The sequence below is a fragment of the Hyperolius riggenbachi genome, chromosome 2 (assembly GCF_040937935.1).
Source record: "Hyperolius riggenbachi isolate aHypRig1 chromosome 2, aHypRig1.pri, whole genome shotgun sequence".
Taxonomy (NCBI): Eukaryota; Metazoa; Chordata; class Amphibia; order Anura; family Hyperoliidae; genus Hyperolius; species Hyperolius riggenbachi.
The window spans coordinates 189,648,476-189,720,564 of NC_090647.1; positions in this window are offsets into that span (position 1 = coordinate 189,648,476).

Consider the following 72,089-nt stretch of genomic DNA (forward strand, 5'->3'; position numbering starts at 1 on the left):
CACCATAAAACTCCCCATGGCCTCACATACCCCCTTCCAGATCCGCAATGGCACAAGGCAGGGCTGCCCCCTCTCCCCACTGCTTTTCGCCCTTAGCATTGAACCTCTGGCCAGCGCCATACGACAGAATACAAACATTTCAGGTGTCCAGATAGAAAAACACGAATTCAAAATCTCTCTATTTGCGGATGATATCCTGCTCACTATCACAAACCCCCTTATTTCATTGCCAAACCTACACGACACTATTTCTGCCTATGAATCACTCTCAAGCTTTCGCCTAAATCAAGATAAAACAGAGGCATTACCCATTAAAATCACACCTGATCTTCTAACCTCACTAAAACAACACTACCAATACAAATGGCAAACCCACTCCCTAAAATATCTAGGCATACATCTTACGCCCACATACTCTACCTTATACAAACACAACTACCCTTCTCTCATTCAACAAATACTTAAAGACCTTCACAAGTGGACCGCCTACAAGATCTCCTGGATAGGAAGGATTTATACTTTAAAAATGAACATACTCCCAAGACTCCTTTATCTCTTTGAAACCCTACCAGTACTAGTCCCAGCCTCCCAGTTATCAATTTTGCAAGCAGCCTTCGCTAAATTTGTCTGGAATCATAAACGACCAAGAATACGAGCCTCAATCCTCCTTTCCCCTAGGGAACAAGGGGGTTTGGGGTTACCCCTCCTCCGATACTATTACCAAGCTGCACATCTCCGCCAGCTACGTGAATGGTCCAAACTTAAAGTTCACACTAAATGGGGCCTTATCGAGGCACTTACTTTACTCCCAACCTCCCTTGCCTCCCTGATTTGGTCCAATCACCCTCCTAAAATACCCTTATCTCAACTACTCCCTACTATAAAATTCACTGTACAAATCTGGAGATCAACGGCTACATCAGCTAACTTGAGATCTTCCCCCTCCCCATTAATGCCTATTCTAGGCAACCCTGCTTTCCCCCCTGGAATGTCTAGAGACTTTATGTCTAGATGGTACAACCTCAATTTCTTTAACCTGCTTGATTGGAAAGACCCTCTCACTGGCCTTTTACAATCTAGGTCCTCCCTAAAAGATAAAATACCATCCTCACCCCAATACATATTAGAATATACCCAAACAAAGCACTTCCTCCTCTCCCTACTGCGGAATTCTCCCTCCTCCTCTGTTCCCCCGCTAACACCCTTTGAACATGTGTGCAACTCTGAGGGCTACCAAAAGGGTCTGATTTCTCAGATCTACACCCTGCTACATACTAAATCAGGACTAATCACTCCTGCCCACACATATATGTCCAAATGGGAATCTGCCCTATCTCAAACTATACAATTAGAGGACTGGGAGGAGATATGGGAAAACGCCAAGCACTCCTCTATGTGCATACAGATAAGAGAAAACATATACAAAGTTATGTTCCGGTGGTATCTTACTCCAGCTAAGCTTTCAAAGATATATCCAGAATCCTCTCAATTGTGTTGGAGAGGCTGCAATGAAAAGGGAAGCCTGGAACATATCTTTTGGTTTTGCCCAAAGATCTCCCCACTATGGTCTAAAGTGCAACGCCTCATTCAATTAAAAACTGGGATTTTAATCCCTTTTGACCCCGTTTATATGGTCCTTGGTAAACCTCCCCCAGATACCCCCAGGCACACGATACGCTTAATCACTCACATTTTGACAGCCACTCGTCTATCAATTGCCTCATCCTGGAAAAACATTGCTCCCCCGACATTAACGGAGGTCAAACATAAGATCGAATGGACCAAAGAGATGGAAAGAATGACAGCATCACTAAGAGACAATGAATCCAGTTTTCACAAAGTCTGGAGCCCTTGGTCCCTATCCTCCCCCGACTTACGGCCCCCCTAAATCACACTCACCAATCCTACTCCTAGAATACACACACTCCCCTACAACATATAGACAGGCCAGGAATATCCCACCACTAAAGAGCCAAATACTCAAACTTACACCTTTAAGCCCCTGCATACATATACATAACCTTCGACCTTAGTCCTATCGGAAGGCCAATGGTATATCTCTTCCGTCCCCCTCCTATAGGCCTTCCCTCCATTACCCATTGATCTTTGGTGTGACCCCCCATACTGTTATGCCCCCAGTTTCAGTGTTGATTAGGCTAACAGTGCCAGTGCATAATATTCAATTATGTTATTTAAGTTGCCCTCTAGAATTGCTCTACTTTTCTTAAATTAATCTGCAAGATGATCAAGAATACATATTTGTATAATCGTTGGATGGTTACAGGTTCACCACAACTCCAAGCCGTCAGAACTTTTTCCGAACTGGACTAACGCTCTTGAGATGAACTGTTCCTGAACTAGTTTACAGTTATTGATCTCACCATGTTAGGCGCTGTTAGCCCTTGACATGATTATTATGTTTACCCAACACTGTGTATTCTCTTTGTGTTTTGTTTTTCCCTTTCTGTTAAGAAAATCTTTTAATAAACATCAGTAAAAAAAAAAAAAAGATTTCTGTTTATCACATGACTACATACGGTGATCTTACCATAGGAGTAGAATGCCACCCAGAGGACAGGAGGGAGAATTGCAGCAATGGATCCCGGGGAGGTGAGTAATGTGCAGGGCTGCAGGAAATCTCTCTGCAATATGTTTTTTTCCCTGCTTTTAGGGTCTAAAAGTACATGAAAAAATGGTACCACTTTTAGATGCTAAAATCAGGAAAGAGTAATACCACTAGGAGGTTAACTAATATTTCCTTCTGCAAGTGATGTTGTTAACAGAATTTTACACTCATTCTTAACAGTAAGGTTTAATTTATGCATTCCATTCCATTATTATGTTTGTTTAGGTGTAAGGAATCGTCATGCAATTCATTCTGCTTACACCAGTAAAATTAGATCAGGCGCTCAGCTGATAAAGGAAAAAAAATATTTTTTATGTACAATTATTTCAGTTGTATAAAAAAAACTCCCTTTTAGTTTCAGCTCTTTATCTTCTTACCACGATCTTCTATGTATTTGTTATGTGATCTACAGAAGCTTGCAGGAACATTCTTTATGTAAATAAAAGTCAGGCAGAATGAATAAGGTGAATTAACCTGACAGGCCAAAGAGACAGACAGACATTGTTCACTACCTGAAGGGCAAACAATATTTGAACTCCTGTTATATAATACATCATTGTTCAGTGATAAAACTTCTTACACTGAAATGTGTGTGTATGTGTCCCGGGAGGGGTGGGGGTAGAATACATAATCTATTTTTAGTCAGCTTGAGTCTGATGGATATCATTCATGATAAGTAATATCATCTCTCTGAAAGTTCCTCTGACAGATTTGAATTAGTTGTCTTCAGGAAAAATAATGTAAATGTATAGCAGAAAATTTAAATTGTGTTTTTCAGTGTTATGGATGCATTCATATTACCTGTGTTATTTAATATCTTTAGATACCGTACAGTATACAGACATATTTAAAACCAATGTGGTTGAGTTTTTCTGTCTGATTTAAATATATATATATTTTTTTTTTCTTTAGATAATAATATAGTAAAGAATGGTTATCAGCTATAACTGGTGCCAAAATATTATGACTAATTTTATCCTGTTCAGTGACATTGGCTCTAATGGAGCAACACTGTTTAAACGGGTGCAACATGGACCACATGGTGTTTTGCAGCTATCGTGGCACCCACGGGGGGTAGCTTGGTACATAAATATGGGGAGGCTGCTAGTGCCTGTTAATTAGCATATTAATTGGCAAACACGGAAGTTATACCGACACAGATTGCAGCCATGGGTGGGGGAAATTGGTTTGTGTTAGGCATTGGTATTGGCAGACATTGTGGTAGGGGTGTTGGTTAGGGTTAGGCATTAACGGAGGGTTGGTTAGGGTTAGGCATTAGTTATGGGCCAAATATCAAATTTTTGGTTTGAGAATTTTGAGTCCGAATCGCCACAAAAATTAGCAAGTCTGCAAATCTTCATAGACTTCAAAGGGCAGGAGAATTTTAAAACCTACAAAGACAGTTTCTGGCCACAAAAGTGATGTAAAAGTTGTTTTAACACCTGGACAGGGGCATGCTGGAGGAGGATCTATGGCAAAAGTCCCACCAAAAATTTCGGCGTTGACGCAGAGTCGTATTTTAATTGCTAAAGTGCAGAAATCACATTACATTCCTAAATTGGTGGAATAAAGTGCTTTAAACATCCGGCGTGTGTACATGTCAATCAGGTAGTGTAAGGGTTGTGCCTGTGTCACACTGCATTTAACGCACTGCAGCCCGCAAACAACCGCAAAGACCTTTAGTTGACACTTCAGGGACATAAATGTTAGTCCTCTCGGCAGCAATCTGTGTGTAGTGTTGTGTAGTGGCCACTGTGCTTGTGCGCACAATCGTGGGAGTGCAGGCGTTTGCGGTTTTCCAACCCCTATGGTCAGGCTCAAGTAGTTCAATGACAATTAAGTGACCAAAAAACACTGATTCTGCACTGAGGCAATATACAGGGGTCAGTAGTGGATACTAGATGCCAGTAGTGGTGTGAAGGTGGGTTATGGTCAGTGCACCACTAGGACCAGCAGACCTGTCTCCAAGAGCACACAGGGTTTTACACAGGGGCCGGTTACTACTATATTCCAGTAGTGGTGTGAAGGTGGGTTATGGTTGGTGCACTACTAGGATCAGCAGATCTGTCTCCTACAGCACTGAGGTTTTACACAGGGGCCAGTGGATACTAGATGCCAGTAATGGTGTGAAGGTCGGTTATGGTCGGTGCACTACTAGAATTAGCAGGCCTGTCTCCAACAGCTAACTTGCGCACTGGCCAGAAAAACAATGTATCTAGCTGGTCAGTGGTAGCAGCAAGAATCTGCACTAAGAAGACACAGAACACAGGCCTACCTAACTCTCTCCCGTGATGCTCAAATACCCCTTTTTAAAATTCGAGTTTGGTCGAATTCGAATAGTAAATTATTCGAGGTCAGTCGAATATTCGAGTCGAATAATTTTTACTATTCGATTCGACCTCGGACTTCGAGCTCACTATTTGAGTCGGTATTCGAGCTAACTATTCGAGCTGACTATTCGAATTGGCCTTAAATAGCTTCCCAACACTTGTTTTGAGGGTTAATGATGCAAGAAACATATTTTTTTCCAAGTGACAACAGCAAGTGATTATGTGGGGATGTTCCTTTAAAAAAAAAAAAAGGTGAAAAGAGAAGTTGTGTCCAGAATTTTGTTCAGTACTGTATATACTTCTTCTTCTTCTTCTTCTTTATCTTCTATATCTTCTTCTTCTTCTTCTATATCTTCTTCTTCTTCTTCATCTTCTTCTTCTTCTTCTTCATCTTCTTCATCTTCATCTTCTTCATCTTCATCTTCTTCATCTTCTTCATCTTCATCTTCTTCATCTTCTTCTTCATCTTCTTCATCTTCTTCATCTTCATCTTCTTCATCTTCTTCTTCATCTTCTTCATCTTCATCTTCTTCATCTTCTTCTTCTTCTTCTTCTTCATCTTCTTCTTCATCTTCTTCATCTTCTTCTTCATCTTCTTCATCTTCATCTTCTTCATCTTCTTCTTCATCTTCTTCATCTTCTTCATCTTCATCTTCTTCATCTTCTTCTTCATCTTCTTCATCTTCATCTTCTTCTTCTTCTTCTTCTTCTTCTTCTTCATCTTCTTCTTCATCTTCTTCATCTTCTTCTTCATCTTCTTCATCTTCATCTTCTTCATCTTCTTCATCTTCATCTTCTTCATCTTCATCTTCTTCATCTTCTTCATCTTCTTCATATTCATCTTCTTCATCTTCTTCTTCATCTTCTTCATCTTCATCTTCTTCATCTTCTTCTTCTTCTTCTTCATCTTCTTCTTCATCTTCTTCATCTTCTTCTTCATCTTCTTCATCTTCATCTTCTTCATCTTCATCTTCATCTTCATCTTCTTCATCTTCTTCTTCATCTTCTTCTTCTTCTTCTTCTTCTTCTTCTTCATCTTCTTCTTCATCTTCTTCATCTTCTTCTTCATCTTCTTCATCTTCATCTTCTTCATCTTCTTCTTCATCTTCTTCATCTTCTTCATCTTCATCTTCTTCATCTTCTTCTTCATCTTCTTCATCTTCATCTTCTTCTTCTTCTTCTTCTTCTTCTTCTTCTTCTTCATCTTCTTCTTCATCTTCTTCATCTTCTTCTTCATCTTCTTCTTCATCTTCTTCATCTTCTTCTTCATCTTCTTCATCTTCTTCTTCATCTTCTTCATCTTCTTCTTCTTCTTCATCTTCTTCTATATCGTCTTCTTCGTCACTTATTTCTCTTTTCATTTTTTTTTTTTTAAAGAAATGCAGCTATTTTTGAGCGTAACAACAAATAGCTGGTGGCGCACGCATGTTGGAAGCGCCATTGTATGTGCTCCCTGGCAGTGGAAACACACAGACAGCAGGAGGTAAATTTAGCAGCAGGAGGAGGAGGATGAGTGTGTGGCAGCATGCAGTCAATGAGGCAGGCAGCGTGACATAATAGCCCTGGTACCTAGCGGTGATACCATGGCTGTAAATAAACACAACAGGAGGTCCCAGACAGCGGTCGTGCAGCCCACATTGTGTCCAATACACAACTGGGACAACACAGTTTTCAACCCGGGCACCTCAGAAAAATTAAACCTTTTTTTGTAATGGTTTTGTAGTTTTGGTTTTACAACCAATTACACAGATATATAGCTATTTTTTGACGTAATAGCTGGTGGCAGAGTGGCAGCAGAAGGTAAATCTGTGTACCCTGGCGGTGGGAAACACAGACAGACAGCAGCAGCAGCAGGAGGAGGAATGGAGGAGAGTAATTATGTGAGCAGCTATTGTTTGACGTAATAGCTGGTGGCAGTGTGGCAGCAGAAGGTAATTCTGTGTACCCTGGCAGTGGGAAACACAGACAGACAGCAGCAGCAGGAGGAATGGAGGAGTAGTGTGAGTGTGGCAGCAGGTAGGCAGCGTGACATAATAGCCCTGGTACCTAGCGGTGATACCAGGGCCGTAAATAAACACAACAGGAGGTCCCAGACAGCGGTCGTGCAGCCCACATTGTGTCCAATACACAACTGGGACAACACAGTTTTCAACCCGGGCACCTCAGAAAAATTAAACCTTTTTTTTTTTTTAATGGTTTTTTGGTTTTTGGTTTTACAACCAATTTAGCTATTTTTGGACGTAATAGCTGGTGGCAGAGTGGCAGCAGAAGAAGGTAATTTTGTGTACCCTGGCAGTGGGAAACACAGACAGACAGCAGCAGCAGGAGGAGGAATGGAGGAGTAGGCGAGCAGCTATTGTTTGACGTAATAGCTGGTGGCAGAGTGGCAGCAGAAGGTAAATCATCTGTGTACCCTGGCAGTGGGAAACACAGACAGACAGCAGCAGCAGCAGCAGGAGGAGGTATGGAGGAGCAGTGTGAGTGTGGCAGCAGGTAGGCAGCGTGACATAATAGCCCTGGTACCTAGCGGTGATACCAGGGCCGTAAATAAACACAACAGGAGGTCCCAGACAGCGGTCGTGCAGCCCACATTGTGTCCAATACACAACTGGAACAACACAGTTTTCAACCCGGGCACCTCAGAAAAATTAAACCTTTTTTTTTTTTAATGGTTTGTTTGGTTTCGGTTTTGCAACCAATATAGCTATTGTTTGACGTAATAGCTGGTGGCAGAGTGGCAGCAGAAGAAGGTCATTCTGTGTACCCTGGCAGTGGGAAACACAGACAGACAGCAGAAGGGCAGTACACAGCAGCCCACTGTAGGTGTAAAATGTGTGGCTGCAGGCGACGTAATAGTCAAAGTGAACCAGGCTGGCTTAGTGAGCAGGAGCCAGGAGGTGGTAAAGGGTGGTAAGGCACATTAACGATGGTTCCGGCAGCCAGTTCATGTCCCCCTCTCGCCGACAACAGGGGCCAGGAACTCGCCTTCCACCCACGCCTGGTTCATCTTGAGAAACGTCAGTCTGTCCACAGACTTGTGAGACAGACGTGAGCGTTTCTCGGTGACCACGCCACCAGCTGCACTGAAGCAGCGCTCGGACAGCACGCTGGAAGGGGGGCAGGACAGCACTTCCAGGGCGTACTGCGCTAGCTCGCTCCAGATCTCCATGCGCTTGACCCAATACTCCATGGGATCAACAGGGGCATCGCTGTCAAGCCCGCTGTACGACCCCATGTAGTCAGCCACCATGCGGGTCAGGCGCTGGCTGTGACCGGAGGAGGATGCTGCTGCATGCATCTCCTCTCTAGTCACTGCTGCCGGAGCCTCTACAGTCCTGTAGAGCTCGTGGCTGAGAGACAGCAGGTCTGTGGGGCGCTTGCTGCTGCTGGATGCAGGCACCTGCTGCTGCCTCTGTGCTGGCTGCTGGACAGTGGGGGTGGAAGGCTGGGGGAAGGCTTCCTCCAAGCGCTCAACAAGGGCCTGCTGCAAGCTCCTTATTTGTTGCGCTGGGTCTCCTCCTGCAGGCGGCAGGAACTGGCTCAACTTCCCCTTGAGGCGTGGGTCCAACATCATGCTGATCCAGATGTCCTCCCTCTGCTTCATCTGGATCACCCTGGGGTCCCTGCGCAGGCACGCCAGCATGTGCGCTGCCATTGGGAAGAGGCGGGCCACGTCTGCTGGCACATCGACGTCAGTGCTGTCCTCATCCTCCTCCTCTGCCGCCTCATCCTCTCTCCACCCCCGCACCAACTCAGCTGCGCTGTGCTGATCCCCCTCATCAGCAGCCAGGTCAGGGACCTCCACCAAGTCCTCCTCCTCCTCCCCCTCAGAGGTGGACTGCGCAGCTGGTTGCCGCTCCTGCTGGTCCAAGGCTGCCGCTCCCTGTTCCAGCAAACCATCGAGGGCCCTGTTCAGCAGAGAAACCAGGGGCACCCACTCGCAGACCATAGCATGGTCCCTGCTCACCATGTTTGTGGCCTGCAGGAAGGGAGCCAGCACAAAGCACACCTGCTGCATGTGCCTCCAGTCATCATCGGGGACGATGGACGGGATGTTGCTGGTCTTGTCCCTTCTCCGAGCTGCGGAAACAGTGGCCAGGGCAAGGTACTGGTTGACAGCGTGCCTCTGTTCAACCATACGCTCCAACATCGCCAGGGTGGAGTTCCAGCGAGTCGGAACGTCAATGATCAGCCGATGGCGTGGCAGATCCAGCTCCTTTTGCACGTCTTCCAGGCTCGCACAGGCTGCAGCCGAGCGCCGGAAGTGACGCACAACATTCCTTGCCGTTTCCAGCAGTTCGCCCATCCCCTGGTAGGTGCGCAGGAACTTCTGCACCACCAGGTTCAGCACGTGGGCAAGACAGGGGATGTGGGTCAGGTTTCCCCTGTCTATGGCAGCAACCAGATTGGCCCCATTGTCGGACACCACCTCTCCGACTCTGAGGCCTCTGGGGGTCAGCCAAATCCTCTCCTGCTCCTGGAGTTTGGCCAACACGTGGGCTGCCGTCAGCTTGGTCTTGCCAAGGCTGACCAAGTGCAGCAGCGCTTGGCAGTGGCGGGCCTTCACGCTGCTGCTGAGGCGGGGGGTTTGGCCAGGTGTGGCGGAGGATGGCAGAGGATCGGAGGAACCCGCTGCAGTTCCCCTGACCCTGCGGGGTGGCACCACCCACTGTGTTGCTGCTGCTGCTGCTGCTGTGCCCGCTGCTGCTCTCCCATCCTCACCCCCTTCCACCAAGCTGACCCAGTGGACAGTGAAGGACAGGTAGCGGCCTGTCCCGAAGCGGCTGCTCCAGGAGTCCATGGTGACGTGGACCCTTTCACCAACCGCGTGCTCCAGCCCTCGCTCCACATTGGCCATCACAAAGCGGTGCAGTGCTGGAATGGCCTTGCGGGAGAAAAAGTGTCTGCTGGGGAGCTGCCAGTCTGGGGCTGCACAAGCAAGCAGCGCCCGCATGTCGCTCCCCTCCTGCACGAGCGTGTACGGCAGGAGTTGGGAGCACATGGCCCGTGCCAGCAAGCCGTTCAGCTGCCGCACGCGACGGCTGCTGGGAGGCAGAGCCCTAACCACCCCCTGGAAGGACTCGCTCAAAAGGCTCTGGCGTGGCCTTTTGCTGACACGGGAATCACCAGACACAGCGGAGGAGGCCACTGAGGACTGGCTGCCAGAACAGGCCTCAGTGTCGGCGGCAGGAGTTGCAGAGGGGGGAGGAGCAGTGCGTTTCCGCACTCCTGCTGGTGCTGCTGGAGGAGCAGGAGGGCGGGTGGCTGCTGTTGCTGCTGCTGAAGGCTGTGCAGTGATGGGTGTGGTGCCACTGCCAGCACCAGATGCCTTCAGCCTCTGGAACTCCTCATGCTGGTGGAAATGTTTAGCCGCAAGGTGGTTGATCAGCGAGCTGGTGCTGAACTTTAAGGGGTCTGCACCTCTGCTCAACTTCCGCTGACAGTGGTTGCAAGTGGCGTACTTGCTGTACACAGTGGGCATGGTGAAAAAGCGCCAGATTGGTGACAGAAACATCCCCCTACGGCATGGAAGCGCTGCTGCCTGTCTCCCTGTGGTGGTTGGGGGGGGGGCTTGGGTGCGGCTGGTGGTGGTACTGGCTGATGCTGCTGCTGCTGCTGCTGAGCCTGAGACACCAGCAGGCTGTGGGTCGCTGCCAATGCTTGCAATGATGCGCCTCCTTGCAAGGCCCACAAGCGCATCCTCCTCCTCCTCCGAGCTGCTGAGGACGACATCCCCTGGAGGTGGTGGCACCCAGTCTCTGTCTGTCACCGGGTCATCAACATCATCCTCCCCCTCCTCAAACATGTCCTGCTGGGATGATGACCCCCCAAACTCCTCTCCTGATGCATGGATGGGCTGCTTGACTGTCGCCACAGTCTTGCTGTCCAATCCCTCATCCCCCAAAGTGCCCATCAGCATCTCCTCCTCAAAATCGCCAACAACAGCAGACAATTGACTCATCATGCCTGGGGTCAAAAGAGTGCTGAATGAGAGGTCGGCGACTGACGGTGAACTGGCCTCCTCCCCAGACCCTGCTGGGCGGCTGCTGCGAACAGGGGTGGTGGTGGTGGTGGTGGTGAGGGTGGAGGCCTCGGATGCAGAGCTGATGGCGGGCTGCTCATCCTCCGTCATGAGTTGCACCACAGTGTCTGCATCCTTTTCCTCAATGGGACGTTTCCGACCCGGCTGGAGGAAAATCGGAGCAGGTGCTACACGCTGCTGCTGCTGTGTCTCTGCAGCGTGAGTTGCAGATGCTCCTGCTGGGCGGCGCCCAAGGCGTCCACGGCCAGTGGCTATGGGAGGAATGTTAGCCACTGACGCTGCTGCTGCTGCTGCGGAACTGTGCATGGTGGCGCGCCCGCGGCCGCGGCTTGCCACAATGCTGCTCCCTCTCCTCCTGATTCCCTTGCTGCCCTTCCCCTTGCCCAAACCGCGCTGGCTGCCACTTCCAGACATCTTAAATGTTTTGGGCGTATAGACAAAAGTTTTGTAAAAGGGCGGTACTTTAATGGAGTGGGTTGGTTGGTGAGGTGACTGAGTGAGTGTCCCCTAGTACAGTAAGTAAGTAGTAACAGTCAGGAAGTACAACTAGCAGTTACAATAATCAGTAGTAATCACAAGTAAATTTAGTGTGTGTACACTCAGACAGTGAGTGCACGCACGCAGGAGCTAGTAGCCTATGAACACAGTGACTGAGTGTCCTAGACTCCTAGTACAGTAAGAGTAAGTAGTAACAGTAAGTAGAACTAACTAATTACAATAATCAATCAGCGATCAGAAGGAAATGGAGTGTGGGTGGTGTGTGTACACTCAGACAGTGAGTGACCGCACGCAGGAGCTAGTAGCCTATGAACACAGTGACTGAGTGTCCTAGACTCCTAGTACAGTAAGAGTAAGTAGTAACAGTAAGTAGAACTAACTAATTACAATAATCAATCAGCGATCAGAAGGAAATGGAGTGTGGGTGGTGTGTGTACACTCAGACAGTGAGTGACCGCACGCAGGAGCTAGTAGCCTATGAACACAGTGACTGAGTGTCCTAGACTCCTAGTACAGTAAGAGTAAGTAGTAACAGTAAGTAGAACTAACTAATTACAATAATCAATCAGCGATCAGAAGGAAATGGAGTGTGGGTGGTGTGTGTACACTCAGACAGTGAGTGACCGCACGCAGGAGCTAGTAGCCTATGAACACAGTGACTGAGTGTCCTAGACTCCTAGTACAGTAAGAGTAAGTAGTAACAGTAAGTAGAACTAACTAATTACAATAATCAATCAGCGATCAGAAGGAAATGGAGTGTGGGTGGTGTGTGTACACTCAGACAGTGAGTGACCGCACGCAGGAGCTAGTAGCCTATGAACACAGTGACTGAGTGTCCTAGACTCCTAGTACAGTAAGAGTAAGTAGTAACAGTAAGTAGAACTAACTAATTACAATAATCAATCAGCGATCAGAAGGAAATGGAGTGTGGGTGGTGTGTGTACACTCAGACAGTGAGTGACCGCACGCAGGAGCTAGTAGCCTATGAACACAGTGACTGAGTGTCCTAGACTCCTAGTACAGTAAGAGTAAGTAGTAACAGTAAGTAGAACTAACTAATTACAATAATCAATCAGCGATCAGAAGGAAATGGAGTGTGGGTGGTGTGTGTACACTCAGACAGTGAGTGACCGCACGCAGGAGCTAGTAGCCTATGAACACAGTGACTGAGTGTCCTAGACTCCTAGTACAGTAAGAGTAAGTAGTAACAGTAAGTAGAACTAACTAATTACAATAATCAATCAGCGATCAGAAGGAAATGGAGTGTGGGTGGTGTGTGTACACTCAGACAGTGAGTGACCGCACGCAGGAGCTAGTAGCCTATGAACACAGTGACTGAGTGTCCTAGACTCCTAGTACAGTAAGAGTAAGTAGTAACAGTAAGTAGAACTAACTAATTACAATAATCAATCAGCGATCAGAAGGAAATGGAGTGTGGGTGGTGTGTGTACACTCAGACAGTGAGTGACCGCACGCAGGAGCTAGTAGCCTATGAACACAGTGACTGAGTGTCCTAGACTCCTAGTACAGTAAGAGTAAGTAGTAACAGTAAGTAGAACTAACTAATTACAATAATCAATCAGCGATCAGAAGGAAATGGAGTGTGGGTGGTGTGTGTACACTCAGACAGTGAGTGACCGCACGCAGGAGCTAGTAGCCTATGAACACAGTGACTGAGTGTCCTAGACTCCTAGTACAGTAAGAGTAAGTAGTAACAGTAAGTAGAACTAACTAATTACAATAATCAATCAGCGATCAGAAGGAAATGGAGTGTGGGTGGTGTGTGTACACTCAGACAGTGAGTGACCGCACGCAGGAGCTAGTAGCCTATGAACACAGTGACTGAGTGTCCTAGACTCCTAGTACAGTAAGAGTAAGTAGTAACAGTAAGTAGAACTAACTAATTACAATAATCAATCAGCGATCAGAAGGAAATGGAGTGTGGGTGGTGTGTGTACACTCAGACAGTGAGTGACCGCACGCAGGAGCTAGTAGCCTATGAACACAGTGACTGTCTGACTGAGTGTCCTAGACTCCTAGTACAGTAAGAGTAAGTAGTAACAGTAAGTACAACTAACTAACAATAATCTATCAGTAATCAGAAGGAAATAGAGTGTGTGTACACACAGACAGTGAGTGAGTGCACACACGCAGGAGCTAGCTAGTAGCCTATAAACAGTGACAGTCAGTGAGTGTCCTACTCCTAGTACAGTATAACTACAATACTATTAGTAAAGGACAGCAGAAATACTGGTATAGATGAGAGAAATAAACAGAGGACAGCTGCCCACAGAGGCAAGGCCCCCCTGAGGCCTAAACCTGTAAGCTTGCAGCAGCTGCCTGTCTCTAATGTAACACACAAGCTACTAACTAAAATACAATGTCTATCTAACTAACAACAATATAGGTGTATATGGCAGGTGTAGGTGAGCAAAAACGCTAGGTAAATGATCACAATAGAGCACTTGCTAAGCCAAAGCACAAAGGAGCAACTCTCTCTCTGTACAAGTCTCAGGCAAGCATGGAGAAACGGAACATGGCGGCCGCTATTTATAGGGTAGGGGCTGGCCAGGGTCCCCCTCTGTGATTGGCTGCCGTCAGAGGGCCTGGGAGCCCTCTGATTGGCTCTAAGGACATCAATCTGGGCTATGACGCTATTCGAGCTCGGTACCGAGCTCGAATAGCGCCGAGTTGCTCGAATAGCTCGAATAGTGAATGGGCTATTCGAGTGTACTCGGATAGCCCATTCGAATAGCTCCAGCTATTCGGAGCTCGAATACCGAGCTCGAATAGCTGAAAAAGAGCTCGAATATTCGAGCTACTCGAATATTCGAGCTCTGCTGAGCACCACTGGTCACAGCACACTGCCTAGCACAGAAGCCAAACATAGACTGCAAAATGGCTTCTGTGCTGGCTTTCTGATAGGTCGGGGGGTGGTCCTGGAGGGGGTGCTAGCTGGTTGGCTGCCTTGTGTCTGCTGACTGTGAGGTAAAGGGGTCAAAGTTTAGCTCAATGATGATGTATAGGGGCAAATCAAATCCACCAAGTATTCGCCTGAGGAGGCGAATGTGAATACGGGATCTTCACAGCAAATTATTCGCCTGGCGAATACTTCGGCCCATCTCTATTAGGTATCAGTGAGGGGTCATTGAGGTTTAGGCATCAAGAGGGAGGGCTCATGTGAAATTAATGTTAGCCCATAGTAAAATAGAGGTTTTTTTTATTTTATCTACTTTCATTATATTTGTTTATTCTTATCTTGGTTTATGTAGAAAATGTGTATATTGTTTACTGTCTTTACACGCATAATCTTTCCAACTGATATGTGAGAGCAATAAAATGCTTGCAAGAGGTTTTATACCTTCCAAAAGTAACAATTTGACCTCCAAGAGGTGTTTATTAATAGAGATGAGCCGAAATTTTCGAAATTTCGAACTGCTTTTATTACGAATGCGAAATTTAACATTACGACCCAAATTCGTAATTTCGTAATTAATTTTCAAATCGTAATTTACAATTTCGTAATCGAAATTTCACTCCCGTAATGACGAATTTCGTGTCTCCAACCGAAATTTTACTGTTTCAGGTTTGTAAGGGTTTCTATCCCTCTAGATGCCTAAAATGAATAGCACAGCCAGCCAGCCAGCCAGCCCTCCTCCTCCTCCTCCTCCTCCTCCTCCTCCCTCTCTCTCTCTCCCCCAGAGATCTGTAGTATTTCAAAACCATACTCACATTCATGACATGTCCAGGGATCAAACCCAGGCCAACCACATGGAAGACAGCTATGCTCACCACCATACCACCAAACACACACTAAATAGACTGCTAACCTAAATCTTACTTGTAGACAGTCATATGAGACACATGCTGGGTGCAGGGCTTTGTGATTGGACCATGGACCATGCGATAGAGTGAGGTGCAAAAATGAAATCATGCCTAGCAGAGGATGGTTTCACAATGCTAAATGCTAGGCTGGCTGTGGTGCAATTGGTTAGTGCGTCTGGCTGGTAACAGCAAGGTTACAGGTTCGATTCCATCCAGGCATGTCTTTTCCTTTTGAGTTCAACAGTTGTCCAAACAGAGCCAACAGAGCCCCAGATAGCCATGTAGAGTTAGGTCACAGCTAGCCTGGCTGTGGTGCAATTGGTTAGTGTGTCTGGCTGGTAACAGCAAGGTTACAGGTTCGATTCCATCCAGGCATGTCTTTTCCTTTTGAGTTCAACAGTTGTCCAAACACCGAGCACAAAGTTTTGCATGCGTAAAGTTTTACGCACGCAAAATACCCCATGGGGTTCAATGGCGCAGCGCGCGCACGCAAAAGGAAAAGACATGCCTGGATGGAATCAAACCTTGCTGTTACCAGCCAGACACACTAACCAATTGCACCACAGCCAGGCTAGCTGTGACCTAACTCTACATGGCTATCTGGGGCTCTGTTGGCTCTGTTTGGACAACTGTTGAACGCAAAAGGAAAAGACATGCCTGGATGGAATCGAACCTGTAACCTTGCTGTTACCAGCCAGACGCACTAACCAATTGCACCACAGCCAGGCTAGCTGTGACCTAACTCTACATGGCTATCTGGGGCTCTGTTGGCTCTGTTTGGACAACTGTTGAACGCAAAAGGAAAAGACATGCCTGGATGGAATCGAACCTGTAACCTTGCTGTTACCAGCCAGACGCACTAACCAATTGCACCACAGCCAGGCTAGCAGTGACCTAACTCTACATGGCTATCTGGGGCTCTGTTGACTCTGTTTGGACAACTGTTGAACGCAAAAGGAAAAGACATGCCTGGATGGAATTGAACCTGTAACCTTGCTGTTACCAGCCAGACACACTAACCAATTGCACCACAGCCAGCCTAGCATTTAGCACTGTGAAACCATCCTCTGCTAGGCATGATTTCATTTTTGCACCTCACTCTATCGCATGGTCCAATCACAAAGCCCTGCACCCAGCATGTGTCTCATATGACTGTCTACAAGTAAGATTTAGGTTAGCAGTCTATTTAGTGTGTGTTTGGTGGTATGGTGGTGAGCATAGCTGTCTTCCATGTGGTTGGCCTGGGTTTGATCCCTGGACATGTCATGAATGTGAGTATGGTTTTGAAGTACTACAGATCTCTGAGAGAGAGAGAGAGAGAGAGAGAGAGAGAGAGAGAGAGAGAGAGAGAGAGAGAGGGAGGGAGGAGGAGGACTGGCTGGCTGTGCTATTCATTTTAGGCATCTAGAGGGATAGAAACCCTTACAAACCTGAAACAGTAAAATTTCGGTTGGAGACACGAAATTCGTCATTACGGGAGTGAAATTTCGATTACGAAGGCATCTAGAGGGATAGAAACCTTTGCAAACTTTAAAATACTAAATTTCGTAATTACGAAAATTTGCGTAATTTGCGAAAATTACGAAATTTCGATTACTGTTAAAATCGTAATTGTAGTAATTTCGCGAAATTTCGGAAATTCGTAATTAGGTCATTACGCTCATCCCTATTTATTAACCTCCTTGGCGGTAATCCTGAGCTTGAGTCAGAAAACCGCAGCTAAGAGCGGTAATCCCGACCTCTGCTCAGGGCAGCCAGCCACCGGAGGCTGTGTGCTGAGTATAGCGCGCAGCAGGCGCTTGTACATACCTCCTGGGGGATCCCGACGTCGGACGCCATTCTTCTTCCTCTCCTCTGGGGCTCTGCTTCCTTCTGGTGAGATCCCCGGCTGTTGTCATGATGACAGCCGGCAATTTCACTTAAAGTTGCAGCGCCACCCGGAGAATGGAGGCACAACTGCAGCACTGGAGCCAGGGAGATGAGTGATTTTAAAACTGCTGCAGATCTCCCTGGCAGCATGATTTTTTTCCAGGTTTTAGGGTCTGAAAGGGTGCAAAAAAATTGCACCGCTTTTAGACCCTATAATCCTGAAAAAATCATAACACCAAGGGGGTTAAAGGTCTGTCCAATCATGCTCTTTAACACATATATTAGGTTTTATATGCAATGTCTTGTCCTAGACTACTAACAATGAAAGAAAGGGCCTTTGTGCAATCTATAAAGAGTTCATTTTGTGAATTATGACAAGGATGAATAATGATGTCTAAATTCTTCTTTACAAAAAGACACATACACGATTTAGCAATTTGTGCACCATTAGACAATAATATAATAAAGAGTCTGGCAACGATAGCAGTACTGTAATCCAAAACCACATGCATTCCTTTGTGCAATTTACACTTGCCATTCCATATACCACTGTGTATAATAATTCATACCAATTCTGTAGTAGCAATTATATAATCATCAAACAAAAAAGAAGTAAGCGATCCCTAATAAACAGAATACAAATCCGGATGTTTACTGTTATCTCAGAAAGTCTGACTTATCTTAAGAAAGCTAAACACTCACAACATACCTACATTAAGTGCCCCATTAATAATACATAAAGTTTGTATGGGGTAGTGAAGAAATCCCCCGAGAGGAGGGTGCGATCAGGCCACTCAATCTTGCTCGGCAGCTCCCTGTAGAAAATTCACTGTAAAAAACAAACAAAGAGAAGGGGCGCTCTGAGACTCCCAGTAACTTCAAAAAGAGGCATCAGCAGGATGGGTCTCACCTTGATCTTTTGTGGCTAGTACAGCGTACACAGCCCCGATGAACCTGCGTCCCTCTTTGCCTAGCCGGGGACCGGGCTCTCCGTTCTGGCATGGTGGAAGTGACATCACCCCTCCTGGCGCTCTGCACAAGCGTAGCTGCAGAGAACAGGACGCTAGCATCCAGCCGCACTGAGGTTGCGTGACATATGCGTCTGTATCTCCGCATAGGGAGAGGGACATACGCAACCACTTGTACGTGACTGGGGCGTCAATTGATTCGCATAAGTGGGATAAGGGAAGGAACCACTGATAAAACTATAATAAGGATTACGTTAAAAAGGGGGGGTCACAAGGGTATAACATTTATTTAAAAGACAACGCGTTTCACAGAGGAGCAGCCTCTGCTTTCTCATGACTTGAGAAACAATAGATGTTTAATGCCATCAATGCCACTCAGACACATGCGTTGTTTCAGTAATCATTATACTGTATAGATATTCAATCCAACAAAAAGGTGTTGTCCCTCCCAGAAAAAGGGTAAAACAAACTTTATTAAAAGTCCAACCAAAAAAGGACCTTTCATAGTAAAAAATTCAATACATAAAAAGCAATTTTATGTCCAGCTTTTCTCCAGATTTTGTGTGTTTTACTAAAGCAAGGGAATGCAGGACAGCCATGATCACCTAAACGTAGTATGGATACAGAGGCGCCAAAAGGATAAAAGAATCTAAAAAGTTTAAAACATGAGGAGGCAGGGGTAGACTTACCTCCTCCAAGCAGACACAAAAATTGCCATTGTGTTTGTCAAATACAACAAGTTTATTTACATACTCCGGGGGACAATGCAACATGTTTCGCAGGTTTGATCCTGCTTCATCAGGCAATAACAACGGAGCAATAGCATATGTGGTCATAAGAAGCCAGACACCTCTGTGCTGATCATCTAAACAATAACACACTAACCAAGTGGCAGCAGATGCTCAAAAGTATAAGCTATCACACTTTGAAGCTATAGGTGTACACCAGTTTCTGGCATACAGACCTCAACATTGACTAAGTCACGGCTGTCCAAATCCTTGAGGGCCGTATCCATGCCAGCGTTTATGCCAGAGTGAGAAAGGTAGAACGGTGTTCTACTTGATGAACCACTCCTTTCCTGATTCAGACCCATCAATTAATTTTAGCTGTGCGTGAAATGTGTGAGGACCTCAGCCTTTGAGGACTGGCTTTGCATAGGCCTGGACTAAGTGAATCACCCTCCCCATATTGCCACTATAAATTACATTAAAGAAATTGAAGTGCAATTGGCCTAATACGTATAGAGAATGGAAAATGTCTATGAGATAAGAAGGCCTTAGGGTAAGTTTTTGAAGTCAAACATATGCAATTAACATTTTCTTTTGAGTTTTCTCCTAAGACATAATTTTTCATCTTCAACTTAGAATAACTTTTCAGCACTTAGCAATGGAAGACAGTACCAAAATGTAGGTGGAAAAGTACTATCAAAATTATTTTGAGTATTTTTTTGGGGGTGAATTAAAGGGCATTTTATTGACAAGTGTGAAAATATCAACAAGGAGAAAACTTAGGAGAAACAGTTACTTGCAAATGGTGAAGACCTCTGGATATATTTAACTTCCCATATTCACAGATCATTTAGGGTCATGTCTGACCTATTTTAGTATCTTTGTGTCAGTAAAGGAAGGGGACTGGAGTGTATTTTCCTTTTCTATTCTTTCCTGTTGTTCATGTTTTATGTAGTAGATGGTATGGATGTACCAGGCAATTTAGGATCTAAATTATTGAGTCCAAACTCTATATAAGCAATTGTGTTTGATCATTTTCATGTTGCTTTTAATAGTTGGCTTCGCTTTTTTACATGCCATAACAATATATGGATGATAAATCTATGCATTTTGTTGAATTTTCAAGTATACTGCTCTATATGAAATTTTTGGGGTGTTTAATCACCTGTCTGTGGAATCAATGAGGCACTGTCACAGGAGCCCTGGTGGTCAGACCGCAAATGGCCTTCCAAACGGTGCCAGCGCACGGATCGTGCAAACTCTGGTCGCAGTCAATGTGCAGGAACCGTTGGGACAAACCGCAGACAAACCAGAAGGGAGCCTGTGAGATATGGGTAATTACAACCTACACACGATTCCAGGGTATCTGCCACCACCACTGGTATGGGCCAGTGGACCCGATTTACTGACTGACTGGTCCTGCGAATAAAAACAGTTTAAACACGCTGTATTCTGTCTAGCCAACAGCAAACAATAGTAACGTCTCTTCAGAGGTCTGGTTCAGTTGTGTGCGTGCTGAATAGTAGGGTAGCTAGAACAACAACTGACGATAGCATCGGTTTATTGAAAGCAATATAAATAATTAATATATACAGACAATTATTAAAATCAACAATTATTAAAACAGTAGTAGCCAGTATAAAAAATAAAAGGGAGAAAATACTTAGGGTTTGTGGAAATATGTCCTTTTGTGGGAAGAATCATAAAGTCCAAGCAAAACGGTTTCAAGTTCTGCAAAGTTCTTTGTTCCAGAGATAAAGTCAGAGTTCAGCAAGTTTTAAAATCCAAACAAAATGGAGGATGTCCTTTGTTTCAATTCAGACAAGATGGCCGCTAGCCATGTGCCCTTTGTTTCAGCTCCGGCAAGATGGCCACCACTTGTTCCTCACGGTGGTCGTGTGTTCATGAAGATGGAAAATGGAGGAATGCCTGAGTGGTTCCTTCCAAACACTTTTGAACAATGCCCACCTTTGGGTGGAGCCTCAAGTACAGCCCAGGGGTTGGACAGGGGCGGTGAGCCCCCTGGCTGGGTGCTCTCTGCCCACCAAATATGACATTTGTCATACCTCGACTTACGCTTTCCTCACACACATGACCATCACATATTCATATTTCTCAGACTAGGCCAGTTCATATGATACCAAACTTGGGCATGTTTGCATGCCCGGTTAAAAAACAGTGGAATCCCCCGAATTCTGGTTATGCCAGTGGCCCCGATTTAATATCAAAATACTCACAAGGTCCGGACCAGCAGAATGATATAACTTCCACAGCTCTCCGTTGGATGGTACTTCTAAAACATGCATAAAGATCATAACTCTATGTTTCCTTATCCTGGCTGAATGGTTCCGCTAAGTCTGCCCCCTGCTGGGATTAGCTTCCTTGGCTCTGAAAAGACTCCTGGTTTGTTAATTAACATCTGAGTGTTACCCCTCTGGCTTCATTAGCAAGTCACAGGGCACATGCTTCATGAAAAGAACTCTGCTAACTACTCCCCTGAAGACAGCAGAGACCCCCCAGGCTGGACTGCCTGGTGTCCACAGACATGAGATTCTGATTGGGCAGCGCAACGACAACCGAGGCAGGGAGTCGATTGCGGCTGCGTTTTCTGCGCACTGACGGCTTGTCCGTCACAGGCACTTTTATGTGTTATTCTTAGTTATGCTTAATTTACAATAATTCAGCTTTAAGTGAACATCTGTGGTTAGCCACAATGCACCACGACTGAATATGCAAATGATCACTTTATGCCCCTGAAGTCAGGCTCACATTCAGAACCACTGGTGTATAGCAAGCCTATAGCTTTGCATTTTACAGAGCCACATCAACTCCACATGCAGACAGCCTGCTTCGGACTTTTGGTCCAAATCTTTGAGGAAATTCTATGAACAGATTGTGTAGGTAAGCTCTCATGCTATTTAGAGGTGGTAAAATTGGCCATTTACTGGCCAATCAAAATTGGATGTGTGTACTAGGCTTTATAATTATATATCCATTACTGCCGTCTTGGATTCATTTTTGTCATTGGCTTTAGTTTTAAAACTTTCTTAAAGGATATATTGGTTGAAATAAAGAACTGCAGTTTTACTTACCTGGGACTTCCTCCAGCCCATAGAATTCTCTGTGTCCCTTGCCGGTTGCCACAGTTCTGATGTTACCCAGTCTTCTGGTGTCCCCTCCATAGTGGCCACCAACCTGACCAGGTGGTCGGCTTTTGTGCACCCATGCCGCTCGCAGTTCCATGCAGATAAAGTGGCACTGCTGGAGCAAACCACAAGCGGCATGCACGCACCCGTGCATGCACAGTAGCCGCCAACCCAGCCAGGGGACACTAGAAGACTGGGTGACATTGGAACTGTGACGGAGGACAAAGAGACTTCTAGGGGCTGGAAGTAGCCCCAGGTAAGTTAAGCTGCAATACTTTATTTAAACTCATGTATCCATTAATAAACAAAAATCATACTTCTCTGTTTTATCACTAAGTTTTCTTTCCCGGATCACCAACATAGGTAAAAATTCAGCGGCAATAATGTGTGGTAATAAAAACATCTTCATGCACTAGACTTATGCATAATAGAGCATCATCTTGCCAGTGATGCCAAGTGAGACGCTGTTAGAACTTACTAACAGTGACTATCCAGTCTTAGCAAATTAGGCCAATTATCTGGTAATTTGCTCAAAACACTCAACCACTTACATGCACTAGTGAGGCTTTCTGTTTGAAGTCAGCTTTCCATAGAAATGCACATGCAGTGGGACATTTTTAGACATGACACAATAAGCCTATTATTTAATCTTTTTCAACCTTGTGCAGATCATAACTGAATACCAGGAAGCCTTGAACTATGCATTGGCCAGAATCTTTTCTTGTCACATTCTAGTAGCAGAAATACAGTTTTCATATCCAGCCATAAAAAGATATGCTTTACTGGACTTGCATTTAAGTGGTTTATGGCAATAATAAGCCCATCAATAAATTAATGTTATTAATGAAACATAAAGCTGACTCAATCTTTGATTGCTTAGGTACAAATGGCAAATTCACGAGCCTTTACACTGAACAATGCCCGTCATAGTTCTAATTTGCTGCTGGTTATCTAATGCACCATTATGACAGGTGTATGTGATGATAAGCTCATAAGAACGCACTGAGATATGTATTGCGCAGTGAAGGAATTGGCTGTCAACCTTCTATGTATAATTTATTTTGTTTCCAGTCTCCTCATATAAAACACATGTATAGGAATTTTGCATGCAGTAGGATTTTTAAAGATATGGTATACCTTAAAATGAATAACACAAATTACATCCCCACATAGAGAGGAAAAAGTTTATACAGTGAAGCCGCCACAAATCCTTTTTAGCAGAATCCACTGATCTAAAATGGACATCCCAAATGAACATCTGTTTAAGCTTTAAATAATGTGCTGCCCCTGAGCCTCCAGTCTCGGAGATTAATTTGTTTGTTTGAAGCAATCACAATGAAGGCATATAGCCTGAAAATATGTTCCTTTGGAAATACACAATGAGGATTTAGTGTAAGAAGAGCATTCTACTGCAGTGTCGCTTAAAATAAATAAAATGCAGTATGCAAGCACATTCATGACAGCATGAGGATACCACAAGATCATGTATATGCATGCTATTAAGCAGTTACAGCTTCTAGACACACTGAAATTTGCTTTCAGGGCAGATAATAATTATATTTTTGGCACCGTGATTACCTACCAGACTGGAAAATATGTAGCATATTTTTCATATATTCATATTACTAGCTGATCATTTTTAAAGCTGCTTACATACAGTATATATGAGTTTTGTAGGTAGCATTTTATAAACTGAAAAATTGAAACAGTTGTGTTTGCAAAGAAAACAAATATGCAGACATTGGGAGTAACTGTATAACATATACATATAATATCCTAATATCCTTAAAAGGTGTTACTGTGCGCCCAAAGTGTTCACAATATATAGTAAGGATATTCAAACATAGCAAAAAATCAATAAATAATTAAAAGTAAAGAAACTCCTGCAAATGTTTTTTTTTCCTTTATTAGTACAAAACAGCACACAATAATATTCTTAATTGTACATATAAATTTTCCTTTTTCAAGAGTAAACATTTAAAACATACTGATCCATAAAATGACTTCAGTAATGACTTCAGGAGCAACAATTCACAATAGGAAAAGAAAATACAGGTCTTGTTTAGGAGCTTATTATTCATTACACATTACTTTTTTTCATACATTTTGGTACATTTGTACCAGAACAAAATCCAGAATGTCCCTCAATTTACTTTAATGGTGATGATGGGCAGTATGAACTGGAGCACAGGATGTGTAATTGGGATCATGCAGTCTGGGCCATTTATTTAAAAAATAAAGAAATTAAGGTAATGACTTTGTTATGGTAACCAAGCACTTTCAGAATTTTCCAAAGGAAACCTCAACTGGTGGAGTCTACAACTTATAGTGCTATACATAAGTATCAGCTATCACTAGGTACAGTAGGAACAGCACAAAACTACCAGGGCACAGACTACCTAGGTCTCCTCTGTCTTCATACTGTTCTACTGCTGCAGTCTATGTAACTATTTTACAATACTTTGATGTTGCTGGTATTTTACAGGATTCCCAAAGGATTTAAGGTTCTAGCTGAAAACAGTTGTCAGGAACACAAACCTGAAGAGGAATGTTAAGTACTTATTGCCCTTTTTCCACATACGCCTCTATCTCAGACCCTTCCTTTTAATATGTGTTGCAATCTTCCATCAATAAATCAATGTCTAGAGCACAAGAGGCTTAAATCTTCCAGCCACAACCACGTGCAAAGAATAGATTTCTGGAAAAGTTGCTATGGCTGTCTCTCCTGTCAAATGGAAGTACCAGGAACCATTTTGCCAGCCAATGACTTGTGTCAATTCCAGTTGTGCTACAATTTCTGAGTTAAGAAGGTTGCACTTGCCTGCTCCAGAATATGGTGGAGATCGTGTCCTTGTTAGTTGAAGCAATGTTATATCATAAATATCCTGTCATATATATATATTTTTTTTTTTTCAGCAGGGACCAGGCCATTAAAATGGATACAGTTCCAAGCATCACAGTAAAAGGCACAGGTAATAATATGGAGTTAGCACATTAAGCAGATCAATCTCAGCCCTGCTTACCTCGGTGTAACTGCAGCACCAGGCAATTCCTTGAAGTTATGATTTAGTTGGTAAAAGTATTAAAAGCATTAGACACCACTTTGTTTCCTAGCAGAACAAAGGTGGTGGTGGTGGGGGTGGGGGTGGTGTGAGTGTGTGTGTTTTAGTAGCATGCCCAACAATGTAAATCTAACAGTAAGGTCAGTGTTGATACTATTGGGGTACACTCAGTACTGATTTCACAGCAGGAAGTATGGAGCACCTAGACAGATGGGTGCTCCATATCTTTGTGCAGGTCACTTTTGTTATTGTTTTTATACATTTATGGCAGGATTCCACTAATGATCGAATCAACTTTGACAACTTTTGTTTTGCATTTATTCCAGTGTTATTTTTGTAAATAATTGCAGCTGACAAGGAGATTGTCTTTGAATTCCTGGTGGTGGCTGCATTTGCAGACTTCGCATGGACTTTTCACCAGCAGGTGTCTCTCTTCTTACTGGGATCTGTGCAGTTCTTTAGCTGACCTGCAGAAGGAACTTTTAGTGTTGTCACTTGATCAATGTGTAGCATACTTAGGGCTGCTGTAACGATTGCTCGTTATTCACCTCACCTCGTTCCTGCGCTGGCTCTCCTGCAATGGTGGAGGAGTATAACAATCATTCCCTCCTGGGTTCATAACCTGTCAGCTACCTTCCCAAGTATTACCTCTGACTGCCAGTTTCATACCTGGGATTCCCCCTGCCTATCCGCTGCCTCCTGGTAACCAAACCGTCAGCTCCCTTCCTGAATTTTCCCTTGCCTGCCACTTGTTTCCTGGGATTCCTAAGGTTAGACCTATCTTCCCTGCAGTTCTGTCCAAGCCCGATAGCTTATGATCCACTCTGCTCAAACCCCCGTCTATCCCGTCAGGTTCCCTCTATTCTTCCCATCACTGGTGCAGTAGTTCAGGGGGGCGGGGTTGTGACGTAGCGAGCACCAGGCAACAAAGTAGTCCGCCGCCCACTAGGGGTGATGGCCCATCATCCCTTGCAAGGTCCACTGGTGACCCATGCTCGCTAAGACCCCACACCCTGGGGGTGCTCGCCCCTTGATGCCAGTGATGGGATCAACAGAACACCAAGGGTTCGCAAGAACCCTGAAAGCTGATTTTGCCAACAGAACTTAGCAATATAATTGTGCTAAGAAGGCCTTACGAATCTAGCTAGGGATGTTCGGAAAATGGTCTTTCCACAGTGGTAATCAGAAACTAGTCTAGGAAATCAGTGTTCGGCGGAAATACCACATTACCGCTACTTGGAAATTTTAGCCCATTTACAGAGCTCAAAAGCATTGGACAAATCACATACTGCAGAATTTTTCCTTGGAAATTTGAATACCACGGTAATTTTAGATCAATCACATGACTCGGTAAAACTCTGTAGAATTGAGTCGTGTGATTGCTCTAAAATTTCTGTGGTATTCCGATTTGTACAGTAAACTACCACATTTTACTGTATCTCTAATACAGCAGAGTATTTCTGAATTTCAAGTGCTGTGATTGGCCTAAAAATATACATTTTAGGCCAATCACAGGACTTGGAAATATGTAGTATTTGACCAAAGCCTGTTTGATTATTCTCTTGCCTGCCAATTGTGTGCATTTATTGTATGAGTATTGTTATTGTATATATCTGTTTAGCTAGTAGTTACACAGTCAGGGTGGTATACTGGAATTTGTGGCGCACTGTGTATTCTGATTGTATGAGTGTACACATTTTGTTGTGTGTGCATTTGTCTAGCATTATTGTAAATAAACTTGGTTATTCACCTTTAAATCCATTGTTCAGACTTCAGTTTTTCCTTGCTAGTGATTTTCAGGTCCTGCATTGTCACAGTAACAATCTGCATGAGCAGATCATTACACTTCCCTTTTTTAAAACAAATAATAATCTTGCTGGTGTAAGAAGTTGCAGATTTACATTGCATGCTGTTGTTGAGCAAACTATCTGCAAGTACACTGTGATCCTCTCCCATAACTGATTAATCTGATTTAGATTCTCCCAAATAATATGCAGCAAGGAATCATCTGTAAAGTACCTTACATTTATCAACATTGAACCTCATTTATCAAGAACTTGCTCACTCATAAAAGATTGTCTAGGTCACATTGTAAATTACAATACAATGTCTTGTGCCCTCTGCAAAGAGACACTACTTCATAGCCTCAATATATTTATAAATTATAAATATACTAGTAGACCCAGCCCGTTTAAAAACGGGCTCTAGGTCTAAGGCTGCCGCTGCCAGTGCGCATGTGCACGCACGCTGCACACGCGAGCGCACGCCCAGCACGCCCGACGCATTTGTGCGCCCACACCCGCCCACCTCGCTCGCCAGCACCCGCCCACCTTGCTCACCCGCCCACCTCGCTCGCCTGTCCAGCTCTCTGGTCCCAGCTGTCCGTTACTGCGCACATAATCCTGGGACACAGGGACAAAACTGCTGGGCGCGGTGACACTTAGCTTTTATTATAAACATATTTATATACAGATTGCATAGTAAAGGTAAAAAAAGTGATACTTTATTGTTACCTTTGGCACAATCATAGTATGTTTGATTGACTACAATTTCCTAGATGTGGTCTAAAGGTAAGTTTTCTAACATTTGCATACTTTATTTTCCAAACCAGCAGACCCTGTTTTAATCTGTACAATAAATGGCTGTAAACAAGTCATATTACAACATGGTCTTGACAACTTGGCCATATGGCATATGGGGGCACATGGCAGATGACCTTTAATGTTGATAAAGGTTAAGTCATGCACCTTGGACGTACCAATAGTGGATCGCCATATAAAATAAATGACATACAGTTGGGAACATTAGACTTGGAGAAGGACTTAAGAATACAGTTTGATAACAAGTTATCATTCCCCTAAATGTCTTCTTCTTTTTTTTTTATTAAATAAGTTACTGGTCTGTAGTTACTGGCTGAAGACCTTGAGCCCTTTGTAAAAGTAATAGTACATTTGCTTTATGCCAGTCCACTGGCACTAAGACATTCCATAGAGCGCATTTACAGATTAAAATCGATAATACTTTTTTGCCCATATGATTCACTCCGTACCAATTTTTGCTGCATCCTTTGTAATTCTCAAATGATGAAAAAAAAAATATACCTTCATAAACTGTATATGTTTTGTCTTTATTCATTTGTCAACTGTTATGTTTATATAAAGTTAATTTAAAAGGAGGAGGTTTGGCAACCCGGAAGCGGAAAGGATGAGGAAAAGGAGGGTCTGTGCATCGAGAAAAAGGTCTGTGGAGAACGTAGGAGGGAGCTGGTACAGGTGGGGAGTTCAGGCCACAGAGCGGCAGCATATTGCTTGAAACAAATTGAAACAAACAAACAAACAGTAATCCACGCAGCAGAGCGGTGGAACGCAGCCACAACCACTGAGTCACTAGGAGGAAGTGACATCACTTACTGGCAAGCAATCTATCCAGAGACTGCTGGAAGCGGTGAATTTTGCCAGAGAAACTGGAGGACACCGCACATTGTGTGAGAGCCGCCGGCCGGGGCCCACACAAGAAAGAAGTTTTCTGCATAGCAAGCGGAGACCTTAAGATAAGCCTTTAGTGTGTAACTGTATTTTTCAACATACTTATACAGCCCTATCTCGGAAATTCTACCGTTTTATAACATTGGTCCTGCTATAGCAATCTGCATTGTTGGGATGCTATACTGTTCCACATATTCATATAGACACATTGCGGAAACCCTGCGGACTTAGGGTAATGTGGTCCTGTCATTACGACCCATAGATAAGAGCTACCATGACATTTCTATAGTAGAGGAAACACTGTTCATGTATTACAAGTGTCCGCACCAACAGCAGTAATTTATGCATGTTTTCTCAGTATGGATGTTTAGCATTTTATGCAAATAGGTGCTATTTTTGGTCTCTTTTATAGAGATATATTAAACTTATTTTTAATGTACAGGTACCTGAACAGTATAGAATTTTTTAAGGGAATCAGATGGCTCATAGTATGTTTGGCTATGCAAGGTGTGTAGTTCATATGTGTGGTGATTTATGAAAACTGTTGTGAATTGCACAGAAAATGGTATTGGACCTTTAAGGCTGATTTTTACTAGTTGTTATATTTTATATCCAATTTGTTGGAGTATTAAAATAAAATAAAATAAAATTACTGATTTTTTCAAATTTAACCACTTTAGGATCCTTGGTACGCATATCCACGCCCCTTTAAACTACATGTGCGGATCAGGGGGGTAGATATGCATACTGCTGCCTTACCGCCGCTTTCACGATCCCCGCGCTGTTTACCATCGATCCACCGTCGCAGCCCCCTCCATCTGTGATCAGGATGTGAGAATCTTTTGATTCTTAATCCCGATCACGGTTCCCGTGTCTTCGGAGAGCTTGTTAACGTCACATAAGCTCTCAGACTCGACACTTCCGTGTTCGGCTGTGTTCTATTAATAGAAACACGGTCTCAGTAGCACCATCTTGTGGCCAAATACACCTATTTATGCCACTATACTGCTTTACATAGAACGTTTATTATTATTTTTTTATTTTATTACTTTTAACCCCTTCCATCCTTGCCCCACAGTTACAGAAATAAAACACTTTAAAAAAATTGAAAAAATTACATCATTTAATTTTGTTTACATAAATTGTTATCTTAGGGACTTTTCTAGTACGGTTGTCATGAGAGTATATTTTTTCAAAAAAAGTTCTTGTAATAAGTGAAAAAGTATTAAAAATCCCTAAATGGAAAAATGTTCCTTTATTTCCAGATAAAATATTATCACCATACATTGTACTAGGGACACAATTTAAACATTGTAATAAACTGGACAAATGGGCAAATAAAATGTGTGGGTTTTATGTACCAAAGCACATTTTATTTTAAAACTATAATGGCTGAAAACTGAGAAATAATCTTTTTTTCTTTTTTTCCTTATTATTCCCTTTACAATGCATATAACATAAAATAATTCAGTGCAAAAACTACCACCCAAAGAAAGCATAATTTGTGGAGAAAAAAACAATATATAGATCATTTCAGTGTGATAAGTAACAATAAAGTTATCGCTGAATGAATGGGAGGAGTGCTGAAATGTGAAAGTTGTTTTGGTTTTTATGGGAAAAAACCTGTGATCCTGAAGTGGTTAAGTCCAGCACTACTCTCTTGTATATGTAATATAAAAACCTACCATTTGTGTTCCACGTTAAAAATGGAATACAAATGTGCTCATCAAAAAGTAGAAGCTGTAATTTTTCCAGCCTGTGCACATTTTTGTATATCTTAAATGAGGTTAAATGAGTATATGTTATTTATAAGATTTTTCTGTATCTAAACTTTAGCTAGAAGTTCTGCATTCATTGAAATTAACAGATTCAACAAAGGATCACTATAATAAGGACTTCTATTAAACTGTCGGTGAAGTGTAGTAGGTATAAATATTCTGCCCTTGACAACCTGGAGACAAATTTCCCTAATTAATTTAAGAGTGTTTTACATTTCCCATTATTACAACAGTCAATGAGTCAAGGGCTAAGTCTCAGTCTCCTGTGAAATATTAGGGTGCTGTAGCAAATTGCAATGACCACTTTATCACTCTGTGAAACAATCCATAAGTCAACCCAACAAGCTTTTGCATGATCAGACAATTCATCTATCAGATCTTCTTTGACACTATCTTTCAAACCACCTTCCATCACATTTTCCATTTAACTGGTCCTTCCGAAAGACCAGCTGTAACCAGGCCCGGATTTACCTCAGAGGAGCCTATAGGCACATACAGTATGTCCTGGCACCTTAGACTTTGCCTTCTAGGAATCTACAAAGCCCTCGTCAGAGAGCAGGTTAACTAATCTATTATTTACTATCTCATCAGGACTCTGCATAGGGAAGGAGGATGGGAGGCACTCGGAGAGGGGAGTGGGCCACCTTTCCATCATCAGGCACCTGTAGGCACGTGCCTAAAGTGCTTCATGGTAAGTCTGGCCCTGGCTGCCTGCAACATTTTACATTTACAGTCCTATAATAATGCAATAAATAAAACCAGGCTTTGGAAAACTAAAACTCCAAATCCTTACTTCATTTGCCTAAAACTCTTAAACATACAATTACTTTCAAAAGTACTCACAATTTATCCTGAATTGCACATAACACAGGCAGATTTGTACAGAATACCACCTTGGAGGTCTTTACCTTCAGGTTCCAACTTTATTTTCTAAAATGTCTTTAGAGAACCTACTCCTACTCTGTATTCTGACATTGGTACAAGCATGGACCATGACAGCTAGTTCATCCAAGTAATTTGTGTATCTAATCAGGCACATTTCAAATTCTGGCAGCTGAGAGAAAGCAAAAACCTCTTTTGAGGCAGGCTTGGTCACAACTTGTTCTGTCCATCTTCATGATAAAAATGTCCTAAACCTTCCCATATCACTACTAGATGGACTTCTACCTCAGTTATAAAAGGAAATAGTTATCTACTTCTACCACCTCTGAGTTGGTCAATCTAACAGCTCAGCAAAGCATATATGTTTGGGTGCTCAAACGGAAGATTGTCCTATCTTTTCTGATACCCATGGTCATTCTCTCAGGCTATTGTGACCAAATCCCCTCTATCTCCTCTACTGCAGTTATTGCCTGTTTAATCAGCAGGGGACTCTTCACTCAACTATCAATGTTATTCAGTGTTAAATTCTGGTCTAGAACTGTAACAGTCATTTTCTGAAGAGTAACATTCTCATGTCTGCCCCGATTGCACTGAACTAAACCATAGCTTTAATACTCCTCGTCTCCACACACAGTAGAATTTAGGAGATAGTTTGCTTTGATTACTTAAATTTGTTAGGGAACAGTTCCTTAAAACTATCCTTTTTTCAACTAATGTTTTAAACTAACCACTACATGAAAGCAGGTGAATGTTTTTAGACACCTTCCTTACTAGATAACTCCACACAATGAAAGAGAAAACAATAAAAGTTGAATACTGTCAGAAGTAAAAAAAAAAAAGTATAGAACGTGGTGTTCTAAAAGAGAAATTGTAGGAGACATGATTGGCAAAATTACAAGCACACTGCAATGTTCTTGTAAACAGTATATTATTTTCAAAAACGGGGGGAAAACAGACACTTTCTCTACAAAGACTTCTAGCATTTGCGTGTGGTAGAAAATGTTCTGTGTAAATAATATGGTAACTTATTTTGTTAGCAGGAAATCCTGTTCAAAACACACAGCAGTTGACAAATGTACCGATATAAAAATCAATAAGTATTTTCCTGCTAACTCGTTTTTCTCTTGGAGTAGTGCAGTCAAGTGGGATGCTAGCACCAACAAGACAGAAAGAACAGTTCTTAGCCATGTTGAACCTCAGACCACCATAAGGCTTATTTTCTCTGCCTCCTTAGGGTCACCTTCTCCTAGGTTTGTTTATCTGTGTAGAGGGAGAGAGAGAAGAATCAAGAAGAAACCTTTTCCACATTGTACAAATAGCAAAAAGGAATGTTAACAGTTCATTCATCCAAATGTAGATAGGTAAAGAGTTTCATTCCATGCACCGTACTCCATGCTTGCCCAGTAGCCTTAATATGACTGATGAATAAGTGTGCAGTCACTTATTGTGCGATTCATCACTATTCGTCTGAATTCAGGGCAAAATCTGCGCTAGGAAAAGGTGTGTTCCTCTTAAAGTTTTTCTAACATGCTGTTTATTGTTTACTATGCATAATAAGAATGTGAATAATATATGGTATAATGTTTAGCCTGCATCTGTATGGAAGCAAATGTTATGGAAACTGTTAGAATATATTTGTGACCTTGGTGTTTCTGTGTACTATAAATACTTTTTTTTTTCAAATTGCATAACAGTTGTTTCTTTCAGCATTTATAGGCTGTTTTCTAGAAAGCAGCAAGATGTCCTGATTAATATTTTTCTGCACATATCCTGGGGAATTGGAAAATCGATTTCTAGCTGAGAATATAAATTCTAAATATAGAAAGAAAGAAGCATAAACAAAGATTAAAACAGAAAATATTATTATGCATCTATCTATCTATCTATCTATCTATCTATCTATCTATCTATCTATCTATCTATCTATCTATCTATCTATCTATCTCTCTATCTCTCTATCTATCTATCTATCTAGCTATCTAGCTATGTATTTATCTGTCTCTATCAATCTCTCTAACTAACTATTCATCTATCCATGTCACTATTTTTATTGTTATTATTTTTCTTATCAATCTATATCATGCCATCATCTTCTGTGGTGCTGCACAAAGTAAAAAAGACACATACAACACAAGCGTCACTGTGACTAATACAGACCATGTCTAACAAAAGCAGCCACAAGAAAGTAAGGAAATATGCCCTTGTAAGCTAACTGCTTTTGTATTTATCTTTCTATTTATTCAGCATTAGCACATAGAGGAGAAGCCACTCTTCTGTGATAAACCATAACTTTACTACGCAGAAGCAGAACCTGCCAGGTTGATCAGATAAGATTACCAAGACTCTTCAGACGATCAAAAGAAATATTAAGGTTAGTTAATGTAGACACTGTTATGCATTGCTAAAATCTTCTTGGGAAAGAAAGTATTAGACTTGACAGTAAGTGCTGTGAAGCAGAAAGTTGGCACTTGAGGCCAACAGTCTAAGGCTACACACTCACCTAGTGATGTTCTTTCGAACTCTGTCAACCAAAGGATTGGATACCGATTCCTGCCAGGCAACAGAGCAGTTATGACGCTGTACATATGCATCATCAGCCTCGGGCTGACAAGATGTATGTTGCTATGCAGAGTGACGATGAGCACATGCGAGAGAGCGATTTCTGGTGGGCAAAGGAGCTGAAAAAGAAATGGGGCCATATCCTATTCAAGGTGATAAGTAGCTTGCAGATGCGAGCTACTTATCACCTTGCCATCGCGCGAGGATTACCGGCAAATCCTATTGCCCATATCCTTCGCGCGATGGCCGATCGTTAGGGAGCATTACTCAGGCGAAAGCCTGAGCGATGCTCCCTGTTACCGAGCGATGGGGAGTGAGGTTTACGCTGTGGTGCTGTCCATCAGCACCACGGCCTCACTCCCCACACATGCTCACTCGTCCGCCGAACATCGCCGACATCTTCCGCCGCAGCATCTGGGGGTCTCCTTTAATAAGGAGACCCCCAGAGCTCCCCGTCGGGTCGCCGCACAGTTTAGAAGCCAGCGCGCAGCTCTGCCGGGCTCCTCTGTCATACGTACCGCCGCCAATCACCCGCCGCCTCTCGCCGCAAAATCCGTCACGTAATTACAGTGTATCTAACACTGTAATTACTGTGCGCATAGAAGGAGCCCGGGCAAAGCATCTTTGAATCTGCAGCCGGGCTCCCCATTGGTCTGCTGTCTGAACCAATAAAATGGCTCACACAGCAGACCAATGGGGAGCCCGGCTGCAGATTCAAAGATGCTTTGCCCGGGCTCCTTCTATGCGCACAGTAATTACAGTGTTAGATACACTGTAATTACGTGACGGATTTTGCGGCGAGAGGCGGCGGGTGATCGGCGGCGGTACGTATGACAGAGGAGCCCGGCAGAGCTGCGCGCTGGCTTCTAAACTGTGCGGCGACCCGACGGGGAGCTCTGGGGGTCTCCTTATTAAAGGAGACCCCCAGATGCTGCGGCGACGACGTGCGTTAGCTAGTTTATGTCTGCCGGGAAGTCTGCCGGGAAGCATCGCTTCCCGGAGACATGATAAGGGTAATTGGATTCCGTGTTAAGAACTTGCTGGGCGATTATATCGCCCAAGCGAGTTCTTTTCCGCCTGGGGGGGTCTAAAGTTTAATTAGATTAGGCGATGCCCCCATCGCCTAAGTTAAGAACTCGCCAGTGCTTAGCGCTGGCGAGTTCAGCAATAGAATATGGCCCATGGTGTCATACAGTGTTTGGGTGAAAGGCATCACCTAAAGGCATCACCCCCCACACCTGCCAAGACCCCCCATTGTTGGCACGATCTGTCGTTCATTATTCATTTCCGGTGATTACTTTGCAATTACATTGTTCTGTAGGTACGGACCTTAAAGAGAAACCGTAACCAAGAATTGAACTTCATCCCAATCAGTAGCTGATACTCCCTTTCCCATGAGAAATGTTTCTTTTTCACAAACAGATCATCAAGGGGATCTGTAAGGCTGATATTGTGGTGAAATCCCTCCCACAGTGTGATGTCAGGACCATGGTTCTGACATCACACTGTGGGAGCCTTGTTGCATTGTGGGAAATAACAGCTGTTTACAACTGCCAAAAAAGCAAGAAGCATAAGTAACATCACCTACCAGCAGTAAAAATGTCACCATGTGATACATGTCAGAATGTAAATCAGGGAGAGAAAAGATTTTACAATGGGCAAACACTGACTAAATCATTTATACATAATTATTGTAATAATGAAGCACTTTTTATTACATCACTTTCACTGGAGTTCCTGTTTAAGCATACATACTAGAATCAAAATACAAAATAAGATCTGACAGCTTTGTGGCTAACCATGCTTCATCAGAGAGACCACTAAACATGTAAGCACACAATAAGTGGTCTTTAAAGAAGCAGGGTTACCCACTGCATAGCTATTAGTTCTTACTTTGAACCTCCATGTGTGATGCTGCTCACACTGATTAATAAACAGCCTGCATTTCATCTGGATCAGTTTCGAGCCTCTCTTCTCTATGTTAGGTATGCATACACATTCACAATTATTGTCATTCCCAGCAATCGGGACCCATGACAATTCAGTGCTGAGGGCTGTACAGACATGTTGTTAGCCTTTGGGCCTGTAGTAGGGGAACAATGCACTCAGTATCTTTCACAATGCATCAGGACAGTCGTGCACATGCTAAATTCTTGGCAGAGGTGGCTGATTGGGGCTGTCTCTAACAAGTTTAGACAATTGTGTGTATCTACCTTAAGCCACCCAGGACTGAGAATTAAATAGGAATAACATTGTAATTTAAAACTTCTTTTTATAAACCTATAAACATTTTTCATGCCTTGTCTGTACTCAGTATTCAAACTTATGCCTGCACTGTAATAATTAGGTAGATTAGCTTAACTGATAGATCCAAATACAATAGTGCCTCTGAGGGGCAGGTAAACAACACTCTGAGAAGGCAGGAAAAAACAAAACAAAACAAAAAATATTTAAAATCTTCTTTCAAATTGCATTTTAGGCATAGTTTGCAATATTTTTACCTAGCTTGTGATCAGTCCATGAGAATATTGCTCATTAGTTTTCTAAAACTGGCACATTCAGTTAGACAAAACTATCATACATTGAAGTGATATGATTAAAAAGTTGAACTTAAACAAAACATTAAAAAGTTAATAAATTGGTCAAAAGATCACGCTAACACTGATAAGTAGGGATGATCAACGAGATGCAAATATTTGCAAGTTGATGTAAATGTTTGCACATTTTTATGCAAATATATGCCGTTTGAAAATGGACCAATCAATTTAAACCCCAGTTTAAATTGATTGGTCCATTATCAAGCTGCATACATTTGCAACTTGGGGAAGCCACCGTCCCAACGCCTATTGGTGGTAGGCAGCCTGGAAGGGATTACACTTGAAAATGGACCAATCAATTTAAACCTGGGTTTAAATTGATTGGTCCATTTTCAAATGGCATAAATTTGCATAAAAATGTGCATACATTTGCATCAACTTGGAAATATTTGCATCTCGTTGATCATCCCTACTTATCAGTGTTAGGCTCAACACACACCATACAATCTTGGTTGTACATATTTACCAGATCTATGTAGTATAAGAGCTTATCCAATCAATCATTCAGGGTATTTTCAATCTGTTGGCCCTTATACTACATAGATTTGGTAAATCTGTACAACCAAGATTGTATGGTGTGTGTTGAGCCTTAGCATGATCTTTTGACAATTGTTTTCACTTCAGAAAAGCAAGTAAAATTGATTTGGCTGCTAAGTTGTATGGTCATGCTGCACAAAAAAATAGCCTGGTCACTAGGGAGGTGTAAGCCTGTGGTCCTCAAGTAGTTAAATAAATCAACTCATAAAATTTGCATTTCGTTGACCATCCCTACTAATAAGATATAATTTACAATTGTTTACATGGAAAATAAATCCTCATTCTTACCTAACACAGCTGCTGATTTCATGAAATTTTTGTGCTGCAGAAGATGTCGGCGCTATATACTGCGCTATATACTGTAAATACTAAATAGTAATAATAATAATGGCATGTCCAAAACATGTGCAAGAACGTTCCTTCCACAGTACAACATCTAGATCAAATAGGGTCAATGGTGCTGTGTAGTCTGTGTAATCTAGCAGGAGTATAGTAAATCCTATGAATTATTTTAAGATAATTCCAATGGTCTCTTGTAGCCGAGGCTGAGGCCTGATAGGATGCTGTGATTCCCAACTTCCATTCTGCCTCATCCATTTTGCTAAGGTCCCCCTGCCATTGCGAACAGCTCAATGATGCCATAATCCAAAAATTACTAGAGAGGCCTTTAAAATAGTGGGATCTAGAAATATAGGTCTGACTCACTAAATAAAAGTATAGGGGTTGACTTATAGAGGGGAAAGAGACTGGACTGCAGAACTTACTAAGGATAGGGAGGGGATAATGACTGCACTTAAGGGCCCAGAGAATTTAATACTGGCTGGAATACTTTATAATACAAATAGTTGCAAAGTGCGCTCCTCACTGTTAATTCACTCAATTTCTGTATCTTTCCTGGTGCGCTATGCTCAGTGAGGGTTGTGTATACCCTATAAAATTCAAATTTACAATGATGTTAGCGCTCAACAGGTGCTTCTCATGGCAAGGTGATTAACACATATCAACCTGTTCACCAATGTACACAATTTGATACAAATTATCTATCCCACAACAGTCCACATATTTTTGTGCTCTTAGAGTGGAAAGAAAAATTGATCCTTATTTAATGCCTTTCACCCTCCCAGTGTCAATGACCCAGGCTCCAGTACATGAATTTATGTCAAAAGTCCAAGGTTATGAACGAACTGAATTAGAAAGAACAGCAAATGAGGTCTTGCAATGCAGTAGAGACAGCTTCTTAATGGGGAGAAGAGGAGTGGGGAGGGATAATGCAAGTAATAACAGTGGTTATGAATATGCCATGATTATGGATTACAATTCCCAGGTGCAGCCATTAACCTTGTTGGATAGACTTATACGAGTCAATAAAAATGTCCAGTCTGAGAGGTTCCAATATTGGAGTCGACTTATAGTTACATAGTTACATAGTTATTTTGGTTGAAAAAAGACATATGTCCATCGAGTTCAACCAGTATAAAGTACAACACCAGCCTGCTCCCTCACATATCCCTGTTGATCCAGAGGAAGGCGAAAAAACCCTTACAAGGTCGACTTATATTCGAGGATATACAGTACATTTTATGTTAAAATCTAAGTGTGCTTTATTCCATTGAATCATTTTTAAGTGATGTGGGCAGCATGAACTTCTTTGAACTCTTAGGAAGGGGGGGGGGAGTGGCTACAATTGGTATGTTTACTTATTGAAGCACTTGAATGAAAAGAGGCAGATCAGGTCACCAAAATGCAGTAAGCCTCTGCTTTATATTCACTACAAAGCAACAGGGAGCTTAACTAAATCTAATTGAATGATTTTTAATGCTTTACTTATGCTGCTTTTTTTACGTTCAGTAAATGCAGATAGTGTTTATAAAGGTTTTCATGCTATAGTGGGTGGAAGGCGGGGCTACACAAAACACTAAAATCATTTTTAAGAAAATACAAATATTGCTATTGATCCTACGACAAGTGGTAGACTTGGCACTTCTGTTCTGTGACTGATTCTAAGGTGAAACGAAAGGCAAGAGTTTTGTGGAACTCATTTCAATTCAATCCTTTGTGAGTGATTAAGGATCCCCAGAGCAGATATACAATAGTTCAGGGCTCATTATCCGATAAGCCTATTACGCTGGTTTCAATGTGCACACTAAATACAGGTCAAACCTCTTTCTTCCTACAATTAGTTAAACTGCTAATTGAGATTTTCATATATAGAACTAGGAAGGGATTTAAATCTAACTCTAAATATAAATTAGGACAGTCAGACAAATAAAGTACATTTTTAGGCAACACCTGGCTTTATCCAAAGATTACTGATAACTGTTTATTGTAAGGTGGGTGGGAACAGAAAAACTGCTATTCCCATATAGATACTATAAGGAAAAGAAATGTTCGATTCCCTGCTGATTTGCTGGTTTGCCCTCTGACCAAGAAATGACCAGCCTATAATTGTAATGGTAGGTTTATAGTTGCAGTGAAGACAGAATCTACTCCTCCTCCGACTCCGAATTTTATGTGCAATGTATTTGATTGTAATGAGTGTAATTTGTGAAATCATTGTAATTCATGAAATCAGAATATGTTAAAATAAGTATTATTGTAATGAATTAAATAAGTATCTGCTGAGGTTGGTGTACAAAAAAGTAAAAAATACATATGTAAAAATATATACTTTTTTGTGTTATTTTGCATAAAATGGTCGGATTTCCATTGACACTCATTCGCAATCTCTGCACCAACATTCAGGTTATTCCCTTTGGCATTCCCCGTATGATTGTATGGTCTGTTCTGATCATGCAGCATGCAGCATCCCACGCTTTTTTATTTCATATATTGCTACTGACAGGTTACTCATATATCACAATTCATTATGCTGCAGAAAGATGTATGCCATGGATTAATTATCATTTTATAGATGTAATACTGGCACCACCTACTTAGTTTTCTCTTTTATTAGATTTAAGGTCACATACATACCGCAATCAAATGCAACGGTCCAGGGACTTAGCTCCTTTATGAAGCCCTGCTGCATGAAGACTAACAGAAATCACAAACAACTCATTTATAGCTCAGATAGGCCAGCAGTAACCAGTTTATGTATTTATTTATTTAAATAATGTCATCCAAATTGACCAATCAGCAAGGTCTGCATCCTAATGGACCTGATGGGAAACTACACTGTTAGCCTATGAATTGACAAAACATGAAGGCATGTCCAGCTTACAGTGTAAGCACTGTGCAGCTATGTCATCCCTGTCATCCACAGCGGCAGAGCAGCACCTCCTACCGGCCACATCACCAATGGACCTGATGGGGAACTGTATACACTCAAGGGGTGAAGGCAGTTATTGTTAGTAGATGTATCTAGATCTATCACAGCATTATATGCACTCTAATAATATCCCTGTCCTGAGTCCTCGTGTGTCTGTGCATCTGCTGTGCCCCACACATGCTTTTGTAAACAAAATTGATACGTATGTTAAAGAGAATAGTGGGAATAAGGCACACACAAAAAAATGTAAAAAGACTTTGTCATTGTGAGAAAAGCAATTTTAAATATGCAAAGTAACAATGTTTTTTAAACTCAGAAAAATGACATTTAAAATCAATTTTCTCAAAAAACGAGTCTTTTTGAAAACGTATTCTCACTCTGTTCCTTAACATACGTAGCAATTTTGGTGACAATGGCATGTATGGAGGCTTTGCTGTTAACTGCTAAAACTAGCACAAAAACCTGAATGATGTGAAAGGACCTTGCTGAGATTTAATAAAGACATCCTTTCATTGCAAGTTGAGATAGTTATCCACTTAACCACTAAACTGCATAACACGTAATAATAATAATAATAATAATAATAATAATAATACTACTAATAATAATAATAATAATAATAATAATAATAATAATAATAATAATAATAATAATAATAATAATAATAATATGGAACACTGTATATAGTCTTAGGAAAAAGAGGCAGGTCATAGAAATTATACAGAATTGGCCTACATTTTCATATTGGCCTTAATTCCTAATGCAGATCCTAAATCATGTATGTGCATGATAGGCATATAAATCATAAATTGCATTTATGAAAAATATTTACAGATCTCAAATATACTATAAATAAAATATACATTTTACTATATGCCTTGAATAATACCTTCTTACATTTTTCCTAACATGAAAAGTTTTTCCACATCTAACTTCTACAATTCAATTAGTTTCTGTGTCTCATTGACAAACAAAATACATCTATCTGGTGTCAGACTTAGAGATTACTTCTAGTCCACACTAGCATTATTTGTCAGCTGATGATGTCTATACTCTGGCCCATAGCTAACTGACTCAGTCTGGTTTCATTTCTTCACATATGGTCATCCCATTATCACTTTCTAATTTCAATTTCAGGAATATCTTCCATCTTGTCTACAAAGCTGTTTTGCTCCAAGCTTCAGCATGAAACCAGATAATATCCATTTAATTCTCTTTTCCTATTCAGAGCAAGGTGCCTTCATATCCAGATTCAGCTCATCATGTCTAAGCAGCATATGATCTAAGATCAGCAGCATCAAATTGTAGGCTTCCTTTTATGTCATCTACAGCAATTCCTTGAAAAGGACTATGGGAAGGATTAATCTACTTGCTAGTCTGCATTACTGATTAATTTTTCTGCCTGGTTTTTGGAATGTTTATCGATATTCACCAAGGTAAAGTACTCTGACTGCAGTTTTAACTCATTTTTTTCATAGGAATATCATTTCTTTGAAGCTTAAAGAGTGAAGCTTTTTTGACAAGATAAGAGCCATAGAACAGCTGCTGCAAACTACATGTGTTATTTTTATGCAAGTTTTATATAGAAATGATTAAAATTGTATATGCTTGTTTCACAATACAGTGAGGCACCAGTAATGAAAGTGCACAATTTGTAAACATCATCAACATCATTTGTAAACACTGCATTAGTACGGTTATGGCAAGAATTAAGGGACTTATGAGATATTGCATCCAACTTTATACAACTTTTAACAAACACTTATGCACAGCTGGAACCAAAGTCATCAAGTGACAAACACAATGAGACATAGGTATGAACCAGTAATCTTTCCTAAATCCTTTTGCAGTAAAATTAGCTTTTTCTATTGAGATGCAGGCAGAACAAAAATGTTGCCAATATCAGGACTCTTTTACACTACATGCAATTCAGATTTTTTATGTGATTAAAAACAAGTCCTGCATGGTTTATTTTTTTTTGTGTTTTTTTTCTTGTGTTGCTAGCATCCAGTGAAACAAAAGTTTGCTTTCCTAAAACAGAAAGAATTTGCGATAATTCAGGTTGGAGTGAGCTCGAGATGTCTCCCAGGGCATCACTGCTGAATATATGCAAATTAACCATTGTACCCTTAGAAGCTAAACACACCTCCAGAACCGCTGGATTGCAATGATGTGTCAGCTTGTTAAATTGTACAGAGCCATAATAATCCAACATGCATACAGACTGTTTCGGATTGTTTGATCCTCATCAGTGCATGGCATGGATTAATTTGGCTCTATGGAGTAGGGCTTGTAAACCGAGAGGTACAGACTAACCAGCAAGCTCATGGTGACCCAGAACTCATTGGAGTGTGTAAGGGACTACAATGGTCCTAAAAGCCCCCTTACTAAGATGTTAAGAAAAACAAAAATTTGCTTTCCTAAAACAGAAAGAATTTGAGATAATTCAGGTTGGAGTGAGCTCGAGATGTCTCCCAGAGCACCACTGCTGAATATATGCAAATTAACCATTGTACCCTTAGAAGCTAAACACACCTCCAGAACCGCTGGATTGCAATGATGTGTCAGCTTGTTAAATTCATTCATTAATTATTAATGAATTAATTATTATTAATGAATTAATGAATGAATTAGTAAGGGGGCTTTTAGGACCATTGTAGTCCCTTACACACTCCAATGAGTTCTGGGTCACCATGAGCTTGCTGGTTAGTCTGTAGCATCCAGTGAAAATCACAAATCGGAAATCAGATTGCGATTTGCTGTGTAAAATAAGCCTCAATATGATTTACTGATGCAATTGCAGGTGGCCAAATGGTGCAAAACTATTATTAAGTAGCTGAAAATGTATTTTATGCACACCATTCATTTTCAACTCTCAACATTCCAAATCTAATCTAAACAAAGACCTACATAAAAGGGAATGTTTAAAGGAGACTAAATAAGAGGGAATGTTTAACCACTTCAGCAACTTAATCTGAGCAACTTTCACCTTCCATTCATTTGCCAATAACTTTATCACTACTCATCACAATGAATTGATCTATATCTTGTTTTTTTTCGTCACCAATTAGGCTTTCTTTGAGTGATACATTTTGCTAAGAATGAATTTATTCTAAATCCATTTTAACAGGAATATTAAGAAAGAAATGGAAAAACTAATTATTTCTCAGTTTTTGGCCATTATGGTTTGAAATGAATACATGCTACTGTTATTAAAACCCGTGTATTTTATTTGCCCATTTGTCCCGCTTATTACACCATTTAAATTATGTCCCTATCACAATGTATGGCGCCCAAATTTTATTTAGAAATAAAGGTGCATTTTTTCAATTTGCGTCCATTACTATTTACAAGCCCATAATTTTAAAAATTATATTAATATACTCCTTTGACATGCATATTAAAAAGTTCAGACCCTTAGCTAACTATTTATGTTTTGTTTTTTTTTATTGTAATTTTTTTTTTAATTCAAAATTATATTTGGGTAATTTTTGGTGTGGGTGGTAAACAGCTAATTTTAAATGTAAAATAATGTATTTGTTTAATAAAAAAAATAGATGTGGGTGTAGTTTTACTATTTGGCCACAGTCAAAAAATCCTGGAAGCGTGATTGTATGCTTCTAGGAAGTATTAGGAGGACGGGAAACTTTGTGTAACACAAAAAAACCGCAGCCTCTGATAAGAGGCTGTCGACCTTTCTGCAGGGGCTTTGATCAATGAATGGGATCTATAATCCCATTCATTGATCACTGGGCTAACGGCCAGTTGGGCTTAAGTGGTTAAGGGAGACAATGTATTGGACAGATGTTCAATACTGTCATCAAAGCAAATACATTTTATTTAATTTCAAGTTTAAAAAGGAAACAAAGGCATGTCAAAATACATAAAAAAGTGCATAACATTTGTAAAGTGGTTATTAGTTAAAACACAAAGCTATGTCATAATACAGGGTGGGTGTAACAAACTTATCTGGTTTAGTCTCTGGAGGCTGTTCTGATAGCGTGAAGCAGCTGGAGGAAGCTTCCTCTTCCTCTTTGGTCAGTCGCATCCTGGCTCCCCTGTAGATGTGAATCAGCATGTTCGCATCCCCGGCCCCCCTGTAGATGTGGGTCAGCGTAGTCTCTCTAGAAGGACGCGCACAGCTCAGAGCTGCCTTTATAGGTTAAGGAGGCATGTCTGAGATGTGTCAGCTGATTCCTGCAGTCAGCTGACACTTGCTGCAGGAATATTGCTGATTGGTCTGATTTTCCTGGGGACTTGGGCTGTGCTCTATTCCTGCTATATAAGCCCTGGGCATTCAGTTACTCGCTGTACGTTATAGCTATCAGGTCACTGAGCACTGGACCTTGCTTTGCAATTTAGTCTAGTTAAAGTTCTGCTGAGATAGATATATATGCAGTGTTTGCGATATATATCTATCCTTAGTTAGTATTGTATATTGTATTATTGTGATTGTTCTCTGTGTATGACCCGGCAAGCCCTCCACTTTGATTAAAGTCTCATCCCTCTGTACTCCCTCTGTCATCTGATACTCGATATTGACCTCGTCTAGCCTAATGACCCTGTCTTTGCCTAATCCTTAACTTTACCTCAGCCATCTGACCTATGTGTATGACTTTGGCCTGTATAACGTTTTTGCACCTGTCTTAGCCTACTGTACTTTAGCCATCTGATTACCAGTGTATGATCCTAGCCTGTTATTGACCTTGCTCTGCCTCAGTCCCTGTGTACCGCATATCTCTGACTTCACGTGTATGACCTCAGTTGACGATCTGACCTCGATTATCATATATTCGGTGTACACTTCATAGCCTGCATCAGCCAGCATTACAGTGGGCCATTTATATGGATACACCTTAATAAAATGGGAATTGTTGGTGATATAAACTTCCTGTTTGTGGCACATTAGTATATGTAAGGGGGGACACTTTTCAAGATGCGTGGTGACCATGGCGGCCATTTTGAAGTTGACCATTTTAAATCCAACCTTTGTTTTTTCATTTTTTAATTGAGTGTATTGAGTGTATTGACTGTACATTGTTGTTTGTTTACCCTTGTATGACTTATGAACCCATCTTGTGTATGCTACATTTTTCAATACAAATCAAGTTTTTGCAAAATTGAAGCTTGGTGTACGGGTTATTGATTTTATTGTACAAAGATAGTGGGGCCATTCTTCATCAATGGAAACCTCAAGGCCACTGAATATGCAAAATTGCTACATGATGATGTGTTTCCCTTTTTATGCACTGAAGCTGGCACGTTCCCTGAGTTTTTCCAGCAAGATGGTGCACCACCACATTATGGGTGTCAGGTAAGAGCATTCCTAGATGAACAATTCCTGAAACAAGGATTGGTTTTTGTGGGCCAGTTAAATGGCCCCCAAAGGTCTCCCAATCTGACCCCCTTAGACTTTTATCTTTGGGGTCATCTGAAGGCAAATGTCTATGCTGTGAAGATCCGAGATGTGCAGCACCTGAAACTACGGATACTGGAAGCCTGTGCTAGCATTTCTCCTGTGGTGTTGCTATCAGTGTATGAAGAGTGGGAGAAGAGGGTTGCATTGACAATCCAACACAATGGGCAGCACATTGAACACATTTTATACATGGTCAGAAACTTGTAAATAACTCATGAAAGAATAAAGTTATGTTAAAACCAAGCACACCATTGTTTTTCTTGTGAAATTCCCAATAAGTCTGATGTGTCACATGACCCTCTTCCTATTGAAAAAACAAAACTTGGATTCAAAATGGCCAACTTCAACATGGCCGCCATGGTCACCACCCATCTTGAAAAGTTTCCCCCCTCACATATACTAATGTGCCACAAACAGAAAGTTAATATCACCAACCATTCCCATTTTATTAGGGTGTATCCATATAAATGGCCCACCCAGTACATTTATACACGTGCATAATTTTTAAAATGATTATCAGTAACATATAAATAAATGTATGCTTACATCAGTGGGCTACTAACAGTGGAACCTTACATTGCTGTGCAAAACTCAGGGATGCCAATGCACAGCCTTAATCTATGGAGAAAGTGAATACTCATTGAATAGCATAACACCTAATACATTTTCAAGAGATTATTTGTACTTTAAATAACCATGTACCTTAGTATACTAGATATTCTCTCCTGAATGCCTGATTTGTTAACCTTTCTCTATGATTTCCTTCTTATTTAAGTTGTGCTGGAAGGGCTCAGGTTTTGTAGGCATACCCCGGGCACAAGTGTTTCCCTAAATCTGCATAGGTTGTCAAGATTGTTTTTTGGAACAAGTAATCTTCACAGATAAAATCAACCTGTGCTTCCCCCCTTGAAGTCTGAACAGTGAAGATGATGCAATCCAGCCATTAGTAATCCAGAGAGCCTGACAGCTGGCCTGACTTCCTTTACTTAGTGATGTTGTTTATGTGACCAACATTTCACATTTGCAAATGCCACATTTTGCACAAAAAAGTAGCATTTAAAGGGAACCAGAGACGCCGGACATAGAAAAAGAAAACATATTTCATACATACCTGGGGCTTCTTCCAGCCCCATAAGCCTGGATTGCTCCCATGCCGCCATCCTCCGCTTCCTGGATCCGCCAGAACCGGGTCCAGTCACTTCCGGCGGACGCGGCCAATTGTCCACATCACAGGGGCTCCCAGCATACCCTTACGCGTGCGGCTGCGCAGTATGCAGCCGCACGTGTAAGGGTATGCTGGGAGCCCCTGTGATGCAGACAATTGGCCGCGTGCTGACGCCGACTGGCCGAAACCACGGGACCCGGAACCGGCCGATACAGGAAGCGGAGGACGGCGGCGTGGGAGTGATCCGTGCGTATGGGGCTGGAGGAAGCCCCAGGTATGTATAAAATCTTTTTTTCTGGCGTCTCTGGTTCCCTTTAAGCACTGAAAGTACTAAATTATTTAATGATCTATTTAGATTTGTGCCTGGAGTTGGACTTTAATAGAATAAGAGGGAGGTTTACACTCCACAAGCTTTACATTACATTTGAAGTAATATAAAGGCATGGGCCATTAACAGGGTAAAACTAACAGCACTTACAGACAGGTAACTCATAGTACGGTTATGAGTGATCAACTGTATTACAAGAACAAATGCTGTTACTTTGTTTTAACCACAATGGGTGGTTTCACAATAATGGCAGCTCCTTCATGCCTGGCTGAAAGGCATTCTTGTGGGAAAACAGAAAAAATGGAGACTAGAGGAACATTGCATAGTATAAAACCAGATTTATTTCACATAAATGTGCAAAAAACAAGTTGCAATTGATTAAAAGCTGAAATAAGCATATCAACACGGGCATAAGCCCTGTCCTGGAACCCTGGGGGAGCCACCTGTGGAACCGCCGTGGCCTGCGACGGTCTCTGTTCAGATGGATGGGGACAGGGTGATTAGCCCTTCGGGTGTGTAGGTGCTGGCAGCGTCACAACGCGAATCCTCGCCTTCATCAGGTAACACTGCCAGCCAGCACGTGGGTTTAAATATTAAATTGTGACCCAATTTGGTAATTAAATTTGCCATTGCGGATGGAGCGCCAGACTGGGAGGTGACACACTCACTATTGCGTGTGATGACTGGGGGGAGGATCAGCATGGGCAATGGCTGTAAGTTGCTATAGCAACTGGTGGGAGGGGAGGGACAAGTTATGGCTGGTATATCGAGTGCTAAAGGCTGATAGATTCAGCCAGGATCACATGGGATGTGTGATCCTTGAAGTGGACATAGGCTTGAGAGCCAGAGACTGATTGGCCCGGCGGGGGGCATGTGACTGGTGATGCCCAAAGCGATGTGTGAACTTGCACTACCGCGCAGGGGGGCATCACGTGGTGGACCGGATGGACGCATCTCTAAGTAACAGGATACGTTGCCAAGAGTGGCCAGGTGACGTGCCTTCTGGTGGGGGCAGTGTCTAGCACCATGAATGGCTGGTCCTGGGGCAGGTTGAGTGACTGCCTCTGTGGTGAGACACGTTACCATGTAAAAGTATGACACATGGCTCCAATTTAGCAATAGCAGCGGAACACTATTTAGGGAAGGGAGCGGACTGGGTCAACACATCTGGGATAAGATGTGATGCCGTGGGAAGGCCTGGCGAGCACTACTAAACCTCATATGAAGGAATGTTCTTGTCAAACGGACACAAGGGGAGGTATCATTAAAATTGCCGAACATATATAAAAATAAATAAATGTACATATAATGCAATAAAACACAAAATACAATAAAACCTGCAAGTTAGAGTGCCAACATCAAAATGGTACAACACCAATTGAGTAAAAGGATCACTAAAACATGTACATAAATACATGGATGCATAATGCATTTCGGCTTTTAATCTAGTAAGTGCAACTTGTTTTTTGCGCATTTATGTGAAATAAATCTGAACTTGGGCTGTTCGGCATTGTAGTTTATAGCATTTTTTTTTTTTAAATTTGCAATCGCATTTTAATAGCTGCCGACTTTAGCGGTTAACCTTTAGCAGTTAGCCTTTTCAAAAAGGACTTATAGTTTTTTTTAAAAATTGATTTTAAAGGAGAACTGTAGTGAGAGGTATATGGAGGCTGCCATATTTATTTCCTTTTAAGCAATACCAGTTGCCTGGCAGCCCTGTTGATCTATTTGGCTGAAGAAGTGTCTGAATCACACCAGAAACAAACATGCAGCTAATCTTGTCATATCTGTCAAAATTGTCAGAAAAACCTGATCTGCTGCATGCTTGTTCAGGGTCAATGGCTGGGCGTATTAGAGGCAGAGGATCAGAAGGATAGCCAGGTAACTGGTATTGCTTAAATGAAAATAAATATGGCAGCCTCCATACACCTCTCTCTACAGCTCTCTTGCAGATTGTGGGAAATGTTTCACCCACTGCCAATTTTATGGGTTACTAGCAAAGCCTCCTTACTTGCTAGAAACACTAAAATTGCACAGTATGTTAAAGTGGATCCGAGATAAACTTTTACTCATTGCATAAGTGTGTTCCTTTCATATAGTTTATAGGACATTCCTCAAGCCAAATACTTTTTTTGTTTTGTTTTAATACTCTAATTCCCTATAAACTAAACAAGCCTTGCGCACAGCCCCATTTGTGCCTTGGCACTGTAGCAAGGGCTTATGGGAGCTCAGTCTGGGCAGGAGGAAGAGGAGGTTACTAGCCATTGATTTCAGAGGCAGAGGGGAGGAGGGAGGAGGAAAGGGGACTGAATTTACACACAAACAAGCTGAGAGCATCTCCAGCCCTCAGCCTGTGACAATGTGACAAACAGAACATGGCTGCCCTCATTGTATCACAGGAATAAAAATTCATAAACTTTTAAAGCTGTTTGCAGCTAGATATGCTGTGTAAACAATCTAAACTTTAGATAAGATGTATAGACTAGTGTTGGGCGAACAGTGTTCGCCACTGTTCGGGTTCTGCAGAACATCACCCTGTTCGGGTGATGTTCGAGTTCGGCCGAACACCTGACGGTGCTCGGCCAAACCGTTCGGCCATATGGCCGAACTAAGAGCGCATGGCCGAACGTTCCCCGAACGTTCGGCTAGCGCTGTGATTGGCCGAACGGGTCACGTGGTTCGGACCCGAACGCGCTCTGATTGGCCGAACTGTCACGTGGTTCGGGTAAATAAATACCCGAACCACGTCATATCTCCGCCATTTGTCTGTGGGTTTAGCTTTGGGTAGGCAGGCAGGGTAGTTTGCGCTCCAGCCACGCTAGCCAGGGTCCCCCCTGTCATTGTGTCACTGCTGGGAACAGTAGTACACCGCTTGCTCAGCCACACTATATAGCATTCTGTTTACTGCCACTCTGTGTACCTCGCTCAGCCACACTATATAGCATTCTGTTTACTGCCACTCTGTGTCTGCTGGGAATAGTAGTACACCGCTTGCTCAGCCACACTATATAGCATTCTGTTTACTGCCACTCTGTGTACCTCGCTCAGCCACACTATATAGCATTCTGTTTACTGCCACTCTGTGTCTGCTGGGAATAGTGGTACACCGCTCGCTCAGCCACACTATATAGCATTCTGTTCACTGTTCTGTGTCTGCTTGGAATAGTGGTACACCGCTCGCTCAGCCACACTATATAGCATTCTGTTTACTGTTCTGTGTCTGCTGGGAATAGTGGTACACCGCTCGCTCAGCCACACTATATAGCATTCTGTTCACTGTTCTGTGTCTGCTGGGAATAGTGGTACACCGCTCGCTCAGCCACACTATATAGCATTCTGTTCACTGTTCTGTGTCTGCTGGGAATAGTGGTACACCGCTCGCTCAGCCACACTATATAGCATTCTGTTTACAGTTCTGTGTCTGCTGGGAATAGTGGTACACCGCTCGCTCATCCACACTATATAGCATTCTGTTCACTGTTCTGTGTCTGCTGGGAATAGTGGTACACCGCTCGCTCAGCCACACTATATAGCATTCTGTTCACTGTTCTGTGTCTGCTGGGAATAGTGGTACACCGCTCGCTCAGCCACACTATATAGCATTCTATTCACTGTTCTGTGTCTGCTGGGAATAGTGGTACACCGCTCGCTCAGCCACACTATATAGCATTCTGTTTACTGTTCTGTGTCTGCTGGGAATAGTGGTACACCGCTCGCTCAGCCACACTATATAGCATTCTGTTTACTGTTCTGTGTCTGCTGGGAATAGTGGTACACCGCTCGCTCAGCCACACTATATAGCATTCTGTTTACTGTTCTGTGTCTGCTGGGAACAGTAGTACACCGCTCGCTCAGCCAGAGTATATAGCATTGTGTTTACTGCCACTCTGTGTACACCGCTCAGCCAGACTATATACCATTGTTTACTGACACTCTGTGTACACCGCTCAGCCAGACTATATACCATTGTTTACTGCCACTCTGATTCTGCTGGGAACAGTAGTACACCGCTCGCTCAGCCAGACTATATACCATTGTTTACTGACACTCTGTGTACACCGCTCAGCCAGACTATATACCATTGTTTACTGCCACTCTGATTCTGCTGGGAACAGTAGTACACCGCTCGCTCAGCCAGACTATATAGCATTGTGTTTACTGCCACTCTGTGTACACCGCTCAGCCACACTATATAGCATTGCGTACTCTGCCAGTCAGTGTGTATATTGCTGGGATCAGTAATACTCCACTCACCGTCAACCACTATATGAGCTCAACATGAGTTCCCCAGAGACCTCCGCTGTGAGCAGCACTCCCAACAACAGCAACAGCCAACGCCCCACGCAAGCTATAACATCCACCCCAGCAGCCAGTGGTCAGCAGCAGCCCTCCCCGGAGGAGAACGTTGTGTCCATTAGTCCGTCGCCAGAGCGATTAATGAGGGCTGCCATTGAGGAGATGATGGGGCCTGATGTGGAGGAGGAGGTCTGGCTCAGGCCAGCATCCCAAGTTAATGTTGAGGACGATGAGGGGTCTGTGTCTGGGGATGTTGGGGTGGCAGAGGTGGTGGGTGGGTCAGACTCAGGAGAAGAGTTGTATGATGAGGATGATGATCGGGACCATCTGTATGTGCCTCAGAGTCCGACCCCGGAAAACATGTTGTATCGTGTGTTTAGGTACTAAAATCTGCGTTCCCTCCCAGTAGTGTTGGGCGAACAGTGTTTGCCACTGTTCGGGTTCTGCAGAACATCACCCTGTTCGGGGTGACTATATAGCAGACTATATAGCATTGTGTTTAATGCCACTCTGTGTACACGGCTCAGCCACACTATATAGCATTGTGTTTACTTCCACTCTGTGTCTGCTGGGAACAGTAGTACACCGCTCACCCGCCACTGTATAGCATTGTGCTCTGTGTCACTGCTGACAATAGTGGTACACCGCTCACCCACCACTGTATAGCATTTCTGTACTGCCACTGTACTGCTGCCAGTCAGCGTGTACTTTAAGGATAAGTGAAATGAGGAAGAAATCCGGTGAAAGAGGGAGGGGCAAGGGAAGAGGTGTTTCCCCTGACGGTTCACGTACAGGCCACAGGGGAGCACCCAAGAAAACCCACTCAATACTGCCCATGTTGTCCAGGACAACAACCCTCACAGATCCAAAAGAACAGGACCAGATAATTACTTGGATGACCTCTCAAGCGTCCAGCAGTGGGTTAAGCAGCACCAGCACATCACGCACGAGGTCCGAGTCCTCAGCCAGTTAAAGTCTGGGCTTTCTTTGAAGACTGCACTGAGGATGTTACCATGGCGATTTGCAAGGTGTGCAAGACCCGCCTGAGCAGGGGGAAAAGTATTAACAACCTCTCCACCACCAGCATGAGCCGCCACATTCTATCCAAACATCCCACTCTGTGGGCAAACGCGGCAGGACAGGGTACCACCAGCAACACTGCCTCCCTTGGGTTCACCAGACTCACCACCAGACCCGCCTCAGCAGCAGCAGTAGCCCAGCCATTGCGTGGTTCACAACATTCACAAACATCAGACGATGCTGACACTGTCACTTTCCGGACTAGTGCTCTTGAGGTCTCCCAGTGTTCATCAAACACAACAACCAACAGCCCTTCGGTGTGCAGCGCTACGGTTGAGTTGTCTGTCTCTGAGATGTTTGAGCACAAGAGGAAATTGCCAGCAAATGACCCCCGGGCCGTGGCAGTAACAGCCAGCCAGCATAGCCAAGCTTCTGGCCTGCGAAATGCTGCCATATCGAGTGGTGGAGACAAACAGCTTCAAGGGCATGATGTCAGTGGCCATCCCACGTTACGTGGTTCCCAGCCGCTACCACTTTGCGCGCTCTGCAGTGCCTGAGTTGCATGAGCACGTGGTCAGCTAAATAACCCGAAGCTTGAAGAATGCCGTTGCCTGCAAGGTTCACCTCACCACTGACACCTGGACGAGTGCGTTCGGCCAGGGTCGATACATCTCCCTTACCGCGCACTGGGTGAACCTTGTGGAGCCTGGCAGCGATTCCTCACCTGCTACGGCGCGGGTGTTGCCCACGCCGCAAACAGCTGGATAACAACAGCAGCACCTACCTCTCTGACTCCTTCTCCTCCAACGCATCTCAAAGCTGTACCTCATCCGGAAATGCTAACCCAGCACCAGCAGCAGTAGGATCGTGGAAGCAGTGCAGCACAGCTGTTGGCATGCGTCAGCAAGCGTTGCTGAAGCTGATCTGCCTTGGGGATAAGCAGCACACAGGGGAGGAAATTTGGAGGGGAATAAAGGAACAGACGGATTTGTGGCTGGCACCGCTGGACCTGAAACCGGGCATGAAGCTAGACACCTGGCACGAACTGGCAATGTACGCAATAGAGGTGCTGGCTTGCCCGGCAGCCAGCGTTATGTCGGAACGCTGTTTCAGTGCTGCCGGAGGCATCATCACAGATCGGCGTATCCGCCTCTCCACAGAAAATGCAGACCGTCTGACTCAAATTAAAATGAATCAATCCTGGATTGGAAACGACTACGCAACACTCCTGGACCCCAACCAAGTAACATGACCGATGAACATCTGGGATGGTTTAGCGTTTCCGGTCCCTGTTTATTGAACCTCTCATCTGTATTACATTTATGACTGCATGGCGGCAAAAAGCATTGCTGCTATATCCGCACGCTTTTTGTCCTCATGCAAGGCCTGGGTTGTTGTGTCTCACAAAGCGTGGCCTTCTCCTCCTGCGCCTCCTCCTGTTCCATCACGTGTGCTGCTGCTGCTGCTGCTGCTGCTGGGTTACCGTTGCCGGTCCCTGTTTATGGAACCTCTTATCTTTATTACATTTATGACTACATGGCGGTACAAAGCATGCTATCCGCACGCTTTTTGTCCTCATGCAAGGCCTGGGTTGTTGTGTCTCACAAAGCGTGGCCTTCTCCTCCTGCGCCTCCTCCTGTTCCATCACGTGTGCTGCTGCTGCTGCTGCTGCTGCTGGGTTACCGTTGCCGGTCCCTGTTTATGGAACCTCTTATCTTTATTACATTTATGACTACATGGCGGTACAAAGCATGCTATCCGCACGCTTTTTGTCCTCATGCAAGGCCTGGGTTGTTGTGTCTCACAAAGCGTGGCCTTCTCCTCCTGCGCCTCCTCCTGTTCCATCACGTGTGCTGCTGCTGCTGCTGCTGCTGCTGGGTTACCGTTGCCGGTCCCTGTTTATGGAACCTCTTATCTTTATTACATTTATGACTACATGGCGGTACAAAGCATGCTATCCGCACGCTTTTTGTCCTCATGCAAGGCCTGGGTTGTTGTGTCTCACAAAGCGTGGCCTTCTCCTCCTGCGCCTCCTCCTGTTCCATCACGTGTGCTGCTGCTGGGTTAGCGTTGCCGCGTGGTCCCTGTTTATTGAACCACTTATCTTTATTACATTTATGACTGCATGGTGGTACAAAGCATGCTATCCGCACGCTTCTTGTCCTCATGCAAGGCCTGGGTTGTTGTGTCTCAAAGCGTGGCCTTCTCCTCCTGCGCCACCCTCCTCCTGTTCCATCACGTGTGCTGCTGCTGGGTTAGCATTACCGGTCCCTTTTCCTGGAACCTCTTATATGTATTACATTTATGACTGCATGCCGACAAAAAGCATGTTACCTGTGCAAAGAAAACAGACATTTCCCGCATTTAAAAGACAGTTTTCCCTTTGAAACTTTAAAATCGATTTTCTCAAAAACTATAAGCTCTTTTTGCTAAATTTTTTTTCCTCTTGTACCCACTCCCAAGGTGCACATACCCTGTAAATTTGGGGTATGTAGCATGTAAGGAGGCTTTACAAACCACAAAAGTTCGGGTCCCCATTGACTTCCATTATGTTCGGAGTTCGGGTCGAACACCCGAACATCGCGGCCATGTTCGGCCTGTTCGGCCCGAACCCGAACATCTAGATGTTCGCCCAACACTAGTATAGACAAGTTACTTGTTATAGCTTTTCATCTCGGATCCGCTTTAAGGAGGGCAGTGGGAACAAGAGGAAATCAGGGTGCTATGGGTGCTCTAGGGTGCCAGCGTGGGTAGATGCTGCAAGTGCGGTATGTGGGGAGGAGAGCCGATAAGCTTTGCAGGAGGGACAAGGAAGCGGCTCTAGCTATATTATCGATAGCTGGAGTCAAAAGCATCTTTGAATTTTTGTTCCAAGGCTCCCCATTGGTTTAATATCAGACCGATGGGGATCAGGAGGATTTGGTGTTGTTGACCCCCACTTCCTCCTGGGGCACTGGAGGTGGGGAAGAGCCCTTTATCCATGGATTGGACAAGGGCTCTGGGGGGAGGGGGAGGCATGCGGGCTGGTTTAACTCAGAGTGCGAAGCCCCATGCAACTGGGGCTCTGCATTCTGGCTATCCCAGCTTGCATGGGGACATGGGGTAAAATAGGCTTGGGAAGGGGGCCCCACATCATTTTCTTTTAATATTTCCCACACTTTAACATATATAAAAAATACATTTATATAACATGTTAATACATTATCTGGCATTTTAGCGCAGTAAGTTTGCTACTTTTTTTCTTTTAACTTTACCGTTGATTTTCTCAAAAATTAAAAGTTTATTTTCCCACTGCCCTAATTAACATACCCAGCAAATTTGGTGTTTATAGCATGTAAGGGGTCTTTGCTATTAACCACTAAAGTCAGCAGCCGTTCGCCTGCCATTTAGGTATATGGAGCCTGCTGCAAACAGCTGGTTTGCAAACATTTGTGGTAAATTTGCTGTTCTCTCCATCACTAAGGCATTTATATCTTAGAAATACATTTATCACTGCATAAAATTATTGTAGGTCAGTTTTTCCACATTCCAAACCTAGGTTGGCTTCTTTATTACTTTTTTTTACTATTGATAGTGGTGGATTTCATTTGTGCATTTCCCCTAAACTCTCTGTATGCGGATCAAGTTAATTTTTTTGGGTTATGCCCAAGCCAACGGAAAGAATAGTAGGTTATCCTTAGATTATCCAAGTAGGTTGTCCACAGTGTATATTTTAAATTAATTTATATATTTACATTTTTTAACAAAAAAATTGTCTTTTAGAAGCTATTATTATCTATTTTGATTGTTGTGTAGTCATTATTTATAGATTTTATATAAATTAATGTACTTCATTCCTAAATTAAGTAATTTTAATAACAAGCTCCCTAAAACAAGTTTGCTTATTTCCTGGCATGCATAATAGATACATGAATATTTTCTATTACATTTGCAATTTGCTACCAAGGAAACTAGGTTCAGTATCACATCTCAGTGATGTTCTTTTATGGAAAAATTAAAACTAAAATAAATTCATTTTTTTTTCTGACATAGCAGATGTTCTGGATTTGTACTTATTAATTTTTAATAGGTTGACACATTTATCATATTGTTATATCATTATGTAGAATACAGTGCATAGTATGCATCTGAATTGGCTTTTCTTGATTTCCAGTTTATGTTTGTAGCTTAAAGTGCAACTTCAAGCAGGCAGCTAAACACACAACAGAAAACAACATATGTTAAATGTCTTACCTGAAAAAGGTTTGCCACATATCATTTTGCATTTCTAAAACAGAAGATGTCAGCATTGTTCAGCTTCACATGAGCCAGATGCAATCCTCACAATGCTTCACTTCCAAACAGTGATTGACTAATTCAAATCACTCCCATGCATCCAGGACCACTGGTTTAAAACCCAACTATAGTCTTGAAATGATTGGTGTCAGCAATAACAAGATTCTGCTTATTTGGTGATCTGCAGTCAGGGCCGGCGCTACCATAGAGGCAAGGGGGGCAATTGCCCCAGGGCCCCAGAGCCTGTAGGGTCCCACAAGGTGTCTCCCCCATTTTAACTCTTGCTCCACGAGGCCTAAGAAGAGTCTTTGGCACAGTAGCATCTCACCTGTGCTGGCGGGCAGGTGAGAGGCTACACTGCCAAAGACTCTGCAGGGGCCAATGGGAGCTCAGTTACGTTAGGAGGTGATTGGGGGAGGGTCAACAGCCAGGTCAGGGCTTCAAGAGGGAAAGTTGGCTGTACCAAAAGGCCCCCAATGTCACTTTTTGATTGGAGGGTGTCTGTTGGGGGGGGGGCCCTGGGTTAATTTTGCCCTGGGGCCCCATAGTTACTAGAACCAGCCCTGTCTGCAGTATCACCAATAATGCAGATACTATATCTGATTATGTGGTGATCTGCAGAATCACCAATAATACAAATATAGCAATACAAAAAGTATCGAGACCTTAGTCACACTTAAGTGTAGTGATTGGTGCCCACAGTATTCTCTGACGGATTTGACTATACCTCAAAAGAGGAGCTGATGGGTACTGTCAGTACAGCGAACACCTCACCAGTGACAAGGGCTCACTGATGAGTAGGAAGGTCAGACTAATCGAGTCGGTAACAGACAGGCAGATACAGTACAAAATCGGAAGGCAGAGAAGTAACGGTAACTAGCAGAGTCGGCAGCAATATCAGATGGGCTAAAGTACAGAATCACTAGAGCAGAGAGAGGTAATGATTTTCAGGCAGAGTTGGTAACAAGATCAGATGGGTAAAGGTACAGAATCACTAGAGAGTAAGAATAGTCAGAAACAAGCCAGAGTCATAAACAGATAATAACAATATAATGCACAAATCCTAGAGCTGTGTGAAATCCCCGGTTTCCTCCCGTCAAAGCACACCGGATCTAACTAAGGTCTGAGCACTAACACAAAGTGATCGCAACAGCAGACAGCTTGCGACTAACTCCTCCGGGCTTAAGAGCCTGAGGAGACCCTGAGGCACGCCCCTCTTCGTCCAGCCAATCAACAGCGGTGGACGTCCGGAGTGACGTCAGCTGACTCGTAGGTTAGCTGATGCGCCTCCTCGCCACATAAAGGTCACGATGGTGCGCGCGCACGTGTCAATACGACCCTATGAGCGGATGACAGACCCGTCCTCGGCGTGCTAGACACCCAAGGCATGGAGGCATCGTTAGCCAGTGGAATAGCGGTTTCCGCGGCGACAGCGTGATTCGCCGCAGATGCCAGCTCGCTATTCATTACAAGTCTATACATTTTTTAGACCTAGCAATTCTGGATGTATTGAAGATGTATTTTTGTAAGGAATATAAAGGAATATCTTTTGTACGCATTCACTGCTAGGGTTGAGGAAAATCTTTGCCGGCAACTTTGTGACATTTTTATTAAAATTCAGATGGGTTTATGAGAATCTCTTAGTTTTGCAAAACTGGCACATATGATCACACAAATTAATCTTAAATTGAAGTGAAATGATCAATAAACCATGTTTTTCAATGAATATTATGGGCTAAAATCTATTGAAAGATTGTGCTAAGGTGGATAGTGCAACATTTATGATTTTTCACATGGAAAATCATTCTAATTCCTCCTACTCCTCTTAGTTGGCTCATGGGAAAACTTGACTTCCATTTTAATGAGAATCTTTTCAAGCTAAAGATATCTTAGATAGAGGGCAGTTCCTAGGCTTAATAGCTCTTAAGGTAATAGTGTAGAAATTAACCCCCTCTATGACTTCCCCCATTATTGGGTTGCCCCCGTTAGTTGGTAGCCATAGGGAGCCCCCAGGACAAGTAGCCAGATGTGTCTACCATTACAGGTAACTGGAGGGGCATTAGATAGCGAGAGAGTGCCTTCACCAATATAGGTAGCAAAAGAGCCCCCCATTACATATAGCCATAGAGCCCCCAGTATAGGTAGCCAGCAAGCCCCCATCCTCTATAGGTAGTCAATGAGCTTCCCGATATAGATAACCAGAGAGCCCCTAGTATATAAAGCCATAGAGCTCCCTGTATTGATAGCCACAGAACCCCCAAATACCAGTGACTATGGAACCTACCACTATAGGTAGCCAGAGAACCCCCTGGTCTTGGTAGCCAGAGAGCCCACCACTAGAAGTATGCATAGAGCCTCACAGTATTCGATTCAATTCAAGCACTTTATTGTCATTGTGTAACACCACAAAATTATTTTTCATGACAACTCTATGGTGCATATAGGTAACATAATGATAGTAAAAAGGTAGGAAGAGAAGAAATTATACAAGTATGCCAGGTATTAAAGATATTTAAACAATTTGTACACAGTGATAATTATTACAGAGAGGATTCAGAGTTCATCAAGTTTATAGTATATAGATGGGAAAAAGCTGTTTTTCAGTCTGTTTGTATCCGGATTGATCTAAGACGTTTACCTGATGGAAGGAGCTCAAACAAGGCATTTTCAGGGTGAGTGTCATCCTTGATAATGTTTTTGCCCTTTTTATACAGCGAGTCTTATACAAGAGTTCCAGTGATGTTAGTACAATGCACATAATGGCTTCTGCTGTTTTAACTACTCGCTGCAGGGCTTCTCTAGTATCCTTGGTGCAGCTGTTGTATCAGGCCATCATGCAATTGGTCAGAACGCTTTCTATAGTGCATCTGTAGAAATTAACCAGCAGTATAGGTAGCCGGAGAGCCCCCAGTATATGCAGTGAGAGAGGGGAGCAGTAACTCACCACTCTAGGATCCACACGTGACCCATCTTTTTTCTCCTAGGCATCCTGTCTCATTGGTATCAGTTCTGCCTGTGATCATTAGAGATGGCCCAAACCTCCAATTTTCGGTTCGCGAACATCCACAAAAGTTTAGTTCGCACGAACTTTCGCGAACCGCAATAGACTTTAAAGGGGAGGCGAACTTTGAAAACTAGAAACACGTATGCTGGGCAGAAAAGTGATGGAAAAGATGTTTCAAGGGGTCTAACACCTGGAGTGGGGCATGGCGGAGTGGGATAGAAGGCAAAAGTCCAGGGGAAAAATTCTGGATTTGACACAAAGCAGCGTTTTAAGGGCAGAAATCACATTGAATGCTAAACTGCAGGCCTAAAGTGCTTTAAAACATCTTGCATGTGTATACATCAATCAGGGTGTGTAATTATAGTACTGCTTCACACTGACACACCAAACTCACTGCGTAACGCACAGCAAACAGCTGTTTGTGAAGTGACAGCCGTGCTGGACTGGTGCGCACCATGGCCAGAGTGCAGGCAGTGGCGGTTTTAAAGCCCATATGGTCGCCGAGCTGTGGTAGCTCAATGATAGAACAACAGTGACTGTCCAGCTGATAAAATTTGGTCTGTCCACAATGAAGATTGCTGGAGTGTCCTGTCCTTGCCTGCGTGTACATGAGAGAAGGATTACTGGCAGTGGTACCTTTATTGCGTTGTGCTGTGACATCAACTTAAACGCATTGTAAAGCATAGTTGGCAGCTTGTTCTGCATGTGCTGCATCCTTTCTGCCTTCTGGTGAGTTGGTAACATGCCCGCCACTTTGTGCCTATACCGAGGGTCTAGTAGTGTGGCCACGCAATACAGCTCATTCCCCTTGAGTTTTTTTATGCGGGGGTCCCTCAACCGGCTGGACAGCATGAAAGACGCCATCTGCACAAAGTTGGATCCAGATGTACTATCCATCTCCTCTTGCTCTTCCTCAGTGACGTCAGGTAAGTCCTCCTCCTCCCCCCAGCCACGAACAATACAATGGGACTGTTGAGCAGCACAAGCCACCTGCGATGCCTGCTGTGGTTGTTCTTCTGCTGCCACCTCCTCCTCCAAAGAAAACCTTCCTCATCATCTGAGTCTGACTCCTCTTCCCCACACGACTCTCCCTCCTCCTCCCCCCTCTGTGCTGCCGCAGGTGTTGAGGAAACATCTGGTTCTGATGCAAATTGATCCCACAACACTTCCTCCTGTAGCTGTTCCACTTCACGCTCCTCCACAGCTTGATCCACCACTCTACGCACGGCACACTCCAGGAAGTAAGCGTACGGGATCAAGTCGCTGATGATGCCTTCACTGCAACTCACCAGGTTGGTCACCTCCTCAAATGGCCGCATGAGCCTGCATGCATTTCGCATGAGTGTCTAGTTGTTGGACAAGAACATCCACATCTCCCCAGATTGTGTCCTTCTATTGAAATTGTACAGGTACTGGGGGATGGCTTTCTCCTGTTCTAGCAGGCAAGAGAACATAAGGAGGGTCGAATTCCAGTGAGTCGGGCTATCGCAAATGAGGCATCTCACTGGCAAGTTGTTTCTCCACTGAATCTTGGCAAAGTGTGCCATGGCCGTGTAAGACTGCCTGAAATGCCCACACAACTTCCTGGGCTGCTTCAAGACGTCCTCTAAGCCTGGGTACTTTGACACAAATCTATTAATGACTAGATTTAGCACATGTGCCATGCAGGGTACATGTGTCAGCTTTCCCAAATTCAAAGCGGAAATGAGATTGCTGCCGTTGTCACACACCATGTTGCTGATCTCCAGCTGGTGCGGGGTCAGCTACTGATCCACCTGTTTGTTAAGAGCAGCCAGGAGAGCTGCTCCAGTGTGACTCTCCGCTTTGAGGCAAGACATGTCTAATACGGCGTGACACCGTCGTACCTGGCATGCAGCATAGGCCATGGGGAGCTGGAGCTGTGTAGGTGGAGAGGAGATCGCAGCACCAGTAGAGTTGAACTGCCACTCAGCCAAGGAGGAGGATGATGAAAGCGAAGAGGATGTAGCAGGAGAAGAGGAGGTGGCAGGAGGCCTGCCTGTAAGCCGTGGAGGTGTCACAAAATGGTCCGCTGCACAACCATGTACTCCCCGCTTGCCATCGATTACCAGGTTGACCCAATGGGCTGTGTACATAATGAACCAGCCTTGAACGTGCTTGGCAGACCAGGCATCAGTGGCCAGGTGGACCTTTGACCCAACGCTGTGTGCCAGAGATGACACCACTTGCCTCTCAACTTCACGGTATACTTTGGGTATCACCTTTTTAGAGAAATAAGTGTGACCTGGCATCTTCCACTGCGGTGTCCCAATGGCCACAAATTTACGGAAGGCCTTAGAGTCCACCAGCTGGTATGGTAACAGCTGGCGAGCTAACAGTTCCGCCAAGCCAGCTGTCAGACGCCAGACAAGGGGGTGACTGGCAGAAATTGGCTTCTTCCGCACAAAGATTTCCTTCACAGACACCTGGTTGCTGTGGGCAGAGGAGCAGGAACCGCTCAAGGTCAGAGGCGGAGTGGAGGAGGGTGGCAGTGAAGGTGCAAGGGAGAAAGCGGCTGAAGATGATGCACCTGAAGGAGGAAGAATAGAAGGAGGGTGGCTTTTCTTTTGTGCGCTGCTTTTGCTCAGGTGGTCTTCCCATTGCAGTTTGTGCCCTTTCTCCATGTGCCTTTGTAAGGCACTTGTCCCTACGTGGGTGTTGGCCTTTCCACGGCTCAATTTTTGGAGGCAGAGAGAACAGATGGCATTGCTCCGATCTGAGGCAGACACATTAAAAAATGTCCAAACCGCTGAGCCCCCCTGGGGTGATGGCACTATTGTGGGATCAGCAGCTGACGTTGAAGGGCATGTTGGCTGGCTGTAAATAGATGGCGATACATGGTGCTGGACACTGCCACCAGCTATTTCTGATGACGAGCTCCCCCTGCTTCTTTCAGGAACTCATCTCCTCCTACTCCTCTCTGACTCCCCCTCTGAACTGTCCCCCTGTTCATCTCCTCTATTGGGAACATACGTGGGATCCGTATCCTCATCATCATCATAATCATCCTGCCCAGATTTGTTTTCCTCAGACACCTCCAAAACTTCACCAACAGCAGGTACTTTATCATCCTCCTCCGCACACGTTACGTCCATAGTGTCGCCTAACTCAGACATATGAGGTGGTGTAACTTGCTTAGCGCCTTCATCTGGTTGTAACAATAATGGCTGTGCATCAATGATTTCCCCACCAAATAACTCCTGCAAACTGTCAAATGTAGCGGATGTGGTACTTGGAGTAGCGCTGGTGGCTGCGGAAGATGAGGTGTTCTTTGTTAAATAGTCAACCACGTCGCTCATGTAGGTGGGTGGGTGCACTGAAGTGAACAACAGATAGTAGGTATATGCAGTTATGGGTATTACAATGTGCACCTGTCACACACAGACAGGTACTGGACAGGCACAGTGACACTGCGTGCGCTCATGTAGGTGTGTGAGTGCACAGTGAACAACAGGTAGGTATATGCAGTGATGGGTAATGTGCACCTGTCACACGCACAGGTAGTCACTGAATGTGCTGGGCTTGGCAGTGGCACACACAGTAGGAATTACCAAGGCTGTCTATGCAACACAAGTGTCAGTGGGACACAGAAAAAAAAATAGAACACAAGAACAATATTAGCTCTCAAAATAGCTGTTGTGCGGTGCTTTTTTAGCAATTAGAATCAGCAAGGAACAAGCTAAAAAGCCTGCAAGAGCCTAACTAAGCTTTCCCTATGAGAGTCTTCAGCAGCTTTCCCTTGTCTAATTAATGCAGGCACACAAGTGAGTGAAAAGCCTGACGCTGCCTGCCTTATATAAAGGGGGGAGTGGCTCCAGGAGGGAGTGTAGCCTGATTGGCTACAATGTGCCTGCTGACTGTGATGTAGAGCGTCAAAGTTGACCCTCATGATGCACTATGGGGGCGAACCGAACTTCTGTAAAAGTTTGCGGTTCCCAACGGTCGCAAAACCTGGAAGTTCGCCGGGAACTGCTCGCTGGCGAACTGTTCGGGCCATCTCTAGTGATCATGTAAGAATCATGTGATCACAGGGGAGGCTGTTAACAAAGAGACAGGATTCCTAGGAGGAAGAAGATGGGTTGAGAACGGATTTCAGAGAGGGGAGTTAACTCCATCCCACCACTGCACCCCTATCTTAGATAAACTAATTAATAGGAGATTTACAAGATTTTGTATGATTCTATGTTCAATGTTTAGCCATCCCTGAGTCTTTGTGTTTACAATGTAACCTCTGATATTACAACTACATGGGTACATTTAGAGCAACTACTCTCAAAGGAAACCTTGAAAAGTCTTTTAACCAGATATGGTGAAACAGATAACAGACATGTATACCAATCTTCAGAATTTCCATGACAACTTCCTTAGATGGCAAAAGGGTAGAATGACCTTCAAAGAGTACTAAGGTTATCTGGGACATGAGTATACATGTATGTGTATTTCCTTTATGTTTATTGTTAACATTTTTAGTTTTGAGAATTTGGTGACAAAACTGTAACTACAAAATGAAAATTAGAAACTACTCTAGAATAAAAATAGAAGCTAACATTTAAATGAATTGATGATGTGTGTAACCATTCGGAAAGTTTTCTATAAAACCTTTGAAAGTTTACAAGAATCAGTACTTCAGAAGTAAATATATCACCTCTGATGACAAACTACATTCACTTCAAAATGCAAGAATATGACACAGAAGTATGTAGCTAGAGGCTGTGATAAGCTCTGTAGAAATGACCTTAGTTGACTGCATGATATGAAGAAACTGACAGAATTCTATTATTGTCCATTTGAAATTAACTTTCAAAAGAAAACAAAAGATGCATGTGTAAGTTGCTACAGTATGTTCATATTGTTGAGTATTATCATCTATTATGCTTCAACTTCTATAAAAAAAAGATATTTTTTAAAAACGTTTTGTTATTATCTTTGCTAAACCTATTCTTTTTTTCTTTTTATTGTACTTTTACATCAAGTTATCAGTTTCAAGGAAGCCCATCAGTACAGAATAGGGAGCTCCATCATGTTTTATTATTTTGAAAAACACAGTCTTTTGTATTCTCATCTTTCACTACTCAGTGAATAACAGACCTGGAGTTATCATATACTGTGTAGCCATCCTGCCTCTGCCTGCATGACTACTCTGAGTCAACTAATTAGCAAGCAGTAAAGCAAGGATAAGGATGACAGCCACCAAAATTAGACCTTTAAAAACAACTTGAAAATTTCAATTTCCAGATTTTTGTTGTAACAGCTGCTCTAAAGACTTTAAAGCACACCTGAAATGGCATGTGACATGGTGCCTGATTTACATAGCTCCGGTAAAACTGCTGTGCACAGGAAGCACATAACAATTTTACTGGTACTGACACCAAGAGAGTAGAACCTGTTGCACAATTAGTACAACCCATGTTGCCTGGTTATAGCAAGAATTACTATTGTAAAAAACGTTACCATAGCAATGTGCACATTACCCAGGTAATGCTGGGTAATTGTTTCTACTAGTAATATTTCTGTGTGCTAATTGTACACAGCACTTATACCGGAGCTATATAAATCAGGCCCATGATGAGATAAACATAAGTGCATGTAGTTCTAGCTCCAGTAAGAAAATTGTCTGAAGTCCCTTTCTGTTTTCCAGTACTGCAAATGTAAAAAAAACTAAACAAAAAACAAACTAGAGCTGTTATCTATGCAAATGAGCTTGTAAAACGTATGTTGAATTCAGTCAGTTTCCTGTAAAGTAAATAGAAGCCTGTAAGCAGTATCACCATGTGCCCCACTGCTTTCATCTAGCAAATTAGGCAAATAAGCAAGCTCATTTTTCTCTTGGGTATATCACAATGGTACATGTTAGGCTGGCTTCAGCATGTAGTGTTGGTGGTATAGTGGTGAGCATAGCTGCCTTCAAAGCAGTTGACCTGGGTTCGATTCCTGGCCAATGTATGTAAGCTGACTTTTGCCAACCTACAAATCCCTGAAAGACAAGACAGAAGGAGAAGGAAGGGAGGGAGGGGATTACATTCCTTGATTGATGTATACACATGCAAGATATGTGAAAGCACTTTAGGCCTGCAATTTAGCATTCAATGTGATTTCTGCCCTTAAAACGCTGCTTTGCATCAAATCCAGATTTTTCCCCAGGACTTTTGGCATGTATCCTACACCGCCATGTCTCCCTCCAGGTGTTAGACCCCTTGAAACATCTTTTCCATCACTTTTGTGGCCAGCATAATTTTTCTAGTTTTCCAAGTCCGCCTCCCCATTGAAGTCTATTTCGGTTCGCGAAAGATCGCCCGAACTTTTGCGGAAGTTAGCAAACCTGGTTCACGAACCGAAAATCGGAGGTTCGGGCCATCTCTCTCTCTCTCTCTCTCTCTCTCTCTCTCTCTCTCTCTCTCTCTCTCTCTCTCTCTCTCTCTCTCTCTCTATATATATATATATATATATATATGTATGTATATATATATAGAGTACTTACACCGGTTTTGGTGACAGAATCATTAATAGAATTAAGGGCCTATATTAAACCTTTCTTGCAAGGGTTGAAATACATGTTGATCAAATCCTTACCCAATGAACAATGGAGTAAGACAAGTAGGCCCTCTCTCTCTCTACTGTTGTTTAACTTGGGAATGAAAGTATTGATCTCTATATTAGCATCTGACCCCACTGTTTCAGGTTGGATTATAGGTTCTTCTGAAAATAAGGTCCTCCTTGCTCATGCATAGGGATGCTCATTCCGATTTTGCAGAATTGAAATTTCCAATCGGAAATCTGAATTTCTGATCAGAACTCGGAACTCGGAACTCGAATTTCTGCAGAAATACTGCATTATCGCAATTCAGTAATTTTAGCCCAATCACAGAACTGAAAATTAATGGACCAATCAGCGAATGCAGAAACAACTCAAAAGTATTTGGCCAATTAGAGAATGCAAAAAATGTAAAACAAAAAAACACTACTCAAAAATCGGAAACCGATTGGAAATCGGATTTCTGTACAAATACTGCAGTACGACAACTCGGTAATGTGCCGCACAGTGAAGCCGGATGTCTTTAATCGCCGCGGGCAAGATGGAGGAGGTAAGCTGCTGCCGCTACCACTGCTCACATGGGCGGGGGACCCAAAGACAGAAAGAGGAGGGGGAGAAGCAAGACGGGGGGAGACAGCCCCAGTTGCACACTGGCAGGGTATCTCCGATAACGGTGGGTCGGCGGTTTGTATCGGCGGATGTTCGGAAGTCGGGGATTCCCTGCCTTTGCCATATAAGACGCAGGGACTTTTTTTCACCATTTTTGGGGGAGAAAAAGTGTGTCTTATACAGCGGAAAATACAGTACCTACCACAGGATACTATAATAAGCCGTACCAAAAGATTAGAGGGGTTTGGGGCACCAAATATCTTGCATTATTATAAGAGCCTTAGAAAAAAGAAAACCGAGAGCCCAATATAGTGTAGTATGTTTCGGAAGAGGGGAGAAAATATGTATCGTAAGTATTTATACTCACAAACCATGGTTACCACATAGGCAACCATTGAAGAGGCAGGTGGGGAGATTAAACCTGTCCCCACTCAGGGTTAAGAAGTCGCTCTCTGTGGATAGAGGAAAAAGAGGGTGTATCACCCTTCCACCAAGGGTGGATAGCTTACTATGTAGAGGTGTACAGAAGCGCCAAAAGAGTAAAATACGCTAAAATCATTTAAAACCGTTCAGGAGGCGGCGGTGGACCAGACACTCCAAACAGACACGATGCTGTCGATATATTAAATAGAATTTATTCACATACTCCTAGTGATAACTGTTATCACTAGGAGTATGTGAATCAATTCTATTTAATATATTGACAGCATCGTGTCTGTTTGGAGTGTCTGGTCCACCGCCGCCTCCTGAACGGTTTTAAATTATTTTAGCGTATTTTACTCTTTTGGCGCCTCTGTACACCTCTACATATTATAAGAGCCTGCACTTATAAAGATTACTAGATATAAAAATTGCTAATCCCAAAAAATTCTGAAGCACACATGAAAGGAGCTTAGCTGACTTTTCTAAGATGGAATCCTGACACCTCCAGACAACCTTTAACTTAGCAAAATCAGTTACACATCCACTTTTTCCACCACCATAAAAATATTTGGGAAACTAATACGACTCTAGAACACAGAAGGAATATCCCTACTGATCACTATAGGCAGCAATCCAGAATTTGAGCTACCTTTAGACCTCTACTGGTACAAAATATAACACTTACACCAGGGATAGCTCTACTGGATTTAATTGAACATGAGAAATCGAGACTTAAAGTGAATGTTTACCGGATTAAAAGAGAAAAAGTCAGATACTCACCTAAGGAGAGGGAATACTTGGTCCTAATGAGCCTTCCCCCTCCTCTCCCGGTGCCCGGTCCTGCGCAGGATCCCCCGTGGCAGTATTCGACCAGTTCGGTCAAATACTGCAACTTCTGCATGCCTTCGGGAGCTTTCGGAAGCCTTCGGGAGCACTCGGGCTCCATACTACGCATGCGCGAGTGCCCTTTATGACACACTCGCGCGTACGTAGTATGGAGCGGCCCGTCTTCGGAAGCCCGAGTGCTCCCGAAGACCTCCGAAGTTCCTGCAGCGGTGGACGTGAACGGGGGAGCCAGCGCAGCACCGAGGGCACCGGGAGAGGAGAGGGAAGCTCTCATTAGGACCGAGCCTTCCCTCTCCTTAGGTGAGTATCTGACTTTTTCTTTTTTAATCCGGTACCCATTGGCTTTAACCACTTGAGGACTGCAGGGCTAAACCTCCCTAGTGACCAGGCAATTTTTAGCCAAATTGGACACTGCAGCTTTAAGGCCAAGCTGCAGGGCCGCACAACTCAGCACACAAGTGATCCTCCCCCCCTTTTCTCCCCACCAACAGAGCTCTCTGTTGGTGGGGTCTGATCGCTCGCTTTTTTAAAATAAATATTATTGTTTTGTTTTTTTTCTTCAAAACCCCTGTTTCTTTAAGTGTATTCCCTCCCTCCCTCCCTCCCCACAGCCAGCCAATTATGGCGATCGGCTGTCATAGGCTTCTGCCTATGAGAGCCGATCGCTCTCTTGTCCCCCATGGGGACAGCCGTGTCACACGGCTGTTTCCAGTGCAGCGCTGCTGCTCATCGCAGCACTGCACCTAGTAAATAGACGGCGTGATCGCCGTCTAACAGTCTCCCGAGCGGCAATAGCCGCTCGGAGACTGAAGGCGGGGCGGAGCTCCGCCCTCCGAGCATGAGATGCGCGCGCACCATGCGATCTCATGCAAAACAGAGCCCCAGGACTTTACGCCAATTGGCGTTAGGCGGTCCTGGGGCTGCCACCGCGGCCACGCCTACTGGCGTGACGCGGGCGGCAGAAGGTTAAAGATTGTGTATATATTCTAGATGTAATGGTTGGCCTTTGGCACTGCCAGTTGAAGAGCTTCCTTTCAAAGATAAGGGAAAAAAATAATAAACAATTACAACATAGTGCTGCCTTACAGTCCAATGTCTAAAGCAATACTTAGGTCAATATGACCATGACCAAGTGCAGTCAACAGTTTGCCAAACCATGATCAATCTTCCAATGCAGTCTTCACATAAAATTCCACCTCATAGAAAGGAGTATAAATACAGTTCATCGCAAAGTTCCAGGAAGTCACCACATCACTAAAGAGTAGATCCCCATGTGGATTTAACAAAGATCATCACAATCACTGTGTTCCACCACTGTAACCCACAGACAACACCACTCATGTATAAGTATTCCCTCTGGCAATCTGCTCTCCTGTATGCTCTCCCTCAGATGTATGTAGCACAAATAAATATATTCTTCATTGTGCAGACCATTATTAATAATAGCTGACATCTACCACCATATGGCTTTAAACTAGCACAATGTATATTTGATTTGATTTGATTTGAACGCACGCTTAATAGGCAGCATCGTGAGTGATCTTACAAGTAGTAAGAGAAAAGCAAGGTAATGTAATGTACGCCCTGGTTGGATGCAGGGGACCTCATTTGCATATTTTAAAGTTTATAGTATTGCCACATAGCATTGTTCAAAAACTAAAAAAAAAAAAAACAACCATTATTACTAATGTTTAGCACCGGACTAATCAAGTGCTGACAGCAAGCTAAGACTCTGTTAATGACCGCATTTTCTAGGGATGTAAAACAAATAATCAAGGTCAAATAATGTTCGCCATTAGTTCTTACAATATATGGAGTCAATCTGAAAGCAGTGAGGTTTACTCAGTAAAAATGGAATCTCTCTTTAAATAGTGAAATCTCAAATAAAGAGCATTCCCTAATGGAAATGAAACAAAATTAAATATGTCAGAATTGCTTGTTCAGATTACCAATGAATCCAAACTAACCTACGTGTACAGCCATGCATCCCCAGAGAAGTTTTTTAATGCCTTTGCTTTACTTCATAATAGGAATAGAGAAGTTATTTTATTAATGATAGCAGATCGTAAAATATTTATGAATTCCATTGCCCCAGTGGGTGCTTTCCTATCTTTATGAAGCCAACAAGATCTACATCTATCAAATATCCTATTTTTATCTTTTTTTTAAACTATGAGGTTGTCCTGGATTGTATAAAATGATTCTGCTCCAGAAAGTTCCATTGAATGATGTTAAATATTTTTTATATTAATGGGTTTATTCTTTTGGGTATGAAGACCAAACCTATAATTAACCTACCAGTGATGATCAAAATCAGCAAATTATGATTACACTTAATTTCGCATAAATTTTCACAATTGCGCCTACAGGCTATTACAAATTGTTAATTCAATAGATTTTGTGTAATTATTCGTAATTACAAATGAATTTATGCCTGTTATGCGTAATTTCATGCCATCTTTAGCGGTGAATAGCAAAGTCCCAACATATGCTATCGCTACCAAAATTGCTATTTATGTTAAAGAGACTCTGTAACATCAAAAACCTCCCCTGGGGGGTACTCACCTCGGGTGGGGGAAGCCTCCGGATCCTAATGAGGCTTCCCATGCCGTCCTCTGTCCCACGGGGGTCTTACTGCAGCCCTCCGAACAGCCGGCGACAGACCCGACTGTAGATTCAACATTTACCTTTGCTGGCTCCAGCGGGGGCGTTGTGGCTGCTTTCGGCTCGCAAATAGACGGAAATACCCGATCTCCGTCGGGTCCGCTCTACTGCGCAGGTGCCGGAAACTTGCGCCTGCGCTGTAGAGCAGACCCGACGGCAATCGGGTATTTCCGCCTACTTCGGAGCCGACAGCCGGCAGAGCGCCTGCGCAGGAGCCGGGAAGGTAAATATTGACGTCACCACTGCATGGAGGGCTGCAGCGAGACCCCTGAGGGACGGAGGACGGCGTGGGAAGCCTCATTAGCATCCGGAGGCTTCCCCCACCCGAGGTGAGTACCCCCCAGGGGACGTTTTGACGTTACAGTTTCTCTTTAAGGAGAATAGTGAGTATAAGTCCAAAAAATAATTTTTCAATATAAATGCAAAGAAAATGGTTTTTAAACTCTGAAAAATGACAGCTTAAAAAACATTTTACTCTGTGTTTTAAAATCAAGTTTCTCAAAAACTACAATGGCCTCAAATCATTAAGCTTTACCAAACACTTTATCAAACGTTTGATAATTTACCTCATGTGTAAAATCTAATTTTGAGTTCACTAAGGTGTTATATATTTATCGTATGTTTTATCGATAAAACGTTCAGTAAATCTATAACACCTTAGTGAATTCAAAATTAGATTTTACCCATGAGGTAAATTATCAAACGTTTGATAAAGTGTTTGATAAAGCTTAGTGAATTGAGACCATCGACTTTTTGAACCATTCTTTTTCAACTTGTACCCACTATTCTCCTTAACATACTGTATGTAGCAATTATGTTGGCAATAGCATGTATTTACTACTTTACTATTCACCGTCAAATTACGTGTAAATTCATGCGTAATTACGAATGCTTACAATTGCATAGGAAATGTATTACCCTTTTCCCTTAAATTTCACATTACAATTACGATGCATAATTGCGAATTACGATGCGTAATCACTACAACCTACTATAATATTCTCAGATTAGGTAACAAACCGTGTAAGATTTTCATAGAAGTTATTCCACAAATGCCTGCAAAAAGATGAAACATACCAACGAGGTGTTTTTACATTGAATTCTAATGTTTAGAAGCAAGACATGTAAAAATTATAAATTCCTGCAATATCCAGGTCTGCAGCAACTAAGGAAATGCAAGACTAAATTTAGTCTTGCAAAAGACTATATATCTGCCACTATGGCATGAAGCAATCCAATCCAATCCAAAAAAAAGCTTTATTCGCAGGACCAAATACATTTAGCATTGC